Below are 72,089 nucleotides of genomic sequence, written 5' to 3'. Positions count from 1 at the left end.
AGAAGTATTTCTGAAGATGTAGCACAGTGATCTAAAGACTTCTATGGGGTCTTGTCTTCCAGTGCAGCTGCTCTAAGAACCAAACCTCAGTGAATGAATCCTTGAGGCACACACCAAGCATTCCACACCAAAGCAAGAAATAAAGTGCTCTTAAAAGTTATAAGTAGCCTACGATCTTAGCCAATCTTGTCTTTGCTGCCCCCTTCTCCTTTCCAGTCAAATTTCTGCAGAGTATCTAGACCTCGATCCCTATCAAACTTCCACCCTCTAACGTACTGACCTTAGCACCACCACCATACTGCTGCAACTGTGTCCCAAATCCCATCACTTAGGACGTTTGGAGAAAATGAATTTCTCTTCATTTCACTTGAAGTTTAAATAGCATTCAATTTCATTTATACTCTATTAGAAATTTATATTCTATTTCAATTTCATTTATACTCTATTTATACTTATCCCTTGATTTCTGTGATATCCTGTCTGTAGTTTGTGCTGCTGTGGGATGTGCTGTATGTCAAATGTGTTGCTCTGACTGGTTAAAATAAATAAAGTGCTGATTGGCCAGTAGCCAGGCAGGAAGGATAGGGTAGTCAGGACAAGGAGGAGGAGAATGGTGGGAAGTGGAAGTCTGGGGGAGAGAGACCTGTCAGCTGCTGCCATGACAAGCGAGATGTAAGGTATTGGTAAGCCACGGGCCACGTAGCAACTTATAGACTAACAGAAATGGGTTAATTTAAGATAGAAGAACTACATAGCAAGAAGCCTGACATGGCCATACAGTTTGTACGCAATATAAGTTTCTGTGTATTTACTTGGTTGGGTCTGAGCATCTATGGGCCTGGCGGATGAGAGAGATTTGTCCTGACTATGGGCCAGGCAGGAAAACTCTAGCTACAGAATTTCTCTTCATTTCACTTGAAGTTTGAATAGCATTCAATTTCACTTATACTCTATTATAAATTTATACTCTATTTCAATTTCATTTATACTCTATTTATACTTATCCCTTGATTTCTGTGATATCCTGTCTGTAGTTTGCATCCTTCAGGCTCTTTTGCAAAGTCTGTTCTGCTGACTCCTCAGAATTCGACATTTTATTTTTAGCTCTTTGAAGTCTACACTTTCTTGCTAGACAGTCTCCTCCACACTCATGATTTCAGTTATATCCTGAGGTTAATGATCAGTTTCTCTTAGTCCCAAGCCCATACTTGAACTCTGTATCTCTCCTTTCAGAAGCACTGAACACAAAACAGAACCTACTCCTGTGTTCTATCCAAACCAACAGCACTGCCAGCCAGGTCTCAGATAAGGGCCTGTAGTGCATTCCTGCTGAACTCCTGGCCTGGCTCCAGAGAGCAGCACCTTGCCCTAAGCCTTCCTTTGTTTAACCATCTCTTTTATTTTTCCTACCTTTTGTTTCTCTTATCACGTGAATCTTGTTTTGAGAGTTAATGATCAGAGAGTCTCTCAGGGATCAAAGGCCTATGCAAAACTTGATTCAGGAAACCTGGAAAATTTCCCTGGTACCTGAGAAATCAAGTAACTTGCACTTGGCATTTGGTCTCTGGGAGCTCCTTTTAGGTTGTGCTGAAGGTACAGAAATTAACTGACAAAACTGTAACTAGAAAGAAATAAAAATGCCCCAGATGAAGAGAGAGGACTTCAGTCCTTCAAGGCTGGACCCCCCTGCAGCCACAAAAGGCTATATTCATTCTTAAGATGCCTCTGAGTCTTCATCCATGGATCTGTGTGAACCCACACACCTGTGTTGCAACACACAGTGACAATTGGCACCCAATGTGGGACTTGAAGGACAAAGGATCTGTAGAAGGACAGAGGAGCTGGCCATCTTAAGAACTGGAGGGAAGCACACTCAGGGTAAGAGGACTCCAGGATCGGCAGGGTCACGGGGAATTTAAACTCCACATCTCAGGAGCAACAAAATATACAGTTGCTAAAATGCTTGTCAAAATAAAAACTGGTAACCTCACAATTTTAAAAGATAGAAATACAATGGCTCCTGAGACAGGAAATAAATAAAGAAAAAAGGCCTTTCTCAATAAAGAAAAGGGAAAGAAAAAATTAAAAAGGAAATCTTCCCAATAAAGAAGAGGGAAGGAAATTTTTTTTTAATTTCCTGATAAAAAAGAAAAAAAAATTTAATTAAAAAAAATGGATTTCCCTGGTAAAAAGGGGAAAATATATTAAAACTAGACCTAAAGATTATAGGCCCCATAAATAAATAAATAAGTAGATAGATAGATAGATAGATAGATAAATAAATGGGGGGAAAAGCCTCTTTCCAATAATAATAGAGAAAGAAAAGGCTTTTCCTGATATAAAATTTTCAGGATAGCTAAAACTCTGAGCTCTTTCTGCTTGCAAGCACAGAGTGGCAGTATCTGAATTACAAAGAATCAACAGATGGGCCTCACTGCTGCTGGCTTAACAAGCAAGCAAGCCCAGAGCTTAGAATTTTGTTGTCTGGTTGCTTAACTTTGGTTTAAGTGTTTTTTATTTTTCCCTCAGAATGGAAATAACTCAATATTAAAGATCCCATCGTGGGAATGTTTTCTATTTTTCCCTAATGGTGGGAATAACCCATTATTAGTAATTCCTTCATGGGAGAAAGAGGGAGTTCAAATGGGCCCAACTTCTGATGAAAAATAGTTGCAGTCAGGATGTGGAATGTTAACTCAATGCTGTTTAAATTCCCAGAGATATTAGTCATTCATTGGACAGAGGATGTTCCCTTCTTTTGATTGTCTAATAAATGTTTAGATGAATGTTTGATTTTCATGATAGATAAACTAAAAGAATAGGATTCACAATTTTAAACTATATATTGGACATGCTCTTGTCTGTTGATCATTACTGAGAATTTGGCTCTGCTCTTTAAATTGCTTTCTAGAAATTCTTGGTTAAATTCTATAGAAATATAACACCTAAAACAAATTGGATTGTTAGCTTATTAAATAATACAATTGCTAAGATAAAAACCTATAAAAATAATCTCTTACTGATAAAGAGGTTACAAAATTATTTTTCCACTAAATAAAATAGAGATAAATTGTTTGATCCATATTGCTAATAATTGGTGACTTACATTAATGTGTTACTTGGGATCTATAAAAAGTGATCCTCTTTTTAAGATTTTATAAAAAATATTCCAGAATATTGCCTAAAGTTACCTCTTAAAATCCTATAAAGATTGTATTAATGCTTTTATAGATGGCATATGTAAAAAGGACCATGGAAATACAAGCTGATGATAGAATTGCTCAATTGTTATTCCTCCCATATTTAAAAGGCAAAGCAGCTCCAATGATCAGGACAGAAGGTTTTGGAAGTACTAGAAAAAAGATATTTTGGCAAACAGTCATTAATGATAAACAGCCTAAATTAAAAATAAAATTAAATGCAATTGAGATCGAAGGATTATTAGATTCTAATGCTAGCTATATCTCTAATTTCACAAGAATCCTGGGATCCCAGCTGGCCTTTACAAGAAGTCTCCACTCAATTTGTAGGCATTTAAACCTTATCTCAAATAAGACAAAAATGTAAAATGGATTAACTATATAGGCCTGGAAGGACAGGTAGGAATTTTAAAGCCTTATATGGCTGATATAGCCATAAATTTATGAAAAAGAGATTTGTTACAACAATGGGAAGCTCAAATTAATATTCCTACAATTTCAAAAACAGCTCATAAATTGATATTTAAACTGGGATATATTCCTAAAAAAGAGCATAAAAAAATTATAAGGAAAAGTCACAGGCTATTCAGGTTGTACAAAGACAAGATAGAACAGGATTTGGCTATCCAAATTTAGAATAGGGTCTACTGCCAGTCGCCCAACATTATATCAATATTTTATAAATCAGCCACTAGAAGCAATACACAAACAATTTCCTCAATCTATTATTTATCATTATATGGATGATATTTTATTGGGTACTTCTGATACAGATATCTTAGAAAAAAATGTGTAATGTAATACAAAAAAAAATTTACCCTGTTGGAGATTACAAATATCTCCTAAAAAAATACAAAGAGGAGATTCTCTTAACTATTTAGGCTATAAACTAAATAAACTGAGAATTCAGCCATGGAAAGTACAGATTAAGATAAATAGACTGCCTACTCTTAATGATTTTAAAAAACTATTGGATAATATTAACTGGTTGTGGCCTACAATTGGATTGTCTACTCAAAAATTAACTAATTGTTTCAAATTCTACAAGATGACTCAAATTTAAACAGCCCAAGACAGTTAACAGCTAAGGCAAAAAAAAAAAAAAAAAAAAAAAAAGGAAAAAAAAATTTAGCCCTGATAAAACAAAAATTACAAAATGCTTATATGGATAGATTAAACCTTATAAAGAGATGCTGATTAAACAGAAGGGGAATATGAGGACCCCCAGAGACAGACTGCATAATGACCTACTAATTAAAAAAATTTTAAACACTAATGAAACAGGAACAACATTGAGTTATGTAAAGAATTGCTGAATTGAATCAGCCCATATATTATAAATATTATAACATCAAAGTAGTCCAGGAAAAGGGTTAAGTTAAGGCAGAGGTTATGCTTATGTTTCCACAGGAGATATATTGTGGATTATTAATAAATTGTGGCATCCATCGAAATTGATAAAAATCCGCCATGAGCAAAAGACATCTCCAAGATGCTGCAGATGCAGGGGTGACTCACCAAAGTCGAGACACAGGAGACCTTTGCAACAAACAACTAACCCTCCCACCTGGGGACAGCTTAAAAGTTCGTGTGACTCACAAGCCTCTGAATGCTACAAACTTATTTCTTGCCATGCTTTCCATGGCCAAAGTGCAGGTGAAAAGGATGGATCATAATTATTGGGCTTATAGCCCCAATCCTCCAATTAACATAGCAGTAAGTTGAGGAGATAGAAATATTCCTGTAATGGTTAATGAATCTTTTTGGCTACCTGGTCCTTATGACAACCTGCTCAGCCAATATAGGAGGGTAAAGTGATTGACAATTACACGGTGGGGATACAAGGAATACCTAGTTACATAGTAAATGGAATTCAATGCCTAAAAATAACCTCTCAAGTATGGCTATCCATAGTCAATACTACCCAAGGTTATCATAATAAGTTTTAAATGCTTCATGCATTTGGTTTTAAAGGACAAGAGATTAATGCTACTAATTCCATAAATCTACCATTCTGTGAGATGAGGGCTACCAACAAGGAATCTGACTGGATACATTGGCAACAGTGTAGGAGTGAGAAACCTCGAATGCTAATTAATATCTCCCAAGAAACGTCATTGATTGGAGCCCTTATGGCACCCCTCAGGGGAAATATTCTCACTGAGAATTAAGGTGGAAATATAAATGGAACTGTGGAAATCAGTGCTTCTACTAATGAACCTATTCGATGGCATGGAGTTGAAATGGCAAGTCCTCTCCTGCAATTTGGTGATTCAATTCAGACTAACTTGTGGAAATTGGCAAGTGCCTTCCACCCTCTTAAGGCATGGGAAGGAAAAATAAAACTTAAGGATAATAAGTACACTCTGTCTTTTAGACTAAATCAAAGCCATCCTATTATGGCATATGTACCATTATCTTACTTGCTATTAAAGGGGCCTGTACAATGGCACCCAAATAATTACAGCATCACTTGTAAATGATATACCCTTCACACCTGTGTTAATTCTAGTATGTTTTTAAATTTGACCTTTGAAAGTTTATATATTCTTAGAGCAAGGCCAGCAATCTGCATGCCAATGACGTTGTTGAGGCTATAGCAAGACTCTCCTATGATGATCCTAGTACAGAAGCTTGCTGAAAGAATATTAAAAAGAACATGTCGTATGGCTGGACTGATGGTTGTAGTTACTATGGGAATCATTGTATTAACAGCTTCAGCAGCAACAGCTGGAGTAGTGCTTCATAAAGACATCCAAACCGCTGAATTCATTAGAGACTGGCATAGACATTCAAAAGAACTTTGGACTGAACAAAATAAAATTAATAATGAGACAATAAATGAGTTAGCTGAATTAAGACAAGCTGTTGCATTGTTAGGTGATAAGTTAGTGATTTTGAAGGAGCAGATAAAATTAAAATGTGATTGGAATGTTTCTTGTTATTGTATCACACCCTTAAGATTTAATGAAAGCAAATATGATTGGGAAAAGGTTAAGATGCATTTGCTGGGTCACCCTAATTCTTCTCAAATGGTTTTTGATTTACAGAAAGAAATCAAAGAAACTTTTACAAAAAAAAAAGTTATCTGATAAGACAGGAACAGATATTATTAAAAAAAAATCTAACAGATACCATAGCCTCATTCAATCCTATGAATCACTCTAATAGATTTTTTTTTTGAGCTGAGGATCGAACCCAGGGCCTTGCGCTTGCAGCGCTCTACCACTGAGCTAAATCCCCAACCCTTCCAATAGATTTCTCATCCTAGCAGGTGTTGCCCTTGTTTTAGCAATAGGAACTTTATTGGCTTTAAAATGTGTTTTGGTCTACTTACATAAGATTGTAAGACAAATAGGCAAAAAGAATATTATATTTACTGTAAGGCTACATAACCTTTGAGATAATTTTATTTTAGTGAAAAGGGAGATCTGTAGTGACAAGGGCCTGTTCTTTTGTGCCCAACTCCCCTTGTCCATTATTCTCTCCTCTCCACCCCAAATACCTGTGCATCTGTTCAAGCTTTCCTCTCTCACCCAGTCTTTCACCTGATCTCCCAGCTTCAAGTCAGGCCCAATCCAATACACCTTCCACAAGTTGAGGTACTAGGGGATCTTTCAAAAGGTAAATCTGTTTATCTTCTAGCCTGCTTTAAAAGCATATGGAGGAACAAGAAGCAAGTTAACTAACTGCCTAGGGAGAAGGTCCTAGAAGAAATGGGGCGCTAATGGGTGCAGTTCTCTTTGGAGGTGGCGAGAATGGTCTAAATTGACTGTGATTATGGTTGTACAACCACCTAAACATGTTAATTAAAAAATTCACTTGCATGCTTTAAATATGTGGATCATATGACACTGTGGGTTGTGCATGCTTTATCTGAAATACTTGAGAAGGAATGTTTCAGATTAGGGATATTTACATATACTTAATATCTCGGGGATAAAACTCAAGCTTAAAGATGAGATTACTTTCTTATGTATGTAACTTGGATTTAACTTTGTGTGATATTTTTCATATATCTCTGGTTTATCTGTGGCTCATCCCATAAGTCAGGTGTGTAATTTTCAACCTATGGTATTATGTCAGCCTAAAAAGTTCATATTTTGGAGCATTTTAAACCAGATTTTCAGATTCAAAGGTGATTAACCTGTGGTGCACTATGATAGAGTGACAGGAGATGAGATTGCTAATCAAGCTGAATTCAAGATGACTGACAGGAGAGATTAATGCATTTATATAGGATAGGAAAGTCTTATTAATATAATAAATTCCCACTCACAGCTAATCTAAAACATGGTCCTTTATGTACCTGACTGTCTTGTGTGCCTGCTGCTACCAGGGTACAGGTGCACACAGCCATACCCACCCAGCTTTTTACATGGTGCTGGGAACTCATTTAGATCCTGATGCTTGCAGAGCAAGCTCTTACCACTAAGCCATCTCCCTGGGCCCTTTTTCTTTATTTACTTGTATTTTATAAATATAGAGTCTTATTATATAGTCCAGGCTACCTTGAACTCTCAGTCTTCCTGATTCAGCTTCCCTTTTGCTAGATAATAGAGACATGTACCACCATGCTCAGTTTACAGTTTGATTTTTATATCATCTCACAGAATCAAAAATAAATGTAACATTTACTAAAGAAATAACATTTCATAAGATCTCGTATAATGGTAATCTTAAATTGAAAAGGGATTTCCTAAATGAACCTTAAGTCAGACTTTGGTTACTAGTCACTGCTTAAGAGAAACAAGAAACGGTGAGAGATGCTGGTGCAGGGCCATGAGTGAATCTCTCTATAATCCTTCTCTAACAATGATGAAAGGAATCGGATGGGTTTCTGCACTGGATATGTAGCTTGGCTGGTTGAATGATTGCCTAACATGCATGAAGCCCTAGATTCAATTCTCCAGCATGACATTATAAACAGGCACACGCCTATAACCCCGTTATACAGTGGTGGAGGTGGGAAGGTCAGAAGTTCATGGTCATCAGCACATGAACTACATGAAGCCCCATTTTAAAAACAACAAGACTGAGAGTTGGATTCTAGTCCTTAATTTGATTCTAGCCTTGTCTTTGCTTAAAATCTCGTGTGTGTGTGTGTGTGTGTGTGTGTGTGTGTGTAATTTAAATACATTGAATATATTTAGTAGCAGAGATACCTTTTGATTCCAAAGCTCAGCTAATTTTCTTTCCCTAGCAACCATCTTATTACTCATTTACTTATTTATTCGTGTGTGTGTGTGTGTGTGTGTGTGTGTGTGTGAGCCCACACATGCATGGTCCATGTGCCAAGTACAGAAGACGAGTGGGAGTCCGTTCTCGCCTGCCACCATGGTCTCCTGGGACTGAATTCAAACGTCAGGCTTGGCGGTCAGCACCATTCCCAGAGTCATCATACTGGACCCTGGAGACTCTTCTGACAAGCCTTTCAAAACGCTCCTCCTCTTTCTCCGTCCTCACTACCTCCTTATAGGAAGTACTAGGGTCTACAGTGCTGCAAACATAAGCATCTCAATTCTTTTAAAGATTTTGTGGGGGAGGGGTACACAAGTTTAGTGCCTGAGGAAGGCATTAGACAGTTGTGAGCAACCCAGTGTGGGTGCTGGGAACCAAACAGTTATTCTTCAAGAAATAGTGCCCATTCTTAACCTCTGAGACAGCTCTCCACCCAATTCCACTTAATTTTGCTTGTTGGACTGGTCTTTTAAGTAATTTTTTGGAAGTGTTCAATCTTGACAGTTTGGTTTTTAAGTATCCTGATAATTCCGTCTCAACTAACAGATCACCTCCAGAACATTCTCTAATCATTAGCAGGTCAGCTTAGTCAGTCCTGTAGTATACCACAGCACCCAGTTCTCCTATGTCCACTTACTTGTTTTAATGTGTTTTACCTTCACTAAAAATGTGAGCATAATGAAAGCAAGGAGTGTGTATTGCTTATAAAAGCTTATTATTCCTTATGACTTTTTTTTTTTTCAGACCAGTGGTTCTCAGCCTATGGGTCATGACTCCTTTGGCAAACTTCTATCTCCAAAAATACTTACAATTCAGAACTTACAATTCAGTAAGAAAATTACAGCTATAAAGTAGCAATGAAAATAATTGTATGGTCAGGGTCACCACAACATGAGGAACTGTATTAAAGGATCACAGCATTAGGAAGGTTGAGAACCTCTGTTCCAGACAGTCTCTTGTAGCCCAGGCTGGCTTCAAATAAACAATGTAGCTGAAAGGCTTGCACGTCTGATCCTCTTAACTCAATTTCCCAAGCATCAGGATGACAGGTGTGCACACCATGACTAGTTAATGTAGTGTTAAGGGATGAAATCCAGTGCTCTCTGCATGCCAGATAAGAACTCTCCCAACCAAGCAAAGTACCTGACACATGATTCCACAGGAATTCTAGAAGAGCATATAGTACACAAACTACTTTGAAAAACATGACCTTTGGAGAGCCCTTCTGCCAAAGCAAGAGACCTATCTAGCAAATCAGTAATTATTCTAGGACTTTTGAAATAAGGGTGTTAACTTTGATCTCACTACTGATTCTCAAATTGACCCAGATTAGTCATTGCGGAAAATATGAAACCTTTTTCTGTAGAACCCACATTTAGAGACAAGAAAATAAACCCAAAATAGGAACTCCAAGTAGAAAACTGGGCTTCAGAACGTAAACTAGCAGGAAATGAAATTAAAGCCATGTTCTGTACTTTGAAATAAGTTTAAACTAGATTGGTGAACGTAAAATTAAGCTAGATTTAAATAATGTTCAAAAGACTTAGGACCACCATCTTACTCCTTTGCTAAAAAATGAATGTAGCATTGAGGTTAAGAGCACAGGCTGTGTAGTAATAAACATTTGGATTTATTCCAGATGCTACCCAGTTCTGCCACTTAACTACAAGACACTGGTGTTTTGTGAGTTTTCCTAGGGAAATGTGAAAAAAATACCTATTCACTCCAAACAGCACCAACAAAAGACCCAAGAAAGGACTCCACCCGAGTCTAGCTTGGTAGAGATTAACTGGGTTTACTGACAGGAACAGGAGTGAGAGGTTGATTACAAGAGCATGAACCACTAAACCAACTGCTTTCATAGCCTCAGGGAAGGGAGTGGCCTTGTGTCCTCCATCACACTATCTCTAGAGTTCTTCTTGGGATGCAGCCAAGGCCTTGAGACCCAACCAGTTTATGAGGGTGCCAGACTCGTGAGGGCTTTTTCAAGACAGCACTGACCACGCCAAGTCCACAGACGCAGTTCCACAACTCTTGGGTCAACCACCTAATCTGTGTAAGCTTGACAGTCAAGCACAAAGGACTAAGTCAATCATTGTGTGCTAAGTGTTTACACTATCATCTGAATCCAGGGAAAGGAACCTCTTTTAACAGCTATAGTGACTTATCACTGTAATGACAGTTGTGGGATCTTTACTTGACTGTACCATTTACTTGACTATAAGCACACAAGAACACATGGAATTTGTCTTTAAGAACTGCTTCACCAGTTCCTAGAAAAGTGTGGCTTTTGACACATACTTGTTTTGAATGAATGGTTACAGTATGACTACACAAAATCCTAATTCCACAAATCAAATGTAAAAATTAGTAATTTTACAGGCAGACCACATCTCATCTATGTTTCTATACATAAAACCAAGACAGGAATAATACATACACATGCATACACACATGCACACACACACACACACACACACACACACACACACACACACACACACACACAAGTACGATAAATGAACAAAAGACTGGCTCCCTTCCAAAGAGCATGATTGGAAGAACCTGTTTTTCATTTTCTATGTACCATAGTGCAGAAAATCAATTGACTTACTTCATTTTTTCTCTGTACATTTTTAATTATTAGAAACAATCAATTATTCAGTCAGATTGTACTTACTGGGGAATGACAGCCAATCAATAAAAATAAAGCCAGTAATGAACTACCTTAAGTGGAATATGTATCTTCCTTTATTTACTCACTTTTTTGAGAGTTCTATCTTGATGGAATGTGACCAAAGCATGCACACAGAAGACCTCAGTCCAAGTTTGTGACTAATCTCAGCATAAAGCGGAGGTAATTGCTAGCTCACAGTGCCTGTTGCATCTGCACTGCTCTCAGCAAGTGCACCTATGGTCAGCAGAACACAGAGGTACAACTGTACAACTCCAAAGTTACAGCACAAATGGGCCTTTAAGAGCTCCACAGCTCATCTCAGTCACAGCACACAATGTCCGTGCTCCAGATTCTTGGTAGTAAACAACATCATAAAGCTCCATAGGAATGTAAGGATGAAAAAACATCCAGTTTCTACTCATTTAGTAACATACTACAAAGGCAACAAATTCTAGATTTAAGAGAGTAAGTAACACTCGCCCTACATGGAGGGCTGCACTGCACTTCAGTGGCAGCTGAACTCTAGGACAACTTCGAAGCACACTAGTCACAGCAGTATCTGAATGCACACTTGCCAGGCACGGTTCTAATGTTCAGGTAGTGACTTCAGCAGTAAACGCTATTGTCATCTTCCCACGAAGAAACTGAAACAGGTTACACAGTAGGTAGTATGCTAAGACTTGCACCTGAGTCTGGCGTCTTGGGCAGTTCTAACCACTGAGATAAATGGTCTACTGTGATACAATAAATAGTAAGTAAATATGCTAAAAAGTGGACAGTTAGCAGGTAAGCTATGAAAATAAGGAATTTGGTGCTATTTTCTCTAATTTTCTTTCATTTCCTCAACTAGTACTTTTTCAAAAACACACATTCTCTATTAAAACACAATTTGTTTTGAAATATTTAGTAAGCATTACAACTTTCTAAAGTAACTTTGCTTTTTTTTTTTCTTAATTGGATCCATTTCATCTAATATTAAAATCTGCATTAAGGAAAGAAATTACAATTCCTGTGTAATTAATATACGGACATTTTAAAAACAACTTTATTATGCTAAGAATTTTTTTTATAAAACTGAACTATTTGTTCATGCATTATATTAATGTATAATTCCAGGAAACTAAAGAACATTACTTTAAAAAGCAAATGGGAAGTTGAGGGGAAATCAGTAATATATTAACTTAGTTTTATTATTAATACAAAACTTCAAATACTGTACAGTGAGGTGTGCTCAAGAACACTATACTGTCACCAATTAGTCATTCTCAATCGTAATATATACAATCATGAAATCAGAAGTGATGTCGAAGCTAGTACCTTATGGATGATATAGCATCTATAATACTTCACTGCCAAGTTAAAGTACTTGCTAGCTTTTTGTCTAAATATTTACAATATTAACGCTTGGTTTTAGTCTAAGCAGCATTTCCCTCCAAAAAGGAGACTCCCCAAATTTTAGCACTAGTGCTTGAAGCCAAACAAGCCTGAAAATACTATGAGCTTTTCAGTCCTTTATCACTCTACAACAGGCCTAAAGGCTCCGGGAGGGATTTCTGCATTCTAAAGAAAAGTATGCAATAGCTTAAATTTTCAAAGACTAGTAGTAATTGATACAAGCAAATAACATCAACTAAAACTTTTTCTTTTCTTTACTAGTTTTTCCTTTTCTTTTACAAGAGAATAGTCGTTGTATTATACTACAAAAACATGTCAACTCCATAATTAAAAACTTTAAATGTCAGATATACAAGTAATGGCATTTTATCCAATAATTCACAATTTTTTTTTTTTTACAGTTTCTGCTATTTTGGAACAAACGTTAAAATTTCCACGATTTGAATATCATTAAATATGACCCGAAACACTTGGCATCTCAAAAAATGGCAGACCTTGCAATTAACTCTGTGACATTAGTGATCTGTCTCCCTTCGTTATTTTATTCTTTAAATACAGATTTTGCTACTATGGCCTATTTTCATGAGTTGTTCTTGTTTGAAAATTAATCAAATTGTGAAAAGCCTGTGTTGTACAATTTTGTTAAATGATAATAGTGTTGGAAAGTAGAACATCTAGCCAGCCTAGAATACGCGTCTATTTCTGTTATAAGTCTACGTTAAAATGAGTGGAATTAAAACCAATGTTGCAAGGCCTCTGCTTTTGAAGAATCTTAAGGTGGAGACCTTGCTTTCAGATCTATGAAAAAAAAAAGCACAAGATTTACACTTGAGTATTTTAAGTTTGGGCCAATTGACTGTTGAAAAATGAGGACAAAACTTTATTAATGTTCTGAAAAAAAATTATACTATGACTATAGTGACAAGATGAGTATAGTGACAGAACTTAGATGTTTATTTCATATCTAAATGTTACTTACTAGTAAGGTCCTAAATATCTAGAGAAATGTTCAGTAGCAGACAGCAGGTAACTACATAAAACAATACTTTTTTGCATTTGGTAGTTAACATGTGATGTGTCAAAGTAATTCTCCAAAACTGGTCAATAATAGGAGCTGCTAGTAAACGATCTTCCCTGAGGTAAGAGACCCTATGTAAGACACTGTTAATATCCAATGAAGATGAGCCTTCAAATAATGGCAATAAAAACCTGTAAGAGCAAGTTCCAGGACAGCCAGGGCTACACAGAGAAACTCTGTGTTGAAACACAAAAACAAAAAAACTTGTAGCCAGGTGGCGGCGGCGGCGGCACATGCCTTTAATCCCAAAAGGTGAGAGGCAGAGGCAGGTGGATCTCTGAGTTCAAGGTCAGCCTGGTCTACAGAGTGAGTTCCAGGATAGCCAAGGCTACACAGAAAAAAAACCTGTCTCAAAAAAACAAAAAGACTTGTATGACCTGTGGCTAGTCCACAACACAATCTCAACTGCTAGTAGTAAAGCTTAATTGTAAAAACCAAATTAAAAACTACAGGAAGGTATAAAGCAAATTTCAAACATTAGCATTTGCTAAATTTGTTAGGCCTCTTTCCTAATAATTTCCAATAAACACCTGAAACATAGTTTAAGGGACAGGAAAGGAATGGGCTATCTAAGCTTGTTCTTTAGTTCCTGAGTAACCATTCCCTTGGAGCTAATTGAATACTAATCATAATACTTGGCAGTGTCTTATTTCCTTTCATTGAACCATCGTTCATTACCAGCTTTCTAGACATACACCACCTTTAACTGCCTGGACTTTGGGCCGTCAACTCAAACTTGGTATGATTACAGAATGGGTTACTGAAGAGAAATATTTACAATATTACTTCAGTGTTCAGAGAAACACCAAAAATACAACTGAACTGGTTTGAATTAGTTATAACACCACATCTAGGGCTAAGAAACACTTTTACTTGCCATCACAAGCTGTTGTGTCCTGCTGGAGTTCAGTGGTATCACAATGGTAAAAAATCATCTACATTTACATAAATACAAGGATGACATTTAAAACCAACCCTCTCAAAACTTAGCCAAAACCACTAATTCAAATTTCAACTGACTTAAAGTATGTTCAAGAATTCTGATGAATTCTCAAGCCTGTTTTTTGTTTGTTATTTTTTATCAAGGGAGAACCCAAACTGTTATTTATACCCAGTTAAGTTTCTAACCCTAAATACCACTACTGTCACTAGAGACAATGAAGTGTTGTCAGACTAAGCCCATCTTCTAATGTTTACATGTGCATAATTTACACTAAATTCAAGTATTTAATAGGGAGATAAAATCTGTTTCTAGCCAGGCATGGTAGTCTATGCCTTTAGTCCCAGAACTCGGGAGGCAGAGGTAGGCAGATCTCTGTGAGTTTAAGGCCAGCCTGACAAACATAGTGAGCTCCAGGCCAGCCAGGGCTACATAGTAAGACCATGTCCAGAAAAAACAAAATTTGTTTCTGATATGCTAATGCTTTGAGATCCTGCCAGTTATTAACTAAACATACCAAGCCACAGAGAGCATCTGTTAAAGCAGAGTGATTATATAATTTATTTAAAGCAGTACACTTTCTGTTTATTGAATAGTTTTCTTGTACTTACCAGGAAAAAAAATTTAAAGAATATTTCAGTGGCTTAATAAGCCAAAATAATGACAGTGAGTGAATTGATGGGGGGGAGATTTGATTTAAAGCACAGCTAATTGTTAAGAATTTGGTAGCTCTCTTTTACTTCATGCAAAACTAGTATACAATATAAAAGTTCTAAAGCTTCCTGGTACTTTGATATAAAGGTGTGTGAAAGTAAATTTAGAAGTGGACGAATGGAGATAAAACATTGCAAAGCATGTGATATGATAAACACTAACCCAGGTGTGTGTGTGTGTGTGTGTGTGTGTGTGTGTGTGTGTGTGTTGTACATTATCTTAACCTCAGCTACATTTGTAAACATTTAGATTCTCCGTTCCTTCCTTTTTCAACATAGTGGGATAATTAGTATTTGGATTCTGTTAAAGATACTGTCAGAGAAAAAGATCAAAACCTCCCTTAGCTAGAAAAAGTTAAAGTACATCTTATATCCCTTTCCAATGAACAGGTAGAGTTTTTTTAAACACCTGATAATGTATTTTCTGACATATAGTTTTGTAGAATTGCAAACAGTTCTGCATCTGTTACATGTGCAAACAGAGACAGCCAGGCTTTGAATGCTCTAAGAGATTATATTAACATACATTTGTCTTTCACTCATTCAAATTCAACTTAATTTCAGTAAACAAGGGAAGATGATGGACTGAAATACATTTACAAATACAGCTCTGCAGAACAGAATACAATAGTGCAGTACCAATCTCAGGAGTATACACTGTACTTTTAAAGAATATGCATGAAAGCTGCTTCGAGGGAACTGGCACTGAAGAGTTAATGATGCACTGTTTAAGCAAATGCTCAGTTGCTCACGGTATGTGGCAGTAAACTATGCATCCAAACTCAAGTGAAGCCAACAAAAAGAAAATCGTACAGAAAATCTAAGAAAAAAGGAAACATTTTTGGTTCAAAGGGGCTCAGAGACATTTAGCATATACAGGCTTAAACACCACTGTGTCAAAACTATAGAACAATGTAACCCATTCATAAAGATAAATTCTCTGTGACTCTGACATACTCTGAAAGTTACAAATTAACTACTGCTACCATTATTTTTAAATTTTCTAAAACAAATTGTAATTCTCTCTTATGCAAGATTTAAAAAACAATAGGTGGAACTTGACATGGCCAAGATTAAAAAAATAATGGCAACATATTATCAATAAGAGCACACAACCAGCCATATTGGCTCAGACCAACTAACTGAATCATACTGCCTTTATCATACTAGAATAGATCGTTCTTCCCAACTTAGCTCAAATCAGGAAAATGTTGTGTCATTACACTCTACTGTCAAGATAGTTTTGCCAACAATAGCTGTTTCTATAATGTTATAACTTTTAAGTAGTCTAATAAAGTGTTTTATGTATTTTAAGATACATTTAGTTCAGGTAAACTTGAAATTGACATTCTCATGACATGTAGGAAAGAAGGATGGCTACCTTGATGACAACATGTGCAAACTCTCACTTTCTCTTCAATTCTGGTCTTTGCAGAAATGAAACATTTAGCAAGAGAATTTTCATGTCTGAAAAGTAAGACTTTCGTGGAATTAAAATGACAAAGAACTTCCAATGAACCACCATATATGGAAGAAACTCTTTCAACAGATCTAACTAATTTACAAGAATTCAGAGCCAGCCTGGGCAGCAGTATATTAAAAGCTATTGCCAATCACACACTTGCTATCATGCACTGAATAAGAAGATATAATCTTTGAATTATATACGTACAAGATTTTTAATGACTACTCAAGTTATGTGGCCCAGCCAACAAATATTACATATTCACAATAAACACTCTGCTTCGTTAGCCTCTACTCCAATCAAGAGTGATCCATTGGCTCAGCTGTGTTAGTCGTCTCAGCGTCTTGACTATCCATCTCTTCAGGCTCCTCCATGGCATTTTCTTTTTGTGCTTTTGACCTCGTGGCAAACGCTGATCCCAGGGTGTCTGCCACACAACTACCAGTTGTTCCAGTACTCGAGTTCTCAGTGCCACCAGTTAAAGAAAAAGACTCAGGCAAGCCAGTCTGAAGACTCCCGGGCCTCACAGGAGAACTCACAACTTCTACTTTCCTTTGAGAAAGGTCAGATGGTGTCTGCTCTGTACTTTGATCCCGCAAGTGCTTGTCCATTGAAGCCTGAATAGAAGAAACCATTTCCTGCAATCTTTTTCGCTGGGCCTCAACCACATCAGGATCAAGCTGCCTGCCGTCTCTCATTGTTACTACTCCAGGAGCTATTCGAATAAGCTCACTGTTACTAGGAGCAGCTGTGAACACAGGAGGTTCTGTTTTAATGGAACTATTACTAAAATCTGTCCCTGTGTTATGTTTTCTTACAGACAGAGTTTCCCTAGCTCTGGGATCACTGTGCGGGTTACTGGATGCAGTTCCTAGAGAATGCCCCTTTCCCTGAAAGGCAGTTACATTGTGAAGTTGCTCAGATTTCTTTTTCACTACCCCACCACTACCTAGTTTTAATAACCCATGTGAGGGGCTTGATTCCCTGCTTCTTGTACTAGCCTCTGCTCGAACCTGACTTACAGCCTCTTTAACTAAATCTTCAACATCAGGACCAATGGGGAAATGTCCTGCAGCATCGACACACAACTCCAGTCTATCCTCAGAAGCATTATAAACAAAGGTTTTGCCAGGTAGATGTGGGAAAGTACAATGTTTGCCATCAGCCATGCCTAAAGAAAAGGAAAGATAGTAACATATTAAAATCTTATTTACAATACTAGCAAAAGCATAGCAAAAACATTTATGGCCAAAATGGCGAATTTCTGATAGCAATGAATAGATGAAGAGCTTTCAAAAAATGATTTGCTAGAAAATAACTTATTCTCCTACAAAAAAGAACATTAGTAAGATCTTAAAGTAGTTCTCCCAGAAAATGGGGATTGTATGCATGAAATCATTATTCTATAGTAAAGTTAGGAAAGGAAATTTAAACAAACATCTGAATTACAAAAAAAAACAATAAAAACCAACCACAATGTAAACTAGTAAGAAAATATAATTTTATTTACTAAAATTTAAATTATGATTTCAAACAAATATTAATTTCAATAGTAAGCAAAATGTCAATTAATAAAAATTCAGGTAGAAATTTCTCTTGATATGCTTCTGGCACTGTCATCTGAGAAAAAAATTGAAGTTGCTAGAGCTATATAGCTCAGGAGCTGAGAGCTGCCACTATGCACATCCTCAGGCCCTGCCAAACCATACAAATGAAAGAAAGAAAATATTCAAGTCAGAGATCTGGTCTAAGTGGTTTTGTTTTTTGTTTTTTGTTTTTTTTAAACAAAGCATAGTGTACAAGCCTTTAATCCCAACACTCAGAAGGTGGAGAAGGCAGGAGGATCAAGAGTTCAAGGCTAGCCTGAATGAACTGCCAACAGACTTTAGTCCACTCACTACTCTGCCTTGCTTTCCTTCATGTGGACAACATGTAGATATCCAGTTGTTTCAACACCATTTGTAGAATAGACTATTCTTATCCAAGTCTCAATTCTATACCTGACATTTTAAAAATAATTTCAGGGCCTGTAAATAGCTCAGGAAATAAAAGCACTTGCAAGACAAGCTTAATGATCTGAGTTTGATCCCTAGATCCCACTGTGGAAGAAGGGTACTAACTCCCAAAAGTTGTCCTTTGACATACACGCATAATGATACATGCATGCCCACACATGTACACACACATACACAAATAAAGCAAAATTTTAAATAATGTTTGTAACGATAAAACAAAATAAATTTATTACCTAAGCTTTAACTTAGAAAACTAGAAGGAAAATAAACTTTAAAAACAAACTTATTTAAAAACTTGCAAATATGTAAAAACACAATTTAATGAACTTAAAAGTTAGAATTGGCATTCAAAATGGAAGCTGTGTGGTGGCACAGCCTTTGATCCCAGCACTCGGGAGGCAGAGGCAGGAGGATCTCTGTGAGTTCGAGGCCAGCCTGGGCTACAGAGTGAGCTCCAGGACAGGCTCCAAAGCTACACAGAGAAACCCAGTCTCGAAAACAAACAAACAAACAAAATGGAAGCTGTGACACTTCACATCAAATTTAACACTTTCAATATTGATTATAGTTTATGCATTTATCACCACCAAACAACAACAAAAAACCCATAAGAGAACTAGAACTAAAAAAACAATTAGCTTTAAAGCCTCCTTCATATAGAAAGCAGGCATAAGAGAAGAGAAAAACCTGTGAGTCCAAAAATTATTTCTTTGAAAAAGACCAATAAAACTGATAAGCCAACCATGAGCCAGACCAGTCAGCAAAAAGGAGGAAGGGAGCCAGGTGGTGGTAGCACACACCTTTAATCCCAGGGAGGCAGAGGCAGGTGGATCTCTGGAGTTTGAGGCCAGGCTATTTTACAGAGTGAGTTCCAGGACAGCCAGGGCTACACAGAGAAACCCTGTCTCAAAAAAAAAAAAAAAAATCACACACAAAACAAAACAAACCCACAACCACGGATTGGAAGGAATTGTCTTCAATGTAACAGACATATCCATGAAAAAGACTGACTGCCTCCCTCCAAGAGAAGAAGGCATTATGTTCATCATTTCTATTCAACATTGAACTCAATCCTAGCCACTTCAATAAGGCAGGAAAAAGCAGTAAGACTTACAGGTGAAAGGACATCACAAGAAAACCTACACAAACACCCAGCCTGGCTCCTAAGGGCTCAGAGACTGAAGTGACAACTAGGGAGCCCTATTTGGGACTGACCTAGGCCCTCCACATATACGACAGTTGTGTAGTTTGGTCTGTTTGTAGGACTCCTAACAGTGGAAGCAGGAGCTGTCCCTAACACTTGGGCTGGCTCTTGGGAGCTGATCCTCATACTGGACTGCGCTGCCCAGCCTGAATACAAGTCTTACTGCAACCCATTGTTGATACCCATGGGAGGTCTGCCCCTTTCTGAACACAAACAGAGGAGGAGTGTGGACTGGGGAGGGGGGAGATGGAGGGAGGGGGGTGAGAAGAGGAGGGAAGGAAACTATAGTTGGGATGTAAAATAATAAATTAATAAAAAAGGAAGAGATATCTTTTATTTACAAAAAACATGTTGACTTACACAATTTGGAAAAAAAAAAAAACCCTGCTAAAAAGCTAGTAGAATATATGAGTTTAGCAAGATCACAGGGTACAGTGCTAGCATGAAAACCAATTTTATTTCTAGTCACTAGCAATAAATAACAGAAATTTTAAGAAGCATCTCTTATAACAGGATTTTAAAAATCCAAGAATAAAATAACTGTAAGGTCTGTCTGTATGCTAAAACTACAAAATTTGGATGAAAGTGAATGGAGAAACAACATTTTCATAAATTGGAAAACAGTATTGTTAAGCCATCAAATGTTTCTAAATTGTCTATACATTCAATGAGATCACAGTAAGTAAAATCCCAGCAGATTTTCTGTGGTTGAAATCAACAACCTGATCCTAAAGTTTGTATGGATTAAGAAGGACCCAGAATACCCCCTCCAAAAAAAAATTTTTTTCAGTGAAAACAAAGGAATTTATTACACTGATTTATTTCAAAAAAAAAAATCACTAAAAGAAAATAATAATCAAGTCATGGCACTAGAAAAAGGAGAGACAACACACGGGGAAAAAAAAACAACTCTAGAATTCGACCTACATATATACAGTTAATTTGCTTGAGTTTTTGTTTGGTTTTGGGTAATTTGGCAATATTCAGAGTTGAAGCCAGGGTCTCACACTAGGCAACCACTAAGCTACATTACAACCCTTTCTAATTCCAAGACAAGGTCTTGCTAGGCTTCCCAAGTAGACCTTGAACTTGTAATAAGCTCCTGAATGCCTCAGCTTGAGAAGCTGCTGACTATAATCTATGCTACCACACTTGGCTTCAAGTGACTTTCAAAGCAAATTTACTGAGGTATAGTTTACATAGGATATAATTTACCTTTTTCAATTATATAACTCATCAATGAATTTCTGGAAAAGCATAAAAATAATCTAATGGATAAGATGTTTGTTTTTCAAAAGTAAAAGAACAACTGAACATCCACGACTAAAAATAAAACTTGTTTTATACTTTTGCAACCTATCAAAAGTTAGCTTCTTGTTATACCTTTTTTTAAACATTTTTTTTTTTTTCAAAACAGGGTTTCTCTGTGTAGCTCTGGCTGTCCTAAACTAGCTCTGTAGACCAGGCTGCCCTCAATCTCAAAAGGATTAGCCCACCTCTGCCTCCTGAGTGCTGGGATTAAAGGTGTGTACCACCACCACCTGCCTTACTTACAACATTTTGTAATATCCAAAATGTATTTGAAAATAAATATAAAAACATAAAACTATAAAATGTCTAAAATAAAACAGAGAATACAATATTAACCTTGAGTTAGGCATAGAAAGCATGACCCATAAAAGCAAAAATTATTAAACTGGACTTTATCCAAAGTTAAAAACTTCAAGAGATATCAAGAGAATGAAAAGACAAATTGTAGACTATAAGAAAATAATTACGAAACACTCATCAATGATTTGTGCCTACAACACTCATAAAACTTAACAGTTAAAAAAACCATTTAGCATTGAAAGGGGGAAAAGAGAGCAAATACGTCAAAGGATAATCAACATCACTATTGGAGAAATGCAAATAAACCACTGTGGGCTAGTGCTCTAAGTGTATTAAAAGTTTTGTTGTCAAGTGATAGTTTCATCTCAGTGTAAGAGAGGCAGAGACAGCAGATCTCTAAGTTTCAGACCAATAGAGTCTACATAGCAAGTTTCAAGCCAGCTAGGGTTACACAGTGAGACTTGTCTCAAAACAAATACAACCCAAATACAACTGGAGCTGGAATGATGGCTCAGTGGTTAAGCATGAGTGACTCTTGCCAAGGCCTGAGTTTGGTTCCCAAGACCTTGTTGGGTGCTTGTAATTTCAACTCCAGGGGATTGGAGGCATCTGACCTCCTAGAGCACCTGCACTCATATGCACAGACCCATACACCTACACATAATTTAACATGGTGACATTTTCAATTAAAAACAAAAACTCGTAGTGTTTGCCATCAAGCATTAGGACCCAAGTTTGAGCGTCAGAGCCCATGTAAGAGAGACTGGAATGGTGGTATACTCATATAATCCTAGCATTAGGGCAGCAAAGACAGGAGGATCCTTGAGACTCACAGGCTAGCCAGCCTAGCTACTTATTTGATCAGACAAGTAGACCCTGTCTCAAAAACCAAGGTGGGCAGCTCCTGAGGAACAACATTTGAAGTAGTTGTCCTCTGGCCTCCACATACACACACATGTGAACACACACCCACATACATAGTGTTCCTGCACATACACACAAGCACAAGCATATAGACACACACAAAAGTAACACTAACAAATGCCAACACAGATCTAAAACAAGTGGAATTTTTATATAGTGTTAATAGAAATGGAAAAACGGTCTAATCACTTGGGAAAATGATGTGGAAGTTTCTCTCTCTCTGTCTCTCTCTCTCTCTCTCTGTGTGTGTGTGTGTGTGTGTGTGTGTGTGTGTGTGCACACGCGCGTGTGTTAAGTGTACATGTTCATGTGAGGGGATATGCACAATGTGTGTGCTGGTGGAAGCCAGAGGTCAATGTTGGCCATCTTACTCTCATTCTCATCTTATTTTTCCTGACAGGATTCTTTCCACTGATCCACAGCTCACTGATTTGACAAGACTGGTTGACCAGCCAGCTGCAGAAACACTTCTGTCTCTACTAGGACTACAGGAATATGCCACATGGCCTGTCTTTTACTTGAGTGCTGGGGATCTAGACTTAGAACCCCAAACTTATGTAGCAAGCAGTTTACACCAAGAGAGCCATTTCCCCAGTCATGGAAGTTTCTCATGAAGATAAATATATACTTACGACTTTATATTCCATTAAGTATTTACCAAAGAGAAATGAAAAACTTGCATGGAGCCAGAAGCAATGGCACATGCCTTTAATCCCAGCACTGAAGAGGTAGGGAGGTAGAACTCTGAGTTCAAGGCCAGCCTGCTCTACAGAGCCAGTTCAGAACAACCAGGGATACACAAAGAAACCTCATCTCAATAAAATAAAGTAAAATAATAATAAATAAATAAATAAAATAAAAACTTATGTGAATACAAAAACTACATGGATGATAAATGTTTATAGGGACTAGATTCATAGTAGCTAATAACTGAAAACAGTTCAAATGTCTTTTGGTTGAGGTCTTTTTTTTCAATTTATGTGTATGTGTCTGTGACTTTATGCTTGTGGAGGCAAGAAAAGGGCATCAGATTCCCTGGAGCTGGAGTTATAGGATTGTGAGCTGCCCAAAGTGGGTGCTGGAAACTGAAGTTGGATCCTCTGCAAGAGCAAAAGCACTCTTAATCAAATCAACAACTGCTGAGCCATCTCTCCAGACCCAATTATTGTTTAATGTGATACATTCAATCAATGAAATACTATTCAGCAATGAAAATAAAATCAGTTACTAATACCTGCCAATATACGCAAAAACAGAAATGAGACACATACATTACCCGTGTTTCTTGCTATGCTATGACCTACACTGCCTCAGGGCTTTGCTAACAAGATGGCTATTACCAGATCATAGATCACAGACATTTGACCTCCTTATGCAAAAAAAAAAAAATCCTTTATATAATTAAAAACAAAACAGAAAAGGTTTTTCTCTCTAAAGGACAGTGTGATAAATATTTCGATTATAGTGGACTGTAAGGTCTCCTAGTTACTGTTCAATTCTAGTACTGTACTGCAAAAGGAGCAACAGGTAGTATGCAGACGCGAGTATGGCTACATGCCAACAAAGCTTCACAAGTAACAGATGTGACATGTCCCTCAGGCTAGTTTACCAACACCTCTGTTATACAAAAGGAGCCAGGCACAAAAAGTCACCCTAATGCAACAATAAGAAAAGGGAAAATAAATAAAGCAGAAAACACATCAGTGGCTGCCAGAGTGTGGGGACTAGAAAATGGGGGTTGGCTAAAAAATCTGGAGTGATAGAAAATAATCTGTATTTTTTACAAGGCAGATACATGACTGCATGTTTCTCAGAATCCATATACAGTGTATAAAGTGAATATCTGGGTTCTGGGCACTTCTAATCCAACAATCCGAAATCCATAAGGTGGCAAAATCTGAAGCTTTCTTTGGCACCAAGTAACGCCACAAGCAGAAGTGTCCACCCTGGGAAACTGGCTTCAAAGCACAAAATTCCTTAAGGACATTATACAAATTATCTGCAGGCAATGTGTTTAAGACAGGCTTGACACAGAAATGAATTTTTTACTTGAGTTCCACTAACAAAATAGCTCATTATGTATATGTAAAGTGTCCCTAACCCCAAATGCTTCTGGTTCCACATATTTTGGGTATATGATACTTATTTTGTACCTGTCACCCCACAAAAATGTGAATTTTACTCTATAAAACATGTCTCAACAAACCTGTCTCTGGCTGGTAAGATGACTCAGCAGATGAAAAGTGCTTACCAAACAAGCTTGACCACTTGAGTTTCATACCAGAACCCAAGTGGAAAGAAAGAATGGACTTCTGAATATTATTCTCTGACCATAGACAAGCTGTGGCATGTGACACCCATACACACTTACACACTCTGAGAATTACTTCAACAGTCCAGTTGAGAAGAGCTGAGATGTATTAGTAATTGTGGAAGTCAGGTGATAGGCACATGGGGCTTATAATAACACTCTTGCTACTTTATATGTCTGAATATTTCTACAACAGCCTAGTTGGGATTTGTTTTGTTTTGAAGAAAAAAAGTTCAAAGAATAAGTGAACACCACAGAACTTTGTACTTAATGTCTAAAAGCTAGGTAGGAAAAATAATAAGCTAAGCCAGAATGATAAATCTGAGGCAAAAAGTACTCATGTTACATCTCTGCAAAAAACATATGAGGTCCAAATACATACCCTACCAATTTTTCTCCCAAGATCTTAAAAGCTGATAGGTATAACGTACACTTACATACAAATGTATTTATCTTTATACACAAAGAAGTTAAATATAAAACAAGCTGCTTCCCCAAACCTAGAAAGCAGTGAGATTTGTCAACCACACTAAAATAAAGCAATAAAAATACTGTATTATCTGGCTCTGGGACAGTCACAAGCAGTGTAACCAGATCCACTTCTAATTTTACAACTTGTATTCTCAGTAGTCATTAAGGACCAAAACAGGAACAAAGAAAGCAATATAAAAACTGATTATACTGCAGAGAACACACCTGAGCACATCAGGGTAATAACAAGGCACACTGGTAAAGAAAAAGAATGTATTTAAAAATCTACACACACGGGGTGGGGGACAATGCACCAATCAGTAAAGTGCTTGCTATGAGCACAAGGTCCTGAGTTCAATCCCCAGAACTATGCTGAAAAAAAAGTAGCACACACTTAAAATATCAATACTGAAGAGACAGAGATAAGTGGATTTCTGGGGCTCATTGACCAGCTAGCTAGTCTAATGTACTTAGCAAATTCCAGGCCAGTAAGAGACCTTAACCAAACCAAACCAACTATGGATAACACCTGAAGAATGGCACCTAAGACCCTGTTATAGCACACCGGCACACACATACATATGTAACCCCCCACACACAAACATGCATATACTTATACACAAGACTGGGGATGTAGTTCAGTAGTGGGATACTTACACACACATACACACACCACATACATGTAGCTCAGTGGCAGGATACTTGCCTAACATCTATGAAGCCTTTGGTTCCATCCCTAGCACTAAAGAAGAAGAAAAAAGACACACACACACATACACTTTTTTAAAAAGCCGGGGGAGTCTTGCTGGGAGGCAGTGGTGCACGCCTTTAATCCCAGCACTCGGGAGGCAGAGCCAGGTGGATCTCTCTGAGTTTGAGGATAGCCTGGTCTACAGAACAAGATCCAGGACAGGCGCAAAACTACAGAGAGAAACCCTGTCCCCCCCAAAAAAAGAAAAAAAAAAGCAGGGGGAGTCCTCTAGGACTGGAGAGGGCACAGTGGTTAAGAGCATGTCCTGCCTTGCAGAGGATCTGAGTTCATTCCTCGTACACGTCGGGCAACTCAAAGGGATTCCAACCCCTTCCTCTAGTGTCCGAGATTACCTGCATTCATATGTGCGCATGCACACACACATGTACACACACATAATTGAAAACAAATCTTTACAAATAAAAAGTGGGTATCTCATAATGTTGTACAAGCTGGTTAGGAACTCCTGAGCTCAAGCAGTTCTCCAATTATCAACACCCCAATTTGGACTACAGGCATGTGGTACTATGCCCAGTTGTCAATAATTTTAATGCTAATCTCAGGTGTTAGTGTTTTTAATAAAATATCGACTGTTCTTTTCAAATATTATTGTATTTTATTTATTTGTGTATATGTAGGTGTGTGCATATGTGCCACGGTGCAAATGTGCCTCTACCCACTGAACCATCTCCCTGGGCCCCTACTTGAGGCACATACTGCCAAGCCTGACAACCTGAGTTCCAATCCCTGGGACTCACATGGTGGAAGGAGAGAGCCAACTCCCACAGTTGTCCTCTGACCTCCACATTTGCACCAGGGCACATATGCACACAAATACATAATAGCTGAAATAGAAACATTATCCAGAATAAATCAGAATGTAACTATACCCATAGTTTTCTTCATGATATTGTAGAACACGCCACCCTGTTGGAACATGTGAGGAAGTCCCTTTGCATAAGACCATACGTCTTCTCCTGAAAGACAAAGCAGATAGAGTGTAAGCATAGAACAAAGAGTGCCATCCAGGATTGTGTTAACACAGATTAGCCCAGAACAGAGATCGCAAGGCCCAGATCCAGAATGAGCTTAACACAGATGTGACATAATGACACATCAAAAAAATGGATGGACTATGTAAAGGTGGGAGTTATTGCCAAATGCTCTTACAGAAGAGCCTAGACCCTATGTTCAAAGGCCCATGTCACTTTTCAAGACACCATAACAATATAAATTTTTAAGAAGTTCCTCCAATTTTTTTTTTTTCTTTTTGGTTTTTCTAGACAGAATTTATCTGTATAACAGCCCTGGCTGTCCTGGAACTCGCTCTATAGACGAGGCTGGCCTCTAACTGACAGAGACCCACCTACCTCTGCCTCTCGAGTGCTGGGATTACAGGCATATACAACCACCACCTAGCAGTTCCTTCCATTTTTAAACATAGGAGCTAACAAAAATATCTTTAAAACTGTACAAATCAATACTGAACATATTAAACAAAATATATCTGAAGTCTCATAGTAGCTCAAGGAGACTTGCCTGTAAACTCTGGACAGAAAAGATTATAAAAAGATACTATTTTTTTTACTAGAATATAAAATTGTATGGTGTGTGTGTGTGTGTGTGTGTGTGTGTGTGTGTGTGTAAAATGAATAAAAAGAAAAAGAAATGGCCAGGGAGAAAAATAAGTAGGCAGATTGAACATAATTTGTTATTAGAATGTTGAATTAAAAAAAAAAACAGAAATTTAAGAAGGAAAGTATTAAATATACCCAAAACAATCTTTAAAAGACCAAAAACAAATTCAGAAACAAATTACTATTTCACAAAAACATCAAGAGGTTTCAGATAAAAACCTGAGAACACAGCTAGACTTATGGTAAAACATACTTACAAGCCCAAGGCTCAGAATTCAATCCCTAGAACAAAAGGGAGGGGGCATGGGGGAAAGATTTCCACATCTGAAAGCATCAAAGACGGAAGATAGAAGGTCACCTTTTGTTTTGTGAAGTATGGCTATGCCTATGTGCTGCTTCTTTATACTTTCAATTTCTATCTGCTAAAGAACACATGCTATCTTTATCAAGGAACTTAGTTCACTTTAATAACAAAAGCAATAATGGGTTTTGTCTTTTGTACTAGAAAACTATACTGTTGGAACTAAGTTTTATATGGAAATCACTGATGATACTAATTATTCACATCTACCATCCTTTCCCATACCATAAAGAGGAAAATGAAGTTATCTAACAGTCAGCTAAAGTTATTTTCAGTAAACCAGTTTAAAATATAAAATTTTAAAAGCATTGTTTTGTCATTTGAACCTTTAGTTAACCAGAACATTCAGTTACACAAACACTTTATTTACTAATAACATAATACTATTACCAAAATGACTATACATAAGTGAAGACATACAGAAAAGCTTGATTTAAAATATCAAATCCCCCCTGCCCCCACCAGTACAAAAATATTAATAACTCCTGGTAAAAGCTACACTGGTAAACTTTCCAGACTTCATCTGGAAAAATTATTTCTACGGTGATAACCTTTCATTTAATTATGGTCATTCTTATCCTAAATGGTTACAGTTTTTCTAAAATACTCAAGGATATTAATTTATTTGGAAAACATCAAGAAGTATGAGGTAGTATAGTTTGGGGTTGGATTTTTTGTTTATTTGTGGGGTTTTCGTTTGTCTGTCTGTCTGGTTTGGTTTGGTTTTGGGTTTGGGTTTTTTGGGTGAGAATCTGAACAGGTACCAAAGTGAGCACCTATACACTACACTAATGAGAAAAATGTCACATTTCTTAACATTTCATATTACAGACTGTCTTATTTAAGGCAGACTGTGTATCTGTTTTCATCATCTCCCAACAAATGCTATTCAGACATTAATCAGCTCCACTCCCCATATTTGAATAGCACAGATACTATACTATACTGTATAGTATCTGTTTATGTAGTACATGTGTGTATAATTTTATACATTAAGAGTAAGGTTTTTTCACTCTCTATCCCCCAAGAACTAATTTTTACCCCTATAAAGAGAAATACTGCCCCATCGTTCCTTGATTAAGCTAAGTATGAACACCAGCTGCCTCTATTAGCTACCTATCTGAGCTGAGAAGGCACTTTGACAGCTTCTTTTACTCTCACAACTAGGCTCTCTCTACCTCACTTACAAGCAAACAGGCTCAGAACAATGCTTGCAACAATTACTGCAAGATCACATAGCTAATATGTGGCTGAATCCTGCACATCAATCCAAAGTTTATACGTACCCCTAAAATTAGACATCCACTAGACTTCAAGTCATATTAAGACAAACATGATGGCACTATTCACAGTCCTGCTTATAAATATGCATGGCATCAACTAGCTACAGAAAAGAGACAAATTGCTTCCTTCAGTATACGAACACCTGCAATGAGTTATCTTTATTGGTAAAAGAGACAAGAAAGGGAACTAGAGGTCAGGATCTTTGTACAAGTTCACCAGTCTCACACAGCTCTCCATGGCATCTTCTCGACCTACATTACTACTGTCTCTGTCTCCTGCCTAGACTACTGCCCCCTTCTCAACTGGTTTTCCCTTGTCAGGTGTTCATACAGTGTTAAACCTCACACACTGAAGCGAAGCGGTCCAAAGGTAATCCTCAGCTCACAAGGAATCCCAAGGCCTGAATCCAAGGTCTGAAAAAGGGGAGAAAAATAGAGGGGGGAAAGAGTCCAAGATCTCCTTTTATATAAACAAGAGCTGGTCCTTCTCTGCCCACCTCACATCATACCTTACCTTGACTTTTTGTTTTGCTGTTTTGAAACAGGGTCTCACCATGCCACTGAGACTAGCTTAGGTAGAACTCCTAGTCATCCTTTCTCTTCCTCCATCTCCTGAATGCCTGAATTACAGGCATTCGCCATCAACCCCAGTTCCCCCTCTACCTTGATTTTTATGAAGCAACACAATACAACTGCTCCATTTTCCTCAAAGCCAATAATTGTTACATATTCCTTAAAGGGTAATTTAAAGAATAAATTGAAAGTTCAATAATAGCTCGTCTGGTCCAGGCACACTTACTGAAGCCTGACAACCTGAGTTCAACCCCCAGACCCACATGGTGGGAGGAGAACCAAGTCCCCCAAGCTGTCCTCTGGCCTCCACATATGTCCTGTAGAGCATGGGCATGGGTGTGCACACACACAAATTAAATAAGCACAATAAAAATAAAGGATCAAATTCTACTTAAGTGCAATTTCTCTACAATTCATGAGTGGCTGGGTAATGCCTACTTTGAGTCAATATGTACACAAATACCAAGGCCACTGTCGTACTGCTGGCTAATTTAGTTTACTTTCTCTTTCTTCTTCTAAACTAAAAGGTTTTCAGATTCAGGGAAAGGTCAGTGGCCTATCAGAGTTTCTATTCCCAGGACATGGCACAGTGCTGAACAACTGCATTCTTTACTGGTTGAGCAAACACACTGAATGAGTATCACAAATGAGGTTTTTTTCCTGGCTGGAGATGGCTCAGCAGTTAAGAGAACTGGCTTCTTTTCTACAGAACCTGGGTTTGATTCTCAACACCTACCTGGCAACTTACAATCAGCTGTCTCTAGTTCCAGGGGATCTGACACTTTCTTCTGGCTTTTGTGGGTACCAGGCACACAAATGGTGCAGATATACATGCAAGTAAAACACTAATATATAATATTAAGGGGGAAAAAAGAAGTTTTTTCCCTTTAAAACAATGCCTAAAAAACAATTCAGAGGAAAAAAAAAAAACTGAAGTAGCTATCCTTCTGGGAGTACCGGATCTATAAAATGACATTTAAAATTAAAATTAAATTATATTAAGTAAAAAGTCAATTTGAAGTTCCTACTCTGCAACTTGAAAACAAACTGAAAAGTCTAACATCTACATGACACATATGTGTGCGTGTGTAAAGCATGTGGTGGGGAAATACATGCAGATACATGGAGGTCAGAGGAAGACAGCAAGTGCCCTGCTCTATCACTCTCCACCTTGTTCCTTTCAGACAGGTTCTCTCACTGAACCTAGAGGGTAAATAATCCTGGGGGCCCCACCCACCACAGCACTAGAGTTACAGGCAACAGATGCTCTCACCCACCTATCCACCTCCCATATGAAATATATTGTAAAGACCCAAAAGAAACACTTAAAACTCTGCACTTGGATTGGCAAGTGGCTCAGTGGATAATGCATTCGCTGACAAGCCGGCTAACCTGAGTTTGATCCCTGGGACCCACATGGTGGAAGGAGAGAAGTAACTTATACAGGTTGTCCTCTGACTTCTATGTGTACCCAGTAGCACATGCACAAAGTAAATAAATGTAATAAAAATAAATAAATGCAATAAAAAAATTTTAAACTTAGTGAAGTGAAAATGAACAGTATTTATTTGTTTGTTTGTTTGTTTGTTTGTTTGTTTGTTTATGGGACAAGCTGGCCTCTTGGTCACCCAAGCTGGCCTCCAACTCACTACACGGCTGAGATGACCTTTTATTACAGATCCTCTTACTTTCACATACTCAGCGATGAGATTACAAACCAGGCGTGCACTAGCACACCCAGTTTTATGCAGTGCTGGGGTTTCACAAATGCTAGACAAGCATTTTATCAATTGAACTATAGTTCTAGACCTTAAATAAACAATTTGAGTAACTAAATTTGAACTAGAATGAAGTTTCTATTAGAAAGAATGCTAAAGGTATTCATTTACCAACTCTCTGCTCCTCCTATAGACCCTCCCATTTAAACATTTGCTTTTATCAATACTCAAAACAATCTCTGAAGGTTATGTTTCTGTTGTTGTTTAATTACATTTATTTATTTGGAGGGCAAGGCTCAAATCCCACAGAAAATATCTCTCCTTTTTTTTTTTGATTTTTTGAGACAGGGTTTCTCCAAGTAGTTTTGGACCCTGTCCTGGATCTCACTCTGTAGACCAGGCTAGCCTCGAACTCAGAGATTCGCCTGGCTCTGTCTCCTGAGGGCTGGGATTAAAGGCATGCACCACCACCCGGCCAGTTCTCTTCTTTTATCAGTTGCTGAGGATCAAACTCAAGTCTTCAGGCTTGGCAGCAAGTACCTTTTTACCTGATGAGCCATCTTGCCTGTCCAGTCAAAACTATTTCTAAGAATCATATCCTTGATTCTATTTAACTCCCAGTCTCTTAAGTAGATCAAGTTTTTAGTGTCACCATTAAGTGTTAAAGGATGTATTTATCATATACATTCATAGACCACAAACCCAATCGTGTATAGGAATGTGCACACACACAGGAGTCTGTGTGGATGCAATGATTAATATTTTTTTTTCTGAGAAGTACAAATGTTAAGAACTACCACATCAGCCAGGTGGCAGTGGCTCATACTTTTAATCCCAGCACTCGGGAGGCAGAGGCAGGTGATCTCTGTGAGTTCAAGGCCAGCCTGGTCTACAGAGCAAGATCTAGGACAGGCTCCAAAACTACATGGAGAAACCCTGTCTGGGGGGGGGGGGGGTTACCACATCTTATTTTATATATATTGCATATATATAAAGAATATATATATATATTCTTCCTTTGGAAGAAATAAAAGTAAGTAAAATATATCAAGTGCTAAATCACAGAAAGCAATTAGCTTAATCTTCAAAGCATCTGTATTGTATATGTAAAGACACATCTATATGCATCAACATCATATTATGACTACTCTCACTACAAAAGTACTACATATAAATACGTAGAACCATCCAATGGCACATAAGGAATGACAATATGTATAAGCATGATCTAGATTTCTAACTTTCACCCAGCATTTGAAGGAAAATATAGAGAGAATAATAATGTAGAGATCCAATGTCATCTTAAAAAAAATAAGCATCTGAGTTCTCATGTGATTTTGGAAACTACTGAAGTTTTAGGATGGGCTCATATCTAAGCAGAAACATGTTTGCTGAGAATGTATGAGGTCCTACATTCAACCACGAGTACCACATTCACCAATACATAAAAAAGAAATTACAAAGTGTTAAGAGGTTTTTGGGTGACGGGGACTGATGCAAGTAGGTCCTCCCTATATTTTAAAAATATACAGTAAAAAGCCATAGTCCTTTCAGGAAGAAAAGCAGTATAATAAAATCCAACAAACTTCTCCATTTTCTCAAAAGTTGGTAATAAACTGACATAAAAATCATACTTTAAGTAAACTACAGACAAATCTTGTTTTTCACCTAATCCTATCTTTACCACCTGATAAAGCCATGATAATCAGAAAATAAAATATAATACTAAAAAAAAAAAAAAGAAAGAAAGAAAGAAATCAGCCAAATCCTTATGGTAGACCATATTTACCATAGCTACCATAAAACAAAATACAAATAATTGGTCTACAAGGAATTTATAGTAACATATTTTACAAAGCCATAATTGGGTTGATTTAAATACTATATGAAGATGGCAGTCTGTAAAAAGTAAGTTCAGGGTTGGGGATTTAGCTCAGTGGTAGAGCACTTGACTGGCAAGCACAAGGCCCTGGGTTCGATCCTCAGCTAAAAAAAAAAAAAAAAAGTAAAAAGTAAATTCAATAAACTCTAGTGGTCTAGATAAAATGGATTAAAAGTACACATGAAATATCACAGGAAAAATATTATTGTATTTTATACTACCCTCATATGATTCAAAGAAACTGTGACTAGTTCCACAAATGCCCCCTACTGAGTAGACTATGTATTATTCTGTTGATATAAATAATACAAAATCTATTTAATGAGTATTGATCTTAAAAACAAAAGAAGGTAGCTGAACGGTGGTGGTGCATGCCTTTAATCCCAGCACTGGGAGGTAGAGCCAGGCGGATCTCTGTGAGTTCGAGGCCAGCCTGGTCTACAGAGTGAGATCCAGGACAGGCATCAAAACTACAAGGGCCCTGTCTCGAAAAACCAAACCAAACCAAAACCAAAACCAAAAGAAGGTATGGTCCTAGGCTCAATCCTAGCACCACAAAAATAAACAAAAACTCAAAACAGCCCTTTTCTCTGCCTCATGACCTCTACAAGATATAATTGTGCCTTATCACACCCTCCCACCATGATAAACCCAACCATCTGAAGCTATTAGCTAAAAAACAAAACCACCCTCAAAGAAAGGGAAAAAATACATGTTCCTGGCTATTACAAGTCAGCACATTTCACAATTACAGATATATATATCTATAATATATTTTACAGATATAAAAGGGTTTTTAAATACTATTGGTTATCTTTGGGGTTTATCATTTTTGTTTATAGAAAAGAAAATTGGTCATGTTTTAATGGGAGCTACAAAAGCTGGAGACTCCCTCAGCAGAGACCCTTGCAGGCAAGTTGTGATGATTTAAATAAGAAATGTGCCCTCCCTCACCCACCCCCAGTCTCTAGCACTTGATGGATGGGTTCCCAGTTGGTAGTACTGTTTCCTCGGGTTTAGGAGGTGTGGCCTTGCTGGGGGAAGTACTTCACTAAGTCAGGGCTTTGAAGTTTCAAAGCCTCCTCCTGCCATTCCCAATGAGCTCTGCTTTCTGGTGCCATCTTAAAATGTAAGCTCAGCCACATAATAGTGGTGATGAACACCTTTAATTCCATCCCAGCACTTGAGAGGCAGAAGTAGACAGATCTCTGTGAGTTCAAGGCCAGCCCAGTTTACAGAGCTAGTTCCAAGACAGCCAAGGCAGTGAAACTCTGTCAGGAAACACTAAAAACAAAGTGAGCTCCCAGCTTATTGCTCCAGATGCCATGCCTGCATGTTACCATGCTTCCCTGCCATGATGATGATGGACTCTTATCTCTTTGAAGCCATAAACCCAAGTAAACCTTTTCTTCTATTAATTGCCTTGGTCATGGTGCTTTATCATAGCAACAGAAAAATACCTAAGTTCACAAGAAGGCAGGAACTGTGTCATTCATCTTTGTACCTGACATAGTCTCAGGCTCACATCATACATTCATCTTGATGAACTAATCTGTGTTCATTCATTCAGCAAGCATTTGCTTGGTATCATACAATGTGCCAGGTGATAAGGTATTCATTAAAACATGCTATACTCCGCCAGGCGGTGGTGGCACACGTCTTTAATCCCAGCACTCGGGAGGCAGAGCCAGGCGGATCTCTGTGAGTTCAAGGCCAGCCTGGGATACAGAGTGAGATCCAGGAAAGGCTCCAAAGCTACACAGAGAAACCCTGTCTCAAAAAAAAAAAAAAAAAAAAAAAAGCAAGAAAACCAACAGGTTATACTCTCTATGTTTGTAGACTTCAAATCTAGTCAGAGAGGGGAAAATAAACGAACAAATATGATTAAGTTTGTAATAGATGCTTTAAGGAAAATAAATAGGATATAAAAATAAAAGGGATCTACCTAGAATAGCAAACAAAGATCTCTCAAACCTTTAGAGGGCATATTCAAAACTATTAGTGAGAAGGTAAGTAAATAAGTATTGTAAAACTTGATAAGCTTTTTTCTAAACAAATATAAAGTCGGCTAATTTCTGCATTTTGAAATTCGCAATTTTCCAAATAACTCCTGCTGTTCCCAAACTAATATTTTTTTACAAACAGGTTCCTTTTAAAGAGTGCCTTTCTCTACCTAGTTAAAGAACAATCAAGAGACAGGAGCAGCCCATGTCATAGTACTTTGCCTGTGTCGGGTTTTGACTTTTTGTTGTTGTTGTCATCATTGGAGACAGAGTGTTGCTATGGAGTCCAGGCTCAAGACAAGCTCACAATCTTCATGCCTTAGGTTCCCACGTGCTTAGAGTGCTAGGAGTACAGATGTGCATCCCACCTGGCTTGTGTTATTTCTTAAAGCAGAAGTCTCTCAAATTAGCATACAACTTTATACTTAAATTCTGTGTTAGCAATAGATATATACATATAAAAATCTGAAAGATTGTGGACAGCAGCCTAAGTATCAAAAGTGAAGAGGGAAAGGATTAGAACAGAAGGTGGCATCTTGGGGACCCATTACAATCTAAACTATTCTCAGAAAATTGGACGCGGGAAGCATAGATCAATTTTTTTAAAGTAATTATAAACTGGTATTTTAAATAACTTTCATTATAAAATACATTACCAGTAGGGCAGCAGTGGCGCACGCCTTTAATTCCAGTATTCAGGAGGCGGAGGCAGAGGCAGGTGGATCTCTGTGAGTTTGAGACCAACCTGATCTACAGAGCGAGTTCCAAGACAGCCAGGGCTACACAGAGAAACCCTTGTCTCGAAAAACCAAAAGAAAAAAAGAAAAAAACATTATTATCCTGTTTTTAACTTGGGAAATTGCCAGGCTTAAAAGGTTTTCTATATATACCTTATTTTATCCATTTTGTGAGGCTGTTATTTAATTTTTCAGAGTTCTAAGAATACTTTACCCATGCTCATATCAACGATAAGAGATTATTTTCTATGGAAGCAACTGAAGTACTGGGGAGTTCAGTTTGTGAGAAATCACTAAGTTAGAAATTAGTAGGGCCAAGAGTTAAATTGTGTCTTCTGATTCCAAAGATCATACAGCCATTCCTCTATTCCATGCAGTCTCTAAGAGACCACAGCATCTCAGAAATAAGGAAATACCTAGGTCAGTTTCACCAAGTCAGTCTTTATGCCTGCCAAACTAAAATCAACAATATCAACTTGAAAGCTTGTACAGTTTTTATATTAAGTTGGGCTCCCAACTTAATAAACCAGTAATAACAAATGTTCATTATAGTAGGCCAAGGCCCAATTCACTACTATTTAGTAGTCTGAGAAAACAGAATCAAAAGCCAGCGCCTTTCTAGCTGAGAATTCCAGTCTCAGCAAAATTAAGGCCCTTCTAACATCTAACATTTACATTTTACTTCCTACTTAAAAACTTGGGCAAAGTACGCTAACACTGACTTAAGAGACAAAGGTTAAGCAAATACTGTAAAAAAAGGTACCACAAGGCTGTATCCCAAGTCATCTAAAGGCTGAAATTATGTATTCAGCTGATAATATATTTTCCTTTAATCTACGCTGAATTTTTAAAAAGAAATTCTTAATCTCATTGCCATCTTTGTTTGTTTCTTATGAGCTATTCACTGCAATTATGGCAGAGTCACTGAACCATGAAATTAAAACACAAAACCTAGTGTCCACATAAGGAAAACATGATGAAGGAAAGAGAGAACAGGAAATGGAGGAGATAGGCTATTAGGTGGGAGTGCAGACTATAAACACCAGAAACTGCAGTTCATCAAACAGGAAGTCCTGAAATCACATGACATGCAGGAAAATGAAATTAAAAATAAATGAAAAGGATTAAAATGGAAAGGCCTAGGAGCTCAGGCAGGGAGAAAAAGAAAGGCCTTTAAATAGATACATTTGTTTTTCAAACAATTTTTGAAATAAATGTTATCTAAATATATTGATATATAAATAATCTGGTGACAGGTGAGGAACTACTTTCATTTTGTTATGTTTTTCTAATATTCACTCAATAATCATATTAGTATCTACTACACTAGAGAAAATAATTTTCTCCTACAGTATTGAATCAAGCATTTATGGTAGCCACAGTTTTTTTTTTCTCCCCGCAACAGGAAAACTCAGTATTTTATACTCACAACTATGATATACCATCAGACTTCAATTGCTCTTACCCATTAATGTTGCTAAAAGACACAAGGAGTACATTTCTTTGTCAGCTTGCTCCTGAAGTTCCTTGGACGACAGTTTGCCAGTAACAGCAATCTCTTCTTGTTTCACAGTGTGGGCTGAGTGTGCTGAAGTGGACTGACCACCTTCTGCTTTGCCTTTTAAGATCTCTATTGTAATTCTGTCACCATGCTGTAAAGGAACTGGCTCCTTTTCCATTCCTGCCTGGGGTGGCATTAACTCTTTAGGAGGAAAGCCATATCGAATACACTGTAAATACGGAGGAATGTTGAACTCTCTGGCTATACTTTCCTGAAGTTCAAAAAAGGTCGTTGAAGACTTAAGGGTAACCATGGACTGCCGTCCATCATTAGTTGTTATTCGAATCTTCTTCTCCTTGGAAGTTGTAGGTGAGTAGGGAGCCTTGGTGGGGGTGGCAGGAGCAGATGATGGGCCATCACGAACAGTACTTGGGGAAACAGTTCTGGGCGGCCCCTTCTGCTCTTGCTTTAATTTCTCTGTTTTCCGTTTCTGCATTGCAGAAGCTTGTTCTGTGATGTTCTGCTGTATAGTTCTTTCAGTTTTACTCATGTTTAATTCTTCCTTGTGCAAAGTTTTTGCTTTCTGTCCAGTAAGAATAATTTTAGTTGGTAGCTGAGACTCCAGTTCTTGTCCTTGCACATCTCCAACTCTCTGAGCATGAGCACCATCTATATTTACAGGAGTGTAATCGTCAGGATTTTTTTTTGCAGTCTGATGCAATATAGTGTGGACAACTTTCTGAACTAGGATCTCACTCCCAAATTCACCTGGAAAGTGCTTGGTGACAAGTTTCATTGCAACATCATAAACATTACTATTCAAGGATGGATCACTTTCATACTGGAACCAATATACTGTTTCTCTGACCACTCTTCCTCCCCATTCCAAAGTGATAGGAAAAGCTTCTGGGAGGTTGTCGTATTCTTTACCTTCCCAAAAGTGTTTGAATCCACAACCACATTTGCCACCAGTAGACCTAGAATTAGTTCTGTCTCCATCCAAATACACAATGGAGCCATCTCCTCTGACTCTCCGCACGGATGTGCCATGGCACCAATTACAAGCTGTTAGATTACTCAATCCATAGTCTGGTACCAGAACATCTTTCACTGGATCATATGAACAAACCAAATTGTTTAAGGGAAAGCTGTAATTTTTGTCAGGCCTCAGCTGTCCATGAGTACTTTTTGCCAGGTTATACAGCTTCCCTCCTGGAGCCAACCACTCAGGAGGGACATGAAGTTCAGAAAGGGCACCACAGAGCAAACATTTGTGAAGGCGATTATCCATCACTGCTTTTTTCGCAGCTGCTGTAACTTCCTCAGGCTGAACTCCTATCACCCCAGTCCTTCTGTAGAAATACTGATGGACATCAGCAACCAAACTAGGATGGATGCCATGTTTGTCCATAAAGACTTCTTCCATAGCAGCAACCAGCCTGAGTAAGTACTTATCTTGCAAACTTCTGTCTCCTCCAATAACACAACCACCATCTTCCTCGAGTTTGATGTACTTCTTAATAAGATCCTGAGGCACACCCCATGCTTTAGGAAGCAAATTCATGGGCAGTTTGGGCAAGGCAGCCCCTTTTATGCCTACCAAAGGAATATAATGGTTTCTACCAGAACTACTCCACGCAATACATATTGGCTTGTTCAAATGACCATCTTTCCCAGTGCATTTCTCTGCAGGTATGAGCCCAGGTAGAAAGGTGGCTGAATAATCACCAGAGCTTCTCATGCCACTGAGGGAATCTAAGAGAATTATGGGGCGATGTAACACATTAGCAAGGCCAAATATGTGGATGTTTCTCAGGCCTAAGGGGACACCTTCAGGTGGCACAAACAGAGGGTCACACTCGTTGATAATGTCCTCCCACTCGGCAGCATCAATGAAGTCATGAAACAGGGCTTGATATCGGGCGAGGTGCTGCTGAAAGTGCTGCTTGAGATTCTCCCTCAGGGCATGCCAGAAGAGCTCTCGGCCCACTAGAGCCCGAGACACGGCATGCACCAGGCAGTGTCCATCCCCATCCACATGCACTGGAATGAGGCATTCCTGACTTTTATTGGCCCGTTTGATATCCTCGAGAGTGTCATGCAAATATAGGAGGCTTCCGGAGCGGTCCTTGCCGTAGCCCACTGTGTTGACGTGCTCTGGTTCGATGAGGAAGGCACGGTCACCCAGTAACGCGCAATCGAACAGTTCGCCCTGGTTCATGTCCCGGAGAAGCTTGGCCCGGCCCGTCTGTTTGTCCATTCCGTAGCGTGCCAATATGGGCGACAATAATTTGCAGTGGTAGTTGGAGAGGCCCATCACCTTTACCAGTTCCGTGTTCTTCTTGGGTGCTCCCGTCACCCCGAGTAGCGCGTTCCGCAGCAGATTGTGCAGCACTACGTCCGGGTCGGTCACCTCCTCCACTCCCAGCAGCTGTTGCTGCTCGTGCCGCTGTCCGCACTCGGTACACTCGATGCTGACAGAGCCGGAGGCCGGGAAGAACAGACGCGCCTGGCACTTGGGATCCGGGCAGCTCCCGGAAAGGATCCTCCGGTCCCTTCGTTTCGAAAGGCCCCCCGGCGGAGCCGCCGCCGCCGCCAGCGACGACGACGTCTGCGGAGCCTCGGGGGGAGGAGGCGGCGGCGGCAGCGGAGGCGGCGGCGGCGGCTGAGACATCGCTCTCGGCTCTCGCTCGGCGTCCCAAGCGACCCTCAAAGGCACATAGCCAGACCTCCGGCGGCCCGACGAGGTCTAGTCCAGGCCCAGGGCAAATGGCTTTCCTTTCCCTACCAGTTCCTCCTCCTCCTAGGCGAAGGCGGAAGCGCCGGACGTTGTTTCTCTTCTCACTTCTCCACTGCCTTAGCCGTTGCCCCGAACGTAACGGCCACCACCCCACCCCGCACTCACACTCACTCACTCTCGCTCTCTCCCTCAGACACAGACATACACGCCCTCACTGAGACTGCGCAGGCGTCGCTTCCGCTCTGCCCTTTGGGAACGAGAGTCTTCCGGCTCCTCTCTCGCGAAGGAGTGTTAGGCGCTTCCGTCCAGAAAGAACTTCAAATACCATGATGCAAAGCGACACGGCGCCCTAGGGGAGGAGGAAGAGGACGGCCTCGGAAGGTGGGGGCAGAAAGGAAGAGGACGAGGACTCGCGGGGCTTGTCGGTAGTTGTATTTTTAACTGCATCTCTCTTGTAGTTTGTTACCCCTTCTGTGGCCCGGGCGAAAGAGTCCGAGAGACCACATTTCCTAGGATGCTGTGCGTGGCGTCCCGCCACACTTTCCCCTTGGGCAGAAGGGAGTTTGCTTGGTGAAAACAAGAGCGAAAAAGAATGATGTGGTAGAGAGTCTGAAGCCCACGACCGCTGCAAGGGTTGGGGAGTGGAAAAGCTGTAAGGCGAAAAGGGGGAAGAAAGCCCAGTGATATGCCGGGCTAGGAAGTGGAAACAAATGATCGAACCCAGGATGGAGGTCCTGGATTAAGTGAGGGAAAGAGAGCTTTCTATGGGGCTACTGTTTTGTGGGGGTTTTTTGTTTGTTTTTTGTTTTTCAAGACAGGGTTTCTCTGTGTAGCTTTGTGCCTTTCCTGGAACTCACTCTGTAGACCAGGCTGGCCTGGAACTCACAGAGATCCACCTGGCCTCTGCCTCCCGAGTGCTGGGAGTAAAAGGCGTGAGCCACCACCGCCCAGGCTACTGTTTTTTTAATATATTAAATTTTCAAATACTCTAACGAAATCGGTAGTATAGTCTTTATCATGTAGGTAAGATTTAACTCCAAATGGTTAACGTCATCTATTTATATTTCCACCTAGCTAGCAAGTGCCATAACTGAGCTTCACCATATACGTACTCCACTGCTCTAATTTAAGAGAAAATTAACAAGAAGGTGAGCATCAACTGGTGGCCAGTGGCAAAATCTGGCTATTTTGGTTGGGCCACAAGGAATTTAACTTAACTTTTTTTTTTTTTTAAATATGCATTGTGTGGACATTGAACAGCACTTCACTAAAAGGTTAGCTTTTTAAGTTGTTAACATCAAGCCCCCTTGAGACAGATTACCTCCTTGGCTCCAGAAAACATTTGTTTTTCTGTGTCATGCAGTAATTGGGAAAGCAGGTGCTAATTTCAAAAGACCAGTAGTGCCCTGGGATGGCTGATGCATGGAGATGTTCAGCTCACGGCCAACCTGGGCTATGGAGCAGGAACTTGAGAACAAAACAAAATCCTCATGGAGAAAGTATATTCAAGAATAAATGAGGACTTAGTGAACTGGAGTTGTAGTGCGTTCGGGAAAGAAGGGTAGTCTACATTACTGTGTAAAGGTGAGAGGGGTTAAGTGCATTGTAGTTCCAAACTTCAGCGGCCATCAGAATCAAAGGCGGTACTCCGCAAAGAACGTGTTTGGGGGCAGTCTGGGAATTTACATTTTGAGCAGGGTGTCTAGCTGGTGATTCTGGTGATGGGAGGATCACAGTTTGAGAATTACTACTTGCCAACTTGTAAGAGCACATCTTTAGAAAGCATCTTGTTGTATTTGTCTTCTTTAGTTTTTTTGTTTGTTTGTTTGTTTGTTTTAGAACTCACTATATAGACCAGACTAGCTTGGAATTCACAGAGATCCACCTGCCTCTGTCTCCTGAGTACTGATGTGTGCCACCAGCCTGGTTTCTTTTTAAGTATTAAAGAAATTGCTTTGTCATGGAATGTTTAGAAAACAAGTCTTAAAGAAAGTTGTCTGTTAGCAGTTAGAGATCACAATCACTAAGGTTTCCAATGCATATTTTTTTAAGACAGGGACTCATTAGCCCAGGCAGACTTCAAACTCACTATAGTGGAGGATGACCTTGAACTTTTTGTTCTCTGCCTCCAATTCCTAAATGTTGAGGTATATGTGCATACCATACACCTAGGTTATGCAGTGCCAAGGGTTGAACCTGGTGCTTCCTTCATGCACGATAGGCAAGCACTCTATACTAACAAAGATATAACTCTAGCTCACATAATAAGTAGATCTTAAAAAATTATTTCTATGTTTTTAGATTATAATTACATTTCCTCCTTCGAAACCCTCACGTATACCATCCCTTGCTCTCTTTCAAATTCATGGTCTCAGTTGATGTATCTTTCAAATCGTCTATTCTATAGATATAAAATACTGTTCTTGGTGTTAAATAAATATATAATTCTTTTCTTTGAGATTCAGAATGATTTTTTCTCTGTTTATTTCTGCTCACTTCTTTTCTTAAAGTTATCTGATTATTATTTTAATTGAAAATAATGTAAAAATTGTGGTTTCTTTTTTTCATTACTGCTACATACATATATATTTCTGGGTTGGGGATTTAGCTCAATGGTAGAGAGCTTGCCTAGCAAGCACAAGGCCCTGGGTTCGGTCCTCAGCTAAAATAAAAAATAAAAAAAAAAAGTCTACATATATATTTCTAAATACATGAATAAAACCTGACCAGTTTGTATAATGTTACTTGTCTGAATGTCCTCAAGACTGACCATTTGGTACTGGGTACCCCATCTGTGTGCTCTTCCCTGGGGAGTCTATTTCCCCTCCTCTCTGCATTCCTTAGTTGCCTGTGCTTCTTTGTGTAGTGTTGAACACCCCCACCCCGCCTCCCCTCTACCCTCCCATCCCCCCACTCCCATCCACTCCTCCCTCTCTGTTCAGAAAGGGCCAAGCCTCCCATGGACATCAACAAAGCTTAGCACATCAGGTTGAGGCAAGACTAAGCTCCTCCCCTGCGTCAAGGAGCTCACGAATGCTATTAGCACCTATTTACCGCCAACTGTACATCAGTCTTTCCATGTATCTAGTTAACATTAAAGTGTCTTTGAAACAGGTGTTACGATCATTCCTATTTCAGAGATGAAGAAGCTAAGCAACTGGAAGATAAGTGCTTGCTTTGCTCTGACTGCTCATAAGTGGTGTAATTGGGGTTAAAAGCAAAACCATCTGCTAAAGGAGCCTGGTTATCCAATCACACACATTTAATAGAGAAATATCTCTGAGCTGGAGAGAGTGTGGGTAAAGGCACCCACTGACAAGGCTGAGTTTGATCCCTGAGATCTCCATTGTGGAAGAGCAGACCCCATAAGTTATTTTCTGACTTCCACATGTATGTTGCACACATACATGCATGCATGCGTAAATATAATAGAAGTTGTTCCAAAGCAGTCCCCCCTTTCTTTTCAATGCTGAAAATAGAGCCTAGGACCCAATGAATACTAGAAACAAACTGTACAACTGAGTTGTGACCCCAGCCTTCTTTTTACTTTTTGTTTTGAGACAGGGTCCAAGTTGCCTAGGCTGGTCTGGAACTCATGCTATAGCTCAGATAGACCCTTGAGCTTCCAGCCTCCTGTCTCTGCCTCTCCCTCTCCGGTAGCTGCAATTACAGGCCTGTGCCCCAGGCACAGATGAGGTTTTTGACTTTGTTTTCTTTTGCTAAGACAGAGTCTCACTATGTAGCAACAGGCTGTCATTCTTGACCCTCTAGCCCAGACTGGCCTCAAACTCAATCTTTCTACCCCCACCTTGGGCGTGCTGGGACTACAGGTACAGCACATGACTGAAGATTAATCTTTTTCCTTCCCAAGACAGGCTCTCACTGTCTAGTCATACCTGGCTTGGAATTCACTTTGTAGCTGAGTCTGGCATAGCGCTCCTGAGCTCTGTCTGCCTCTGCCTCTGCCTCTGCCTCTACCCCTACCTCCCAACTGCGGGGATTAAAGGTGTGCACTATTGTGCTAGTCTTGAAGATGAATCTTACTGTTCATAAACCTAACAGTTTACAGTTCAAGTTAACATCATTGTAATAGTGAGCATGAGTAACCAATGGCACAGAGCTGCTTGTCACTGCATTTGTATTGCATTTCCTCTTTCTTCTCTTTCTCTCCCTTTACGTAGACCCTGGAGTACACTTCCATAAGGAAAGAAAATAAAGTTGAAGAGTCCACTTAATGGTTGCAGCTTAATTCTAATAATAATGTTAAGTTTTTCTCGAAGATCTTTGTCTCTCCTCTCCCCGCTTCTTTCCTTCCCTCCCATTATCTCTGTTCCTTAAACAGAATAATTCATTCTTCTTTTGTGATTATTTACAAACCACAACATGATGTACTTCACACTTGCATAAGAAATATTTTAATGGATAAGAGCAAAGGTATAAGCCTAAATATATTTAACCCTGTTGGTTGCTAATGTAAATCCTTTTAGATTATTTGAACCCTTAATTTTCCCAGATGATGATATATCAGAAGTTAAGTCCAAGGCAATCAGCAATTTTGCTATGTGTTATTTTGGCAAGCAGCAAGTTAATATAGAATCTGAGTGTGTCTTAATTTACAGCATCAGCACTAAGTCTCAATAGGTTATGTCAGAGAGTGCCTCAAACGGTCAGTAAAATTACAATGCTGGGCAGTATTCTTTCCTTCAAAAAGAACTTTCCTACTCAAGTGTTTTTTATGATGTTCACCATGAACCATATGGAGATTAGTAGGCATCATGTTGAAGGAAAGATCCTGTGGTCAAACAGACTAAATTAGTGGGGGAGTTTGCATTAGAAATGTTCCGCATAGGGTCCCCAGGTGATGATGCAGCCTTGCTGGAGCAAGTGAGTCACTAGGGGCAGGCTTTGAAAGCTGACAGCTGCCTCACACACACTCCAGCCTGCTCTCTCTGCTTTGTGTTAATGGTGGACCCCCGCTTCCCCACCCCTGCCGCTGGGTCTGTTTACAGCCACACTGCCCCTTGTCACGATGCATTTTTACTCCTCCCTCCCCCTCTCCACCTCCCAGACCGTCGTAAGCCAAAATAAACTCTTCCTTCTATAGCTGCTTTTTTTTCCCCTGGTTTTTAGAGACAGGGTTCCTCAGTGTAGCCTTGGCTGTCCTGGAACTTACTCTGTAGATCAGGCCGGCCTTGAACTCATAGAGATATGCCTACCTCTGCCTCCCAAGAGCTGGGAGCTACCCACCTGGCCAGGCCCATCCTTGCTTTTAATCATGGTGTTTTATCACCATAACCAAAAAGTAACTAATGCATTTAGCTCGATTTGTTTCCCACTGAGGTAGTTCTCAGTACTTCCCAGAACCTCTGAGTGCTAATGACTTTTGACTTTGCAGAGGACAAGTGATGATTCCAGCATGTCGAAAGATAGGAAGCTGACGAGTGTCTGCTTTAAGAAACCAGGCCCAATGACTCAGTCTATAATCCTAACGTTCCGTTCCGAAGGCTGGGGAAGGAATGTAAAGAGTCCCGGGCTAGTTTGGTGTACTTAGAGAATCTCTGTCTCAAAAACAAACAAAACAAACATAACAATAAAAACAATAAAAATACACAAGGGTCTGCATAAGATGCTGGACCATGACCTACAGATACCTTTGCTCATTGTGCACATTGTTTACAGTATATATTTTGTGGTGATCTTGGCTTGCTGATAGGTAGAGGTAATTGAGGTGATAATGTCCTAAGCCATCTCTTGACACAATTATTGATAAGTAGAGTTTCCCCATGCCTTTGGCTTCAGAGCTACTTTGAACTGATATCCGAGGCACACATTTGGAAAGCTAAGTTCAAGTGGTGCCCTTCATGCCAAGATCAGTTCATGCTGGCTCATATTTTCTTGTAAATTACACAGGAAATTTTTCCATTAATGTTTTAATTAACACGAATTGTATTTTTGTAGATGGTGTAAAGGAGAGATTTAACTTTTTTCTTGCAAAATATTTTACTTTTTTCTTCTGGTACAGAAACTTTCAGATCAAAATCTACCCATAAATTCAATTTGTAAAATACATGACTGTAGTGGGAACAGGGAAGAATGGGTTATCCCGGGCAGCTTTCATTCCCTACCAACAGGGAAGGCTCTAAGGATGATACAAAAACACTAGAAAAGTTTATCCACTGATAAATGACTGTAAATGCCATGTCTGTAATCCACTACGTTAATGTCTTCGCCTGTTTCACCTTTTATCTTTTTATACCATTCTCATACTTTAAAGAGCTACAGAGTATAACAAAAGAAGAAATTGCAAAATGTAGAAAAAGAAATGAAAATGTGAATTAGGGGTAGGGTTTTTGCCTTAAAAATTAGCATAGATCTTTAAAAAAAAATAAAAAGGTCCATTGCTGAAGAATTGAATATATCTATTTAAAGTGACATGAGAATATTTAATTTAGTAATCCTATATGTTGATAGGTAGTTCAATAATGTGTTAGAAGTTTACAGTAGTCATCCTTATAGGATTTAATCCTAAATAATAAATAGAAATGTGTGGGAATTTTGCTACTGTTTATATTGATAATGTTGACCAGCTACAGGTTTGGGTCTGATTAAATGAGTTAGGGTATTTCTCCCATGAGACACTCTTGTGCCATTAAAGTAAAGCAACAAGAAATAAGCTGAGTGCTCGTGAGGAATGTGTCCGTGTGCCAAGTGCCTTACTTACAGTGTCTTAAGTCTAACGGTGCCCTATACAATGATGTTGCCACTCCCACTTAGAATGAGAAACCATTCAAAGAAGGTAGGTTACCTTTAAACAGTCAGGATTACTGGAACTAACTCATACCTGCTCTCAATCACGTGTTCTTAACCACCACGTACTAATGGGAAAATATTCACTATTTACTAATAAATTGTAGTTCTCAAACAATATGTTGCTATTAAAATAGTTACTCCCTCCTTTTTTTCTTAAATAACTCCCTCTATGCAGTCCCCCCCCCCCCTTTGGTTGTTTTAAAGACGGGTTTCCCTGTGTAACAGTCCTAGCTGTCCTGGAACTTGCTCTGTAAACCTGGCTGGCCTCGAACTCACAGAGATCCACCTGCCTCTGCCTCCTGAGTGCTGGGATTAAAGGTGTGCAACACCGTCAGCCTAGCTTTGTTTTCCTTTCTAGAAATAGTGAGCAAAGAATTTATAACCAAAATTGCTTTTGTAATTCTGCTGTGATTTATATCTATTTTCTACATCTCAGTTCTTCAGAAGGCACCTTTAAGGAAGTAGAATTTTAGGGTAAAATTTCCTAGAGAATTTAAAAGCTTATATTTTGTATTGTTTTATAGACAGGATGCTTACATTGACAGTTCCAACAAGCGAGCAATCATTTGTATCCTCCTTGGCACAGAAGAGCAATTTGCAATACATTTTTGTGACTGGTAGGTTTAAAAAAAAAAACTCACACTTAAAAGCATATGATTTATGACTCATTCGCCAACTTCTCTCTTTGCTTTAAGTATATGTATTTATATCATTTTAGTTACAGCAAGTTGTTCATAAATGACATTATTTAAAAATGGTTATGTTTTTATAAGCATTAACATATTATCCACAAAGGTATAGAGATTGAACAAGTATCCTAGATGTCTGTTTGTACAGATACAATGTAGATTTAATAAGTTCTCTTGAAGTGTTCATTTCAATCATTTGATATTGAAATTTTTAAAATACTAAGCAAAGAACAACAAAGAATAAAAAAATCAGAATGAACTGTGACCCGCGGTTCCTTCCCCCTCATAAATCTACCTTCTCGGATGTTTTCTTGATTTGGGAGATAGACCAAAAGGATGTGTAGAGCAAGTGTGGCGGGGTGGTCTGACAGCAGAGTGGGTGCCACATGTGCTGATTAGAAATGCTGGTTCCGACCCCAGCTGTCCGGCTCTGTCATTTAGCACCTGATTGAACTTGCGCAAACTCGTCTGTCCTGCCTGTGTCTCATTATTTTCATTTCATTTATTTATTTGTTTGTTTATTTTTGGTTTTTCGAGACAGAGTTTCTCTGTGTAGCTTTGCGCCTTTTCTGGAACTCGCTTTGGAGACCAGGCTGGCCTCGAACTCACAGAAATCCGCCTGCCTCTGCCTCCCAAGTGCTGGGATTAAAGGCGTGTGCCACCACCCCCGGCCTATAAAATGATCGTTGTGAGAGGTGCAGTGAGTAATAAATTAGTGAGTTCCTGCATAGTGTGCTTAGAACAATCTGCAGCATGGTGAGGGTCAACCATCATCCCATCATTGTAGTTGTACACTTGGGAGTACTCACTGTGTATCATGGACCTTTATGATTTCCCCGTTGATCTTAGTGAGTTAGGGTTTTTGTTTGTTTGTTTGTTTGTTGTTTGTATTTGCATGTGTTGTTGTTTGAATTGGTTTGATTTAAAGTTTTTGGTTTTTGCTTGTTTTGGTTTGGTTTTTCAAGACAGGGTCCCCAGTGCTGGAATGGTAGGCTTTTATTATTTCCTTTTTATACGGCCAAGGAAAGTACAACCAGGGAGGTTACAAACCGAAGAGGAGAGCGACTGATTTGATCAGTTTCTAGCTCGTGTCAAATCCTGCCTGACCAGGAGACAGCAAAATACTAATCCGACAGGGAACAGCTGAGCTCGGTAGCGCATGGCGATAATTCTGGCCCCTGAGAGGCTGAGGCAGGAGGATCATGAGTTCAAGGCCAAACTAGGCCTGTACCAAAAACTAACAATTAAAAGGGGCAGGACAGAGGTGCGTGGGTGCAGGCCGATAAAGTCATATGCCCTCTAGACCCACCATGTGGTGTTTAAGATGCAGGGAATGTGTGCCCGATCAATCATCCCAGCTGTTTAAATGCTGATTTAGGTTTTTGCAGATATTTCTGTCTTCTTTTGTATACACTAAAATTATTACTGAACTATCAGTTTGTCTCATTTGGGTTGGGGGAGCACAAAAGCGATTAAAGGACTCTTTAACCACCCTCTGCTGGAAGATTCAGGGAGACTGTCTGTAAAGACCAGGTATGCTGGTCTTCAAATCTCAGAATCCCACAAGGTGACTAACTCACCGAGAAGACCTCCCCCAGGGAATTTTGACGTTTCTGCTCCAACCTGGAGATATTTTGAGCATTCCCTAGAGGGTGTCTTTTCACCTACTCACCTGTCCAGCATGACTCATCCCCCAGGGACAGTGAGTCTGTGTTCATGATCTGTGACACAAACTATGGCGATGTGGATTCAGACAGAGAGGCAAATTCCGGCCTCATCACTCACTAGGTGTGTAATATGGAACAAGCTGACTTCTGTGGGGAACCCTTTGGGTTCCTCCACCCTAATAAAACTGGAAAAATGAAACCTTTCCAGAAATGAAAGTGAAATGAGGTAGCAAAAGAGAGTGAGGATAAAACCACCAGCAAACTCATTCTGGGTCCTTTTGCTTGTTGGGTTGTAGATTTGGATTAAGTGTTCACCGGGTCTTTATTGATCTTTTGTTTATTCAGTGTGTGTGTGTGTGTGTGTGTGTGTGTGTGTAGGAATGTTTGTACCACTGTGCACCTTGGAAATCAGAGGACAGCTTTCCAGAGTGGCTTCTCTTGCCATCACAGGTTCTGGAGATCAGACCCAAGTGGGCAGGCTTGCTGAGCAAGTAAGTGTCCTTACCTGCTGAGCCACCTCAAGGGCCTCTTTTATTTATTTCTATAACCTTGCTATATTAGTGCAGCGCTTTGCTTACAGTGAGATGTATGAATCTTGACTGCACTGGCATACATGTACAGGAACTGAACGACACGTAAACATGTTTTAGAGGGTTTCTAAGTGTTTATTATCTCTACATCCTGTCACAGAAACAGATTTTAAAAAAAGCCCCTGTTGTTTACAGATAATAAGTTGTCAGGCCAGAGCCAGAGCCTGAACCGTGGAGCTAAACAGGTCACCTCCAGCTTCTACATCCTGTGTGCTTAAAGCCTTACAAAGGAATGCAGGCCTGAGGGCACTTTGTCCTGTCCACAGGTTACCTTGTTTGTGTGAATAACAGCTCAGCTCTTCTGACCCAGGGGAGTCCTTATAAGAACAATTGGCTAGATTTAATTTTTCCTTTTAAATTATGAAATATTTAAAAACACCTATTGATCCAAACTTCTGATCTTGACTACATGAACTTTAAGAATTTTGACACACATGGACATATTTTTTTACTTAATTTTATACTTTTAGAGAAATTGAAAGAGGGGCCAGGGAAGTGGTTCGGTGAGTAAGCAAAGGCCCTTTCTGTACAAGCCTGACAGCTTGACCATTCAGTCCCCAAAATCTTTGTAAAGAGGATGGTGTGGTTACGCATCTTCATCCCGGCACTCCTACACATGATGGGAGGTAGAGACCAAAGAAAGACAGCTCATGGGCCAGCCTGGGTACAAAGCACAAGATAGACTCTGCCTGGGAAGCAATGTGGGAGGGGAAGAGAGGCTCCAGAAAGTTGTTCTCTGACCTCCACATGTCACACACACACACACACACACACACACACACACACACACACACACACACACGAAAGGAAACCGGAAAAGAATACAATGAAAACTCTCTTCATGCCCATCACGGGCTCCCTGGAGTTAGTGCTCCCCATTTATTTGGCTTTGTCCCTGTGCCATATGTGCAGACCTTTTCTGAACCACTTAATTTACAGGCATGATGGATGCATACCCCAAGCACCCCAGTTCTTATTGCCTAAAGCAAGAGCATCCTCTCTATAACCATAGACCAGTTTTTAAAATCCAGGAAACCCATGTTTATAAAAGACTTATCTAGTCTACAGACTCCTCAGATCTCATCAATTGTCCTAATGTCGTGTTTCTTGGCTACGGAAAATCCTGGGCCCTGGCCCTGCTTCCTGTCCTGTCTCTAGCCGTCTTTATTCTGAACATAGTACTTCAGTTTTTATCTTTTGTGACCATTGATTGACCGTGTGGTGCTGCTGCTGTTTTGAGACTGAGTTTCAATGTGTAGCTCAGGTTGGCCTTGAATTGGCAGTCCTCTTGCCTTGTCCAAGTGCTGAGAGAGAGTGTGTGTATCACATGCACAGCCCAACACTGACATTTTTATAATACCCGCAGGTACTTTTGTAGAAAGTTCTGGTTTGTTCCTCCCTTTCTTCCCTCCCTCCACCTCTCTCCTCATCACTCGTCTCCTGTCTCACTGTACTTTTCTTCCTTTGTTAAAGAACCTGCTATCTTATGGGCTTTCCTCCTTTTCCTTCCCTGTCGCTCGCTTTACCGTAGTAAACTTTGCTGTAGATTGAGGCTTGCTTTGTGACCCCGTGCTTGACACTTTCCTAAGGGTTCCGTATAATCTGGGAATGAATATGTACTCTTTAATTATTTAATGAGTTCTAGTGCCTTCTGCACAGATGCTATGTATGTAGTGTTGAGTTGTGAAAAGAAAAACAATCGTGCAACTCTACACAGCTTATAGTTAGACTCAGATTTGTTACCTGTCTTATTAGAATTTTGTATGTTTCCCTATTCTGTTTTTAGAACCTGGTGCTCAGCTCTCCCCGTGCTGTGCACTGGAACACTTTTGCATGTCCCCTTCGACTCTGCTCCCTAGCTGCACGTGAGAGCCCCGTGTCCCTCATCCTGCCTCCTGTCCCCTGACTTGGCCTGATAGTGAGGGACTGTGCATCCTTCCCACACTTTGAAGAATTAAGCTGCAGGTTGGGTACTGACTGAGCAGATGGGCATCACAGATGGAAAAATTAAGGAATTCAGACACACAGAGAACCACTGTGGTCACCTGCTGGCCTGTTAGTAATGATTTACTTAGGAGCCTAATCACCACTCACTGCCCTCTGATACTTCTTCCAAATGCCTCTTCTTTTTCCTCAGCCCTGTTTCTTCTAAACCTGGAGCCAACCTTTTGGATAGCATTCACCAAATTCCCTCTTCCGAATATTTTTAAGCTACACTTCAAGTGTATTCCGGTGACACAGGATTAGAAGCTTGGAAAGATATGTTTCTTAGTGAGCCAATAAAATGGAGTGCTGTTGCCTGTCCTGCAGTAGATAAAATACACATGGAGATTTCAGAAGTGGAAAACACAGACATGAAACAAAAGGACACGTTGTAAAACTTGCCGTAAAAGGAGCTGGTCTGTAGAAGGGGAAACAATGGGTAGAGGAGGGTGTTCTAAGAGAACATCCTGAGCAGCTCAGGGAAGGTCACGGGCCTGAACAGACCTTGGCCCCTGAAGATCTGAAAAAAGCCAGCAGGCTAGGCCGGGGGGGGGGGGGGGGGGGGGGGGGGGGGGGGCAGGCGGTAGCAGAGACAGCCAGCTCCCACAGGAACCTGGGTTGTATTTCAGAAACTGGAATCCTTTGAAGGATTTTAAGTGGAGATTAGGACGGAGAGTGTTTGAGTTTTTAAATATAACTAGCTAGTAGATGGAGAATGACCTTCTCCGAGTAGAAACCGGCATGCAATCTAGGGCAACCTTAGGAAATGGATAACTTTACATTGTGTTTCCTGACTGTCAGAAATGTATAAAGTCACAGCAGCAAGTGACAACCTTTGCAAGTCAGGTGTGGTGAGGCACATCTGTTATCCCAGGACCTGGGAGCTGAGGGAAGAAGCCAGCTGGGCTATCACAAAAGAAAAGAATTTTCTTGAACTTTTTTTTTTTTTTTTTGAATTTTGAAACATATAAGAACTCCCGTTGCTTTGAGTCAGAGTATTCAGTGTGCCGATATTGGCTTCAACCTGCCAGCTTCCATCTTTTTCCTTTGCTGGAATACTTGAAAGCACATTCAAAACATCATGTAATTTTGTCCTTTGATGTATTAACCATCCATCTCTAAACATGAACATTTCCTGGGGCTTCAGAGATAGCTCGGTAGTGAAGAACACTTATTGTTCTTTAGAGGACCTGAGTTTGGTTTCTAGCGCCCACATCTGGGAGCTCACATCACCTTTAATTCCAGCTCAAGGGGATCCATTGTCCTCTTCTGGTCCCTGGGGGCACCTGCAACTTTCATGCATATACCCACAAACAGATACACACACATATATTTTTTAATTTCTCATAAAATATGAACATTTTCTTATATAACACAATAACATATTATAAAATGAACAACAATTAGGTCTAATGCCAGTTTTGTAAGCAAATATTTTTTAAAAACTTTTTAAGGTTCATTTATTTTATTTATGTGAGAGTTTTATCTGCATGTATGTATGTGCACCACATGTGTCCATGGTACCCACAGAAGTCAGAAGAGGGGGTTGGATCCACTGGAACTGTAGTTTCCGATGGTTGTGAACCACCATGTAGGTGTTGGAAATTGAGCCCAGTGTTCATAACTGCTGATCCAGCCCCTCAGCCCTGAACAAATATCTTCTTTAATGGCTTTGAGAGAAAAAATGGCTTAAGCCACAACTTAAATTAAGAACTTAAGGTAATTAAGAATCACCTACAGAAAATCTAAGGTAGAGGCCACTTGACCACTGAGCTATCTCTCCAGTCCCATCCACAACCAAATACTCTTGATTTTCTCAAAAAATGTCCTTTTTATAGTTGTTCAGTTAGGATAAAAAAAAAATGAGGCCACAGATCTTTTGATTCTTTTTAATCTAGTCCCCTCATCAATCTCTCAATCAAAATTTGTGTCATTGACATAAAAACTAAAGTGTCCTGTAAAATGTCTCAACACTTCATGATACAAGCTCTTAATGAACTGTAGAAATGGTCCCTGAAAGTATAGTATTAACGGCTTTTTTTGTTTGTTTGTTTTGTTTTGTTTTTTTGGTTTTTCGAAACAAGGTTTCTCTGTGTAGCTTTGTGCCTCTCCTGAAACTCACTTGGTAGCCCATGCTGGCCTCAAACTCACAGAGATCCACCTGGCTCTGCCTCCCGAGTGCTGGGATTAAAGGTGTGTGCCACCACCGCCCAACCTAAAGGCTTTTTAATAAGAGAAAGAGAGAAACAGACAGACAGACAGATAGAGACAGAGAGAGAGACAAACAGGGACAGAGAGAAACAGAGATAGATAGATAGATAGATAGATAGATAGATAGATAGATGAGAGAGAGAGAGAGAGAGAGAGAGAGAGAGAGAGAGAGAGAGAGAGAGAGAGAGAACGAACACAAAATATAAGGTTTGGGGCTTAGCTTGAAACTGCCAGTAAGTTTCTCCAGAATGTTCTTTGAAGTATCTGGCATACAATACAGCCAGCCCTGCCCAAAGAACCATAAATCTCACCACACTTGGCACCTATAACCAAGCTGTTTAATAAGAATATGCCTAGTGCTTTAATATTTTTCCGACAGGTTCTTATGTAACCTAGGTGGGCCTCAACTCCCAAGGATGACCTCTAACTCCTGATCCTCTGCTTCTGCCTCTCAAATTCTAGGATGACAGATGCATACCACCACACATCATTTCCATGGTAGTGGAGAGTCAACCCAGAGTTATGTGCACACCAGGCAAGCTTATTACCCGTGAGCTACATCCCTGCACCCTAATGCTTTAATGTCATCCACTGTTCTTGGCTCCCTGATGTGCTTACTCACTGTGGTCTGTGACTGTTATTAAATCCCAGAGTTTGAAAATAGCACACAGCTTCACAAGCATCTTTAAAACAATTAAGATGACCATGGTTTGCTAACTGTGGTCTTCTTAACCTCCGAAATTAGAAAATGTAAAAAGCTGAACTGAAGGTAGCATCAGTAAAATCCAAGTTATTTTCTACTATACATACAAGCTGGGCATTGGTGCTGCATGCCTTTCATCCCAGCACTCCATTGGGGGAGGGGGGACCGCAATGGTAGGTGGATCTCTGAGTGAGTTCCAGGACAGCCAGAGTGACATGGCGAAACCCTGTCTCAAAGAAAAGAGAAAAAGAAAAAGAAAAAAAAAAAAAAGAAGAATGTACATACAAGAAGAAACCAGCCAAGCAATGTGTGGCATCTTTACCTCAGTAGATGTCCTCCCTAAGAATGTGATGGCTTTGCTGTGATTAGCCTCTGTAGCCAATGCTGCCAGATCTTCACTCCAGCGGTAACTAGAATCAGTGCAAGGGTTTTGGCTCCATTCCTTCAACACATCGTCATATGCTAAACACCATTACAAAATTAGTAAAGGAATTTCAAAATAGCCACCTAATATCAATCATTTCATTTTCTGATGTGTTCACTCAAAGCAAAGATTTGCTTGCAAAGCAAGTGCCATGTTTACAGAGAACTGGTTATTTATCTTTCATTGTACTATGCTCAACACATTCTGGGGTTTGTCTGGGCTCTACCACTTCCTAGCAGTATGGCACAAGACACATCATTTAAATGCCACAATAACTGTGTTTTCATGTAAAATGGACACAACATAATTCTATAGAGGCCTTTAGGATAATAGATGAACAGTGGATTTATAGTGTGGCTTGGGGAATGTCTGCTAGATCAAAGCCTAAACCTTGTGGTAGTTTAAATGTAATTGGCCCCCATAATCCCATAGGGAGTGGCTCTATGTTGTTGGAGTGGGTGTGGCCTTGCTGGAAGAAGTGTATCACTGTGGGGATGGGCTTTGAGGTTTCCCATGCTCAGAATCGTGCACAGTGTCTCAGTCAACTTCCTGTTGCCTGTGAGATGTAGGACTCTCAGCTATTGTCTGCCTGCACACCACCGTGCTCCTATCATGATTATAATGGACAGAACCTCTGAATCTGTAAGCGAGCCACCCCGATTAAATGTTTTTCCTTATAAGAGTTGCTGTGGTCATGCTGTCTCTTCACAGCACTAAAAACCTTAACTACGCCAAAACTGGTGGTATTTTACAGTTACACCACATTTGATATTTTGAGGTAAGACAGTTTGGAAGCTGGGTTCCCTGAATCCCCCATCAGTCTGTTACTCAGTTCTCCCTGCTGAGTCCATGGGTCATTTCAGGATGAATTTTGTAGTCACTGTATGACCTACCTCATCCAACTGATAGTCACTCCCACTTCCTGAGCTCTTTAGAGTTAACCAACCCTGCCTTGTGTTACACTTACCTGTGTGCAAATATATACCTCCTTCTAAACTCTCCTTTTAACCGTGTATTTGTGTGTATTTATTTATGGCATGTATGTGGAGATCAGAGGACCACCTGTAAGCTCCAGTTCTCTCCTGTCATATGGGACCCAGGGGTCAAAAGGTCATTAGGTGTCTGTTTGTTCCTGTTCACTGACCAAAAGCAACTTATGGGGGAAAGGTTTATCTGTCTTACATATCCCGAGTCACAGTCCACTGAGGGAAGCCAAAGCAGGAAGCAAGAGCAGAAGACTAAGGAAATCCAAACAAAGGCCATGGAGAACTGCTGCTCACTGGCTTGCTGCTCACTGCTTGCCCAGCCTGCTTTCGTATGCAGTCCAGGACCACCTGCCTAGGAGTAGCACCACCCACCCACAGTGAGGTGGGCGCCCTCACACATCACTTACTAGTCAAGAAAATGCCCTACAGGCTTGCCTACAGGTCAGTTTGATGAAGGCATTTTCTCCTTTGAGACTTCCTCTTCCCAGATGATCTTAGCTTGAGCAAAGTTGACATAAAAACTAGCCAGGCCACTAGTCTTGGGAGAAGGCAATTTTGCTGGGCCAGCCATCTCGCCAGCCCCACCAAAGTTATCTTGAGAGCAGAGGTCACATCTTATTTATTTAATATCTTGGGCTTAGGTCAGAGCCTTTTAATACAATAAGAAATTGATTAATGTTTGTTTAATTAGATTGGTTGATGTCTCTTCATTTGACAGTTATTATAGAATAGGGTCTAAAGTGAATGTTTATTCATAGGCTCATCAACCATTTACTGAGATCATATATGTCAGATATGACTCATGGCACAAGATATTGTCTCTGCTCTCCTGGAGTTCATGGTATTTAACTTACCATCATCTCCAATAACAGAAGGAGTATGTGAGGACTTGGAGTTTGCAGGGATCCTGGGAGGAAGGTCAGTTGCTATGACTCCTTAGACGTCAGTGTGCTGGGAGCTAGACTAGTCGTTCTGCTTCTGCATATAATTAGATCCTCACACTCGCCCTCTTTACAGGCGAGGACGTAAAAGCCTGGGAAGATCAGGCAGTTAGCCTAGAATCACAATGGCTAGTCAATGAAATAAACCAGTCTCCTAGCTTTAAGTAAATATTACTCAGTGCTGGATCCACAATGAAAATTGTGATCAAATATTAGAAAACATATCTGACATGTATGACATGTTTGCATAACTCACAAGATTTATAAAAGTCTTTAAATGGGACTGGGTCGGGCTGGAGAGATGGCTCCTTGGTGAAGAGCACTTGTTGCTCCTCCAGAGGACTGGATTTTAGTTCCCAGTACCCATGTTGGGCAGTTCATAACCACCTGTAATCCCAGCTCCAGGGGATCCGATGCCCTCCTCTGACTTCTGAGAGCAACTGCACTCACATACCCCAACACACACACATACACACACACATACACACACACACACACACACAGACAAACACACACACACATACACACACACATACATAGACAAACACACACACACACATAAACACACACATACATGACAAACACACACACACACATACATACACACACATAGACAAACACACACACACATACATAGACAAACACACACACACACACAAACACACACAGATTTGTTGTTGTTGTTGTTTTGGTTTTTTGAGACAGAGTTTCTCTGTGTAGCTTTGCGCCTTTCCTGGAACTCACTTGGTAGCCAGGCTGGCCTCGAACTCATAGAGATCCACCTGGCTCTGCCTCCCGAGTGCTGGGATTAAAGGCGTGCACCACCACAACCTGGCTTTTTTTTTTTTTAATGGGGACTGGATATAGCTCAGTGGTAGAGCACTTGCCTAGCACATATGAGACCACAGGTTCAAAATCCCCACACTGAAAACAAAAACAAAAACAATAAAACCAAAAAAAGTTTCAAAGTTTTGGGGAAGACTGCCTAATCTAATTTCTGTACTCTTTTTTTTTTTTGAGCTGAGGATCAAACCCAGAGCCTTGTGCTTGCTAGGCAAACGCTCTACCACTGAGCTAAATCCCCAACCCATAATTTCTGTACTCTTGTCACAAGCCTTGTTCATCATTAATCCTGGAATAAAATACTGATCTGTCCATATCTGTAAATCCCCAGATCTTTTGTTCTAGGCCCTGTGGTTTTCCTTCTTGCCAGTAGTATATACACAATATAACTTTAATGGCAATGTTTCTAACATTTTACCCCAAATGCTGCAGTCAAAAGTAACTTCCAAATAAAAGACAGGGGAAATGTGTGTGTACATGTAAGCATATGTGTGTCATCCCTGGGAAAGCCATCTACTTTCATCAAGATACGGTCTCCCTTGGGCCCAAAATTCACCAATTACACTACAATGCTTGACCAGTAAGCCCAATTCTCTCTCTTTCTCTCTCTCCTTCTCTCTCTCCTTCTCTCTCTCTTTCTCTCTCTCTCTCTCTCTCTCTCTCTCTCTCTCTCTCTCTCTCTCTCTGTTGGTTTTTGGAGACAGGGTTTCTCTGGGTAGCTCTGGCTGTCCTGTGAAGGATTATCTAATCCCTGGGCACACCTGTGAAGGATTATCTAGCCCTGGGCACACCTATGAAGGATTATCTAGCCCTGGGCACACCTGTGAAGGATTATCTAGCCCTGGGCACACCTGTGAAGGATTATCTAGCCCTGGGCACACCTGTGAAGGGTTATCTAGTCTCTGGGCATTTCTGTAATGTAGGATCTAGGTTATATCAATTGAGAGGGGAAGGCCCATCCGGAACGTGGCAGCACCATTCCAATGGGTCCTGGACAAAACATAAAAGAGAAAGCCAGCCGAGCACAGCACCCATCATTCTCTGTTTCTTGACTACAGGCGCAGTGTGGCCAGATGACTTAAGCTCCTGCTGCCAAGACTGCACCCTCCAGCTGTGAGCCAGATAAGCCCAGTTTCCCTTAAATTGTTTTGTCATGGCATGTATCACAGTGTCCTAGTTAGGGTTTTATTACCGTGGAGAGACACCATGACCACAGCAACTCTTATAAAGGAAAACATTTAATTGGATGGCTTACAGTTTCAGAGTTTTAGTGCCCCGGCCAGCGGGGTCCTCAACGGGGACCTAAAGGGAAGGCCGGTGAATGAGAGGGACAAGAGACACAAAGAATGAGAGCAAGACAGGGTGTCTGATCAAGCTCCAAAAGTTGTATTCTTCTCTCAAGGCATATATAGGTAGGCAAAGGGGGTTGTGAGCAGGAAGGGACTTAATTATGGGCTGTTTGGCCAGCAGGGAATGTTGCTCCAGGGGTTATCTATCTACTCTTGTCTAACTGCCTAATTGCTTAACTGCAGCTAGTCACCTGATATCTGAGAAGAGGTTCTGGTATTTGTGAGAAGAGGTTCTGGTGCTATGGAGTCTTAAGCAAGGCCTAGATCTAAGAAAAGAGGAGAAAAGCCTAAATATGGCAGCATGTGTGTCAAGGGTCGCTTAGGCTATGGCTCCCGTGAGTTTAGTCCATTACCATCATGGTGGGACATGGTAGCATACAGGTAGACATGGTGCTGGAGAAGGAGCTGAGAGTCCTACATCTTGATCAGCAGGCAACAGGAAGTGCCACTGGGCATGGCTTGAGCATATACGAGATCTCAAAGCCCACCTCCACAGTGACACACTTCCTCCAACAAAACCACTCCCACAGGGCCACACCTCCTAATAGTGCCACTCCCTTTGGGGGCCATTTTCTTTCAAACCTCCACACAGCGACAATAAAAGTGACCACTATAAAGGGCATGTGGAAACTACGCTATTTTGCAACTCTTCTCAATATAAATCTGTCATAGGTCAGTGAGATGACTCAGCCAGTAAAGGCACTTGCCACCAAATTTGACAACCTGAGTTCTATTTTTGGAACCCATATAGTAGGAAAGACCCCTGAATGTTCTGAACTTCACATGTGTTCTGTGTTGTGCACATGTACACACACACACCAAATTTAAGAAAAAAATTATTTTAAGTTTTTTTTTCTTCTATGCTGAGGATTAACCCAGGGCTTTACTATGCATATGAAGCAAGTGCTCTGCCACTGAGCTACACCCCCAATCCTAAAGGAAAAGTGATTGTTTAAATTAATGTTCTCTCTCTAATTTTTTTATTTCTTCTTGATTATCTAAAGAGGTTTCATGGTTATTCCATTAATGCTGTCATTTCCCAAATTAATTTTAATTCCCTTCTTTGGAATTGTCTTCAAAAGTCTAAAATTAAGATTGTAATATCAGGGGCTGGAGAGATGGCACAGAGCTCTGTTAAGAGCACTGACAGCTCTTCCAGAGATCCTGAGTTTAATTCACAGCAATTAAGTAGTAGCTCACAACCATCTATAATGAGATCTGGTGCCCTCTTCTGGTGTGCAGGAATACATGAAGGCAGAACACTGAATACATAATAAATAAATAAAAATCTTAAAAAAGAAAAAGATTGTAATATCAGAACAGAAAAAAATCTGAGAACTCATTAAGTCCACATTCTAGCTATTTCAAGGTTCTACCATGTACTGTAACTTATTTACTCAATTTCAAGTCATTATTTTTTGAAGGTATGCTCCAAATGTCTCTTTCATAAAGCTGATGTGTATTTATATCTGGCCTCATTTGGGGAATGTTTCTGTACTTTAAATTTCAAATAATGGAATTACTAGTTGGGGGTAGAGGACCATGGCTATATTCCCAGAACTAAGGAGGCAGAGACAGGAGGATTGCTTCAAGTTCAAGGCCAGTCAGGTCTACATGGAGGGTTCCAGGACAGCCAGGGATGTATAGTGAGACCCTTTCAAAAATAAATAAGTAGGCCAGATGGTGGAGGCTCATGCCTTTAATCCCAGCACTCAGGAGGCAGAGGCAGGTGAAGCTCTGTGAGTTCGAGGCCAGCCTGGTCTACAGAGCGAGATATAGGACAGGCACCAAAACTACACAGAGAAACCCTGTCTCAAACAAACAAACAAATAAATAGGTCAAAGAAAATACATATCTAAAATATTGATTTAATCCTTCCAGCATGACACTCACAAAAGATGTATGACCCCATAAGTAGCTAACGGGTGCATACCAGCAGCAGATGCAATTTATCCTGTACATGTTTGTCATTCTGGTAGGTGAACCAAAGCGAAGTGAATGGGAGTGGACTCTTCCAGAAGGAAAGTGTTTTACTGTGGACACAATTTAGACTTGCTGGAGAACAGGGATAAGTTTCATTTACTTTTTCAAAATTTTCTGTAGAAAATGAAGCTTATCACCTGCCCTTTCCCCTGACACGTATTTCCTTCTGGTACATCACTGGTAGTGGGGGAAGGAAGCTGTCTTCCTCAGTTTCTATTTCTCTGATCAGCACTGATGTACATACAACAGAGGCTTATTTGTGTTCCTTTTTTAAAGATTTATTTTATTTATTGTGTACAGTGTTCTGTCTGCACGTATATACCTGCTTGCCAGAAGAGGGCGCCAGATCTCATTACAGATGATTGTGAGGCACCATGTGGTTGCTGGGACTTGAACTCAGGACCTCTGGAAGAACAGCTAGTGCTCTTAACCACTGAGCCATCTGTCCAACTCTCCATTTGTATTCTTAGTGAATTGCTGTGGTGGTTTGAATGAGCATAGGCTCATCTGTTTAGATGTTTGGTTCCCAGTTGGTGGACTGCCCAGGAAGGATTAGGAGGTGTGGCTTTGCTGGAGGAGGTGTGTCACTGGGGAAGGACTTGGAGGTTTCAAGAGCCCACACCAAGGCCGGGCAGTGGTGGCGCACGCCTATAATCCCAGCACTCAGGAGGCAGAGGCAGGTGGATCTCTGTGAGTTCGAGGCCAGCCTGGTCTACAGAGCTAGTCCAGGACAGGCACCAAAGCTACAGAGAAGCCCTGTCTCGAAAAACAAAAAACAAAAACAAAAAAAGCCCACACCAGGCCCAGTCTCAATCTCTCTCTGCCAACTGCCTTCAGATCAGGATATAAGCTCTCTGCTCCAGTGCTATGCCTACCTGCCTGCTACTGTGTTCCCCATCATGGTCATGGTCTTTCCCTCTAAAACTAAAGCAAATCCCCAATTAAATGCTGTTTTTAATAAGCTGCCTTGGTCATGGTGTCTCTCCACAGCAACAGGGCAGTGACTGAGACAATGGCCTATCCATACCTTTGCCCCTACCCCGCCCTGGTTATTTTCTCTTGTTTCATTTTTTAAGAAATTCTTTATATATTATTAATAATAATCCTTTGTTACACACAACTGCAAATATTTTCTTTGTATGCCATTGCTTTGCTTTGTTTTGTTTTGTTTTGTTTTAGACATGGTAGCCTAGGCTGGCCTTGAACTTGCTCTGTAGCCAAGGATGGCCTCCAATCCTGATATTTCTGCTCTTACCTCCCAAGTCTTGGGAACACAGTCTTGTGTGTGCTGGTGGACAGTAGAAGTGAGTATGAGCTTCTCTGGAGCTTGGGTTGCCAGAGCCTTGTGTCGACAAGGACTCTGGGAAAGAGCTTAGGTCCTCTGGAAGAGCAAGTGCTTTTAACCACTGCTCTCTTTTGGTTTCTTGAGGCAGAGTTTTGTTATGTAGCTTTGACTGGTCTAGCTGTCTATTGTGTAGAACAAGATTGGCCTGCAGCTGTCAGCCTCCCTCTGCCTCTGCCTCCAAGTGCTGAGATTACAGGTATGTGCCACCACACCCAGCTCATTTTTCCTTTCATTATGTCCTGTTTTACTGTATGAAATTATATTGGTGGTTGGGGGAGGGTATGACTTAATTTTTACTCCATTTAACTCATTTTAAAATTAAAAATACTAGGACTTAGGACCATATTTCACAAGGCTATGTATCCAGCCTCCAAGTGTGAAATCCTCTTTTCCTCTCTGGGCATGAAGTGATGCCCAGGACCAAAGTAAAGAAGAGCAAAGGCCACTGGGTTCTCCCTCTTCTCCCTTCCAAGCTCTAGTTCTTACATGTTGTCATTGCTGCCCACCATTAACCTCTGGGACTCCTAGGGGAAAGGAAAACAGGTAAGGCAGGGCAGGTTTGTGCACAAGGTGTTACACTCTGTTTCCAGCCAATCTGTCATTTCTGTCATGGCCTTCTGCCAGGCTCAGAAAGTTCTTCCCTGCCCAACGTTCATTAAAAATACTTGTTTCTATACACTTTAAAAATAGTTTGAGGGTTTTTTTGTGGGTTTCAGGAGACATTTAGATTTTTAAACCACCAGCAATTTGAAGATGGCCAGTTATCTCTGAGATGTTTATCATCTCCCACTAATTTGAAATACCACTTTGATAGTGTATGAGATCTTTAATGTACACCAGTTTTGGAATATTTTCTGGACTCTGCCCCATTTCCTACTTTTTAGTGTCTTATAAGCCAAGTCCTATTTCATAGTGAGTTTTTTAACTGTTTGTTTGTTGTTTTGAGACAGGGTCTCGCTATGTAGCCCCAGATAGCCTAGAGCTCACTGTGTAGACCAGGCTGGCCTGTACCTCACAGAGGCCTTCCTCTGCCTCCTAAGTGTTGGGCCACTATGTTCAGCTCACAAGTTATTTTTCACAGCTTTATAGATTTTTCAAACACGTATCCTCCCGATTAACTAGAAAACTTAACTTTTGATCATTTGGGTTTTGTTTATTTCTATTTGTCTCTTAAGTGCTAGGTTTAAAGGCATATACCACCATGCCCAGCCTAGTAATTAGCGTTTTAAATGGATTTTTAACATTTCTTTTATTAATTCAAAAAACCTTTTACATTGATTTATTGTGTGTGTGTATGTATGTGTGTGTGTGTGTGTGTGTGTATATCACAAGTGTATCATGGTGTGTGTATGTGTGTGTGTGTGTCACAAGTGTATCATGGTGTGTGTGTGTGTCACAAGTGTATCATGGTGTGTGTGTGTGTGGCAGAAGTGTATCATGGTGTGTGTGTCCGTGTCCGTGTCTGTGTCCGTGTGTGTGTGTGTGTGTGTGTGTGTGTGTGTGTGTGTGACAAGTGTATCATGGTGTGTGGGTGGAGGTCACACGACAACTTGCACAAGTCAGTTTTTTCTTCCCACCATTGGTTCTGGGAACTGAACTCAGGTCATCAGGCTTGGCAGCAAGTGCCCTGACCCACAGCATCTCGTCAGCCTCTGAACATACCCCAAGGGAGGCAGGAGGATCTCAAGGCCAGCCGTCAATACAATGAGATCCTGGCCCCCCGAAAACGCCAAAACCAAAACAGAAACACTCCTGCTCCTGTCCTGGTTAGATTTTGACAACTCGATACAAGCTGGAGTTATCTAGGAAGAGCCTCAACAGAGAATGTGCCTCCCTCAGATGCCTGGAGGCAAGTCTGTGGGAGCATTTTCCTGATTAATGATTCATGTAGGAAGGTCCAGACCACTGCTTAAATAAACCCTTTGTTCCCCAAGTTGTTTTTGGTCATGTTGTTTCTCATAGCAATAGAAACATTACCAAGATACCCACCACCACCACCAAAAAAATAAACAAATAAATAATCACAACAGAGAACTCTTTCTGGAGAATGGAAGAGAGTTTTTAGGGATTCTGTTTTCCCCATATCTTCACAAATATTCTTGGTTTTTTTTTTTTTTTTTTGCAACTAAATCTCCCTTTTCTCTCTTTATTTCAGTTTATGTCTACAGTAATTTCTCATTCACAATCTATGTGTTTATTTACACAGAATGTCCTTTTGTCCTTAATGATGTAGTTGTAATAGTAAATCATCATAGCAGTTCTAACACCAAGTTGCCAAATGGTGAGGACACTGTATACATAACCTTTTACATTCCAATGAGACAGCCAGACATGTTGGTACACATCTATAATTACAGCATTCAAGAAGCCGAGGCAGGAAGATAGGAAATCAAGGCCAGGCTGGGCTGCATACTGAGACCATGATTCAATAAGAAACAAAACAATAATCCAGTGAAACTTGGACATTTGCAAGCAGACAAATTTATAAATGTGTTTACACACACACAGCAACAAAAGGAAAGCCGTCACATTTCAAATCAACCTTTTGTTGTTCTTCTTGTTGTTTTGTAGTCCAGGCTAGCCCCAAACTCCCCCTAGTCCAGCTTCAGCCTCCAGAGTTCTGGAAACACGCATATATGCCATCCTACCTCCCTAAACTGACTCTGTTGGGGTGGGGTAGAGGAGGGGTGGGGTGGGGTCTTTATCGTGTTAAAAAAGAAAACATCCATATGTGTTTATTTATTTTATTTTTTATTGAGACATACTATTTGTACTTTTTGTAATTAATGTATAAAGTGAATTATGGTAATTTAGTACACATATATAGTGTATCATAATTAAATCAGAGCAACATGTATTTCTAATTCTTTAATCATTACACACCAGTTTATCAAAGACTTTAAGATAAAAATAAGTTTTAAATTTTTTCGCCAGATACTTATTTATTCATCTTTGATGACGTATGTTATTTTATTTAAATCTTTTTTGATTTCATACACAAGCACTGTGTTTACAGTACTCTATAAGGAACTGTTTCTACTCTCTAACAAGGGGGAAGAATTGGAAGCATAGGCACTCTGGCCTCTAGGGGGCACTCTTTCCCTTTTAAATAGTGTGGTTCAAGCATTCAAATTCCTGGAGTAAGGGTGAAACCAGAAAAAATGTTCCCAAAACTTCACAAAGTGCTTCAGACAGAACGACGGCAGGAAATTGACGCTGAAAAAGAATTCTCCCCTACCTTGCTTCCTGATACACAAACAGAAGGGTGCCTCACCACTGGCCCCACTCAACCAAGTCAACTTTCCACCCACTCACTCAAGAGTGGTAAGGTTAATTTCACACAAGAGTGTCCAAGCTCTGGGCTCCATTTCACCATCTGCCTCTTTCTTAGTCAGTGGACATTAAAATGCCAGTTCCCCTCGCTGAGAAGACTGCTCTCTAGTCTGACCTACAAAGGTTGTGCTGGAATCTTGGAGGGAGGGAGAGAGAGAGAGAGAGAAAGAGAGAGAGAGAGAGAGAGAGAGAGAGAGAGAGAGAGAGAGAGAGAGAGAGCACACGTCCCTGGATAGGGTGAACAGTCTTGAGGGATGAGGTGACAGCTTCCTCTAGGACAAAGAGTAGGCTAAACTCACTGCTTTCTCACTTGAGTACAAGCACAGAGTTCCCATGCTGCAAAGCAAACCCACTGTCTGGTTCATCTTACATCTCCCCTGAAGTCTCAGGGCAACAGGAATGGACAGCAACATCAATGCTCATGTTTGGTTGTTTTGCTGTGCTATGAATAATGAAATTTCTTCTCTGACTCAGACAACTCCTGTCAACATCGAAGGGCAGGGAATCCTGTAGCTTCATCTCTTTCACATGTGTGTTTCCAGTTGACTTGAAAAATGGTTAATTTTGGAGTTCACGTAGCTGGGCAGTGTGTCTAGCCTCCCACCAATTCCACAGTAGACAACACCTTTGACTTTTTTTTTTGTTATAATGATAACAGTGGCCTTGATTACTTCTCAGGGACTAGAAAGGTGTTTTTGTCAGAACCACTTTGTTTGGGCTTGCCATTTGGTGTCAGGAAACCACAGGCTGCACCCTCGACTCATGCCAATGTCACCATCTTGTGAACGTGAGTACCTTGGGGAGCCAGAAGGCTTGCTAGTGTTAGGGTTGGCGTTCAAAACAGAGAGCTCCACTCTGATATCGGGTCACAAATGAAGCTTTACTTTAACACGAGCTTGTGGGGCACCAGCGCGAGGACTAGCTGGTGACCCCAAGTTTGAGGCTCACAGGCCTTTTATGAGGCAGTTCTACCAGGGCAGGGGAGTGGGGTCACCCCGAGTGCAGACACCTGGACGCCAGATGTCTCCGCGGTCTTTCTCAGAGTCTGGGTAGGTAAACGAATTCCAAGCTTATCTAGCAAGGGGTTATTTGGCAAGCATTCTTCCCAAGCAATTTATCTTGCAAACACAACCCCAGGGGTCATCCTGCAAGCATCCTGTTAGCATAGCATGATGGGCTAACTTTTCTGATATGGGGCGTGGGGGCAGAGTGCAGTATTTTCCACTGAATCTGCAATTAGCAGAGCTAGTGGGGGGGGGGGCTTGTTTCCCTTACAATGGCCCTTTCACTAGCATATCCACAGACCACTTTCTTCTTCTCTGCCAATACCCCAGCCTCAAGCCTTCAGCCATAGTGCCTGTCTCATGAATATCCCTATCTATCCTCGAGGGCTTTGGTCTACCCCTCCACGCTCAGCTGTCCTGAGAACAAGCTTTCTTTTTCACCAGATCTCATAGTCTCAGGGACTGGCAGACTGTGTGGCCTGACTTGATGACGGTGCCTTCTGCTGTCATGAAATGGTAACAGGCTACACCGTGGGCTTGTAAGGAGGATGTAAGCAAACTGCAGACCTGATACTTTAATTCAGCAGGAAGACCTCACCAGAATTCTATGAGACCAACATGTGCAAAAGAGATCCTCATACATATTCATTCTATCTAAGGAACTTTACATGCCAGTTATAATGCTAAGAGTTTGTGGGTATGCATTCATTTAGTCACAAGATAGAAACTTTTAAAATTCCCATTTTACAGGTGGGATGAAGAGGCACAAAGATGTTACATTTGCTAGGACAGTCCATAAGTGTCCGAGCCCTGTGTTCCAAAGAAAACAAATACCAACAAACTTGACCCACTTCTTCACTGACCCACTGACCCACTGTGTTAGCAGTTGGGGAGGAGGAAGAGAAGATGTGTGTAGCATGAATTGCTCAATGGTCTTATTGATTTAAAAAAAAAAAAAAAAAAAAAAACCAGAGCCAGCTATTGGGGTAAAAGATCAGAGAAACAGAACAAGCCAGCTACATTCTTACCCCTATGAAATCCTCAGCCTCAAGACAGAACAGTGAGTTCCTGTTTCCTCACACCTTATATACCTTTTTCTGCCCTGCCATCTTACTTCCTGGGATTAAAGGCATGTGTGCTTCTCAAGCAAAGGCATGAGATCTCAAGTGTTGGATTAAAGGTGTGTGCCACCAAGCCTGGCTCCGTTCCCAGTGTGGCCTTGAACTCACAGAGATCCAAATGGATCTGTTTCCCCAGTGATAGGATTAAGGGTGAATGCCATCACTGTCTGGCCTCTATGTCTAATCTCATGGCTGTTCTGTTCTCTGATCTCCAGATAAGTTTTATTGGGGTGCACAATATATCACCACAGGTGTGTGTGTGTGTGTGTGTGTGTGTGTGTGTGTGTGTGTGTGTGTTGAGATAGAGTTAATTCTGAAAACACTTGAGATGACCTGTTTCAAAGTTTTAATTTTTTGCATCATGATGATATGATTTTATTTAGATGTTCTTTCCTTTCTTCCCTTTTCTTTCTTCTTGACCCCTCATTCTCTGTGACAATGTCTGCCTTATTATGTAGCCCAGGCTAGCCTTGGGCTGTCTATTATACTACCCAAGCCTCCTAATTGGTGGCTTTATAAAGGTATGTGCTACTGTACCTGGAATTCAGTGTAGGGGTGTGTGTGTGTGTGTGTGTGTGTGTGTGTGTGTGTGTGTGTGTGTGTCTGAGAGAGAAAGAGTTGGTGTCTCTCACTGGCTGGAATTTGCCAAGTAGGCTGGTTGGTTAGGGAGCCCTAGGAATCTGCCTGACTACCTCCCCAAACCTGGGATTACAAGTGAATGTCACTGCACCTGGCTTTTTCAAAGTTTGTCCTTTTGGGGTTTGAACTTAGGTCTTCATGCTTGCCTGGCCAGCACTTTACTGCTAAGCCATATCAGTCCTCACTATGTTTTTACAAGAACAACGCTTTCAGTCATACTAATAAATGCTTTGGCTTGGCATGGTTATATTTGGCTTATTAGGATTTAGTCAAGAAATTGCACCTATTTTCCAACTATATAGGCAAAAATGCTTTCTCTACACAAAAATTTGCCAAGAATATTTACGGCAGCTTGTTGTGGTTTGAATCTGAAATGTCTCCCAATATATGTTCGTGTTTTAAACTCTTGTTCCCCAGGCCGTGCTACTATTTGGGGGAAGGTTCTGGAATCTGTAGAAGATGGGACCTAGGCTGGCGGAAGCAGGCTCTGAGGAGGACTGCTGAAGGCTGGAGCCAGCTTCTGCCTCCATCATGCTGTCCCAGGATCTGAACAGCTCCCTCCACGTGCTGTCACTAGGATGAGTGGAGTTGCTCCACTGGCCTTCCCTTGCCACAGGGGACTGGATCTTTGAGCTACAGTCAGATTTCCTACTTGGCTTCTGTCAGGTTTTTGGTCTCAGTGACACGAAAGAAAACTAATACCTCACTTTATTCATAATTGCTGAGAACATGGCAACCACCACAATGTCCCAGAGCGGGTAAATGGGTAAATAACTATGGCATGCCCACACAACCAAATATTGTTGCTCGAATTGCTAAATGGTCTTTAATAAAAAAAACAAAAAAAACAAAAAAACAAAAAAAAACAAAAAAAAACAGGACCAGATATTGTTGTAAACACTGAAAGATCAGAGAGACAAAGGAACAAGCCACCTTTTACCTCTAGGACTCCTCAGCCTGAAAAGCTTTCCTCAGCTGAAAGACTTAGTTCCAGTCTCCTCACGCCTCATATGCCTTTCTCCACCCACCCTTATCATTTCCTGTCTGGACTTCCCTAGTGCTGGCATTAAAGGCATGTGTGCTTCCCAGTACTGGGATTAAAGGTGTGTGCCACCACTGCCTGGCTCTGTTTCTCTCCTAGACTGAGTCAAGCTCATGTAGTTCAGGGTGGCTTTGAACTCAGAGATCCAGATGGATCTCTGCCTCCTGAGTGCTAGGATTAAAGGAGTGTGCCTGGCTTCTATGTTTAATCTAGTGGCTTGTTCTGATCTTCAGGCAAATTTATTAGGGTACACAATATATTACCACGGAATATTTTTCATCACTGAAAACAAATGAACATTTAAGCCATGAAAAGATTGGGGAGAGATTATATATTCCCAAGGAAAGTAGTCAGTCTGAAAAGGCCACATATGTTATGGCTCCAACTGCACGATATTTGGATCTGCAGAGACAGTAAAAAGATTGGGAGCTGAGCAGAGAGAAGGATAAGTAGGTATGGAATGGGAGACTTTTAGGGAAGCACAACTATTTTTGCATAATGCTATAATGGTGGGTACATGTCATTATACTTGTGTCCAAAGCCATAGACTTCATAGCAACAAGTGTGATCTTGAATGTGACATGTGGAATTCGGGTGATAATATTTCAGTGTAGGTTTCTTAGCTGTAACACATGCCCATGGTGGTGTAGACGTTGGTATTGGGGGAGGTTGTGCCTGTGGTGTGGAAGCCAGATGTGTATGGGAATGAGAGCTCTTTACTTCCTTCAGTCTTGCTGGGAGCATGACACTACTAAAAAATAAAATAAATAAATAAACGAAATGTGCTTTTAAATGCCTTAAAACGCGGAGTAATTGAAAGCATTATCAATGGTGTGTGTTGAGCTTCTGCTGTCCCCACTCTGTTAGCTCCCTGCCTCCTTCCCCACAGTGCCAGCTCATGGCCATGCCGTATCTCCCACCTGGCCTCTGTTATTTCCTCCATTGTCCTTTTTTGAGAGTCTACAGCTCCGTTTCTAATTCTTTGTTGTGCTTGGGTTCGAAACCATGGTTTTGCCCATACTAGGCAAGTGATCTACCACTGAGCCCAACCCGCAGCCCTCCATCCTGGTCTCAGTCTACTGTGTGCCTTCTCCATGTCCTCCTCAGGGGCACAGAACTGCTGGAGCTGGGTCACAGTGGTGGCAATGACGCCTCCCATGACGCCTGCAGTGCTCATGCGCACGCATCCATCCCTCTTCCGGGTAGTTCTGCGTTCCTCCAACCAGAACGCTCTCCCTCACGTATCTGCAAGTGTTTCTGTTTGACTTTCTTTTCTTTTGAGTTATGGTCTCTTTACATAGCCCAGACGGGTCTTGAACTTGCAGTTCTTCTTACCTTAGCCTCCCAAGTGCTGGGATTGCAGGCATATGCCGCTACATTTAGCCTCAAACTTGTATAAATTCTGTCTGAAGTTTTCCTTTTTGGTATTGCATAACTTTGAATGTTTCAAGGTTTTATGTCATTTCTTCCTAAATGAGCCACAAGTTCAATCCCTAGCATGGTGAGAAAGGAAAACAATTTGGGTTCTTTTTTTTTTTTCTTTTCCTGTTCTGTTCTTTAGCAGACTACAGACTATTTTTTTTGGGGGGGGGGGATTAGTACTAATTCCTGTGTTCTATGTTAGTGGTCTCAAGTAGACAAATTGGCCTGATAAATGTGATTTGTTTGGCCTACACTGTGTTCTAAGAAAAATATGGACTAAATCTTAGCACTTTGAAATGTTTATAGAAGAATGCACCTTTTTGGCTTTAGTTAAAATATTAATAAGCATGGTGTGATGGTTAATTTTGATAGACAGCTTGATTAGAATTGGAATCACTTCAGACATACAGTCTGAGCATGTCTTGGAGGGCATTTCCAGAGAGGTTTCACTGGGCAGTGAGGACTCACCTTATCAAGGCCCTGCCATTGGGTAGAATCGTAAGCTGAACAAAAAAGGGAGGAGGAGGAAGCAGGCTGAGCACCAGCAAGGTCTCTATGCTTCCTGACGACTAC

At 40.3% G+C, this 72,089-nt stretch overlaps 1 protein-coding gene across 1 annotated transcript; it reads right to left on the bottom strand.

The window, feature by feature from the left end:
• Window positions 1-16,904: 16,904 nt before the first annotated feature.
• Vcpip1 (valosin containing protein interacting protein 1) lies at window positions 16,905-40,626 on the bottom strand. Its single transcript, XM_036178937.1, has 3 exons — window positions 37,656-40,626; window positions 26,887-26,973; window positions 16,905-17,880 (listed from the first exon to the last, which is right to left on the bottom strand). Exons 1-3 carry the CDS (start codon window positions 40,363-40,365, stop codon window positions 17,009-17,011), a joined length of 3,669 nt encoding a protein of 1,222 aa, XP_036034830.1. The 5' UTR covers window positions 40,366-40,626; the 3' UTR covers window positions 16,905-17,008.
• Between the last annotated feature and the right edge of the window lie 31,463 nt (window positions 40,627-72,089).

Source organism: Onychomys torridus, chromosome 2, assembly GCF_903995425.1.
Source record: "Onychomys torridus chromosome 2, mOncTor1.1, whole genome shotgun sequence".
Taxonomy (NCBI): domain Eukaryota; kingdom Metazoa; phylum Chordata; class Mammalia; order Rodentia; family Cricetidae; genus Onychomys; species Onychomys torridus.
This window is presented reverse-complemented; position numbering and strand designations above follow the sequence as displayed.

Excerpts from the sequence above, each read along its gene's own strand:
- Vcpip1 (XM_036178937.1), bottom strand. The coding sequence starts at position 40,365 with ATGTCTCAGCCGCCGCCGCCGCCTCCGCTGCCGCCGCCGCCTCCTCCC. Across the intron at positions 26,974-37,655 it reads TCTTTTAGCAACATTAATGG|GAGAAGACGTATGGTCTTAT; the intron begins GTAAGAGCAATT and ends TTTGTCTTTCAG. Across the intron at positions 17,881-26,886 it reads TATCATGAAGAAAACTATGG|GCATGGCTGATGGCAAACAT; the intron begins GTATAGTTACAT and ends CCTTTTCTTTAG.